The sequence below is a fragment of the Miscanthus floridulus genome, chromosome 1 (assembly GCF_019320115.1).
Source record: "Miscanthus floridulus cultivar M001 chromosome 1, ASM1932011v1, whole genome shotgun sequence".
Lineage (NCBI taxonomy): Eukaryota > Viridiplantae > Streptophyta > Magnoliopsida > Poales > Poaceae > Miscanthus > Miscanthus floridulus.
The window spans coordinates 164460655-164532743 of NC_089580.1; the positions used below are offsets into that span (position 1 = coordinate 164460655).

The following is a 72089-nucleotide window of genomic DNA, read 5'->3' on the forward strand; positions in this document are numbered from 1 at the left end:
CGCATCAAATGTCCATATTTTATACCTTATCATCATTTGGTAGATATTGTCTCATATATTTCCTATCTAAGCATATGTGCAAGCTACAATCCAAACTCTTGGCACATATGTAGGAGGAACAATTACTACCATTTGGAATTCATGAAACTTGTCCATATCCTTTTACACATGGTATATAAGCTTGGGCAAGCAACATGGATTCAATTAAATTTCAATTCATATCTTTGTGTAAGGGTCGTCACTAATTACCAAAAATGGGGAGATGAAAAGCTCTAGTTTGGTTTTTGTGAATTGATGAAGCCCTAAGTGCTAACCTAGTTTATCAAAAATGATTATGAGATAGGTAGACTAGTTCAAGTGGTGAAGGAAATGAAGATCATGACATGATGATGGTGTTGCCATGGTGATGATGAAGTGCTTGGACTTGGAAAAGAAGTATAAGAAAAACAAAAGGCTCAAGACAAAAGTATAAGTGGTAGGAGCCTTTTCGTTTCGATGATCAAGACACTTAGCAAGTGTGATCACATTTAGGTTTGACAACCATACTATTAAGAGGAGTGAAACTCATATCGAAATGCGGTTATCAAAGTGCCACTAGATGCTCTAACTCATTACATTTGCATTTAGGATCTAGTAGAGTGCTAACACCCTTGAAAATGTTTGTGAAAATATGCTAACACATGTGCACAAGGTAATACACTTGGTGGTTGGCACATTTGAGCAAGGGTGGAGAAGATAGAGTTGAAAAGGAGTTAGTCGCGCTGGTCACAGAGTGACCGGACGCATCCGGTATTAATGACCAGACTCTGGCTTAGTGGAGCGACCGGACGCTGAGGAGTTACTATTCAGCGTCCGGTTAAAGTGATGTGGCTTGGTACTAAATTGCAGAGACCGACCGGACGCGTTCGGTCACCACACCGAATGCGTCTAGTGTGAAAGATCCTAATGGCTAGAGGGGGGGTGAATAGCCTATTAAAATTTTCTACAACAACACTAAGACAAATGATTAGTCAATAAGATGGCCAAGCGAATTTTGCGCTAGCACTAAACTTGGGGTTGCAAGCCACCTACCCAATTCTATTTTGTATAGTCTCTATCCACACAATGGCTAAGTCACTACACTAAGTTAGTGTGCTCTCAAAAGCTAACTAAAGAGTCACGCTAACCAAACTAACAAGCTCTTAAGAATGAATACCAATGAATACCAATCACCTCAGAATCAAATGATGACACAATGATTTTTACCGAAGTTCACTTGCTTGCCGGCAAGCTAGTCCTCATTATGGTGATTCACTCACTTAGAGGTTCACACGCTAATTGGCATCACATGCCAAACTCTCAATAGGGTGCCGCACAACCAACACAAGATGAGGATCACACAAGCCGCGAGCAATTTAATAAAGTACCTTTTGGCTCTTCGCCGAGGAAAGGTCAAGAACCCCTCATAATCACCATGATTAGAGCCAGAGACAATCACCAACCTCCGCTCAATGATCCTCGCTGCTCCAAGCCATCTAGGTGGTGGCAACCACCAAGAGTAACAAGTGAATCCCGCAGCGAAACACGAACACCAAGTGCCTCTAGATGCAAACACTCAAGCAATGCACTTGGATTCACTTTCAATCTCACAAAGATATTGAATCAATGATGGAGATAAGTGGGAGGGCTTTGGCTAAGCTCACAAGGTTGTTATGTTAATGCAAATGGCCAAGAGAGTGAGCTCACAAGCTACCTGATCGTCGTGTGTCCCATTTTAAATGAGGTAGCCGTTACTGCCATGAGTCCCATTTGCAATAATGGCTCAAGCTCACTCTCTTGGCCATTTGTATTGACATAGCAACCTTGTGAGCTTAGCCAAAGCCCTCCCACTCATCTCCATCATTGATTCAACTTCTTTGTGAGATTAGGAGTGAATCCAAGTGCATTGCTTGAGTGTTTGCATCTAGAGGCACTTGGTGTTCGTGTTTCGCTATGGGATTCGCTTGTTACTCTTGGTGGTTGCTGCCACCTAGATGGCTTGGAGTAGCGAGGATCATCGAGCGGAGGTTGGTGATTGTCTCTGGCTCCGATCGTGGTGATTGTGAGGGGTTCTTGACCTTTTCTCGGTGGAGAGTCAAAAGGTACTCTAGTAAATTGCTTGTGCTCTGTGTGATCCTCATCTTGTGTTGGTTGTGCGGCAGCCCATTGAGGGTTTGGCGGGTGATGTCAATCAGCTCGTGAACCTCCAAGTGAGTGAATCGCCATAACAAGGACAAGCTTGCCGATAAGCAAGTGAACCTTGGTAAAAATCATTGTGTCAACATTTGATTCCGAGGTGATAAGTCTTCATTGATATTGATTCTTATAATTGATTGGTTCATTCCTCGACTTGGCGATATAACCATCTTGCTCTCTCTCTTTACATTATCGCAAACTAGTTATATGGCTCTTTAGTGTAGCTAGTTGTGAGAGCTTGTTAGTTTGGTTAGTGTGGCTCTTTAGTTAACCTTTGAGAGCACACTAACTTAGTATAGTGACATAGCCATTGTGTGGTTAGAAACTATAGTAACTAGAATTGTGGTAGGTGGCTTGCATTTTTTAGTAGGCTAGCGCAACACTTGCTTTGCCTCATAATTATCTAATCGGTTTATTAAGTGTTGTTGTAGAAATTTTTAATAGGCTATTCACCCTCCTCTAGCCATTAGAACCTTTCAACAACTCAGACACTCACAACGTACGTACACTTAACCCTATGAACGTACGCACGCAAATCCTACTTCTATGAGCATCTTTGAAGGCTGGGCCGACAAATCCTCAAGATTAACGAAGTCACAAAAGGTGTCTCGTTGTTGACGGGAACCTTGTCAACCACTGAAAGCACAAACACCATTAAATCCTGGAGTATTCGTTCGCATGGAGAGTCGAACCGAGGACTTGAGGTGCTACTGAGTCGTCTTTGTGTGTGTTTGTTTCCTAGTCGTATTTCACTACATGTGCACCTATGGCCAGGAAATCGAACACCACACTTATGGAGAAATTTTCTACCCTAAACTAGTTGAAAAAGTTATAACAGGCCTAAACTTTCTAAGCAACAAAACATCTACTTTAGTAGTTGTGACATCCTCGTTTTGGTCTTGGCATAGGGTGATGTGGGTGACAAGCAACCAAACAGGCATTCAAAATGGCTCACACACCCTTAAATCCTATAAATCCGACGAGCGTTTGCCACGTACTCCCTCTGTGCCTAAATAATTAGGGATACTTGTCTATTGGACATCTAAAGTGATGGTCCTTTGCTGATGAACACCCACTTTGAAGTATTTTGCTAGAAGATACTCTGGTTCGTTGAAATTAGGCCACAAGACACCGCGGTCTGGTTACGGCCGGTTGAGGAGAGAGGAAACTTCATTTTAGACATCCGGTGCCCCTGAACCACACTTGAGTCCGCCCCAACCTGATCTGATTGACCTCAGTATCAGCAGCAACATCCTGCACGCGGCTCCTGCAGAGCCGCCGTCCGAGCCGGTTGAACCATCCTGCTATAAAGTAGCTGAAACGGAAAGTACATCTTCCTCCGCATGGTCGCCTCTCTCTTCTTCTCCCCAGCCGCCGCCTCGCTGCCTCCGCCTGCCCCCCCCCCCCCCGCTTTGTCGCCTCCATCTTCCTCTCCATGGCCGATGAAGCTTCCTCTCCCCTGGTAGCGGCGCGCGTGGATGCCGCCGCGTGGCTGCACGGACGACGCGTCTCCTCTTTCTCCCCCCAGTGCCTACGGGGGCTGATGCGGCGGTCGGATCTACCACCACCTGTGCTGTCCGATGCGGCGGCGGTGCCTGCACGGGTCGGTGGGTGTCGCTAGCGGCGATGCCGCTTGGAGCACGAACGACCCAATTCCTGAAGCTTCTCGCGCACCCTTGCCTGCTCCACCGCCGGACACGCGGCGCACCTGCCTCCAACGCCGCCCCTAGCACGCTCGCGCTCCCAGCCGCGGTCCCCTCCCCTCCCGACGTCACTGCGTCCTCGCGTCCACAGCCTCAGCAGCCCTTCGTCTCCCTCGCCACTCCGCTCCACGCCCGGCTCAAACGGCGGCCCTACAGGAGCCGCGTGCAGGATGGTTCAAGGTTCTGTGTTTTTCCTTTATATGTATTTCCGTTTCAGCTACTTTCCGTGCACGATGATAACGGACGGGTTCCTGTGGGTCCAACCAGGCCAGGTTCGAGGCGAACCGAAGTGTGGTTCAGGGGCACCGGATATCCAAAATGAAGTGTTCTCTCTCCTCAACCGGCTGTAACCGGACCGCAGTGTCATGTGGCCTAATTTCAATGAACCAGAGTGTCTTCTGGCAAAATACTCCAAAGTAGGTGTCCGCCAGCAAAGAACCATCACTTTAATGTCCAACAGACAATTATTCGTTCTCGCTTTTCGAGAAATAATCTTAACTAATTTTATATAAAAAATATTAATATTTATGATACACAACTAATATCATTAGTTAGATCGTGAAATCTATTTTTATAATAAATTTATTTAAAAATATAAATACTGCACGTATTTTCTATAAATTTAGTTAAACTTACGGGGAAAAAACAGTTATTTAGCAGCGGACATAGTAGATCGTATCCATCAACATTATAAGCCACACATTTGTGCTATCCAAAAAGTGTAATAGACTAATATGCACTCAGACCTAAACAAACTAATAACTCCATTCCCTTAAAATCTAATAAATCACGTTTAATTAAAAACTATATCCTTTTTTATTTTAGGAGATTCAAACAAGCACCGGGTAGCTCTTGCAGTTATCTTTTGTTTCTTGCTTTCATTTCATATGTTGCGGAGAAAAGCTAGGCCACCCGAGGCAGCTGCTGCACTCGCCATTTCGTCAAAATTGGGCCTTGTTTAGATGAATTTTTTTTTGCAAAATGAGTATTGTAGCGTTTTCGTTGTTATTTGGCAAATAGTGTCCAATCATAATCTAATTAGGCTTAAAAGATTCGTCTCGTGGATTTCGTCTAAACTGTGTAATTAGTTTTATTTTTTATTTATATTTAATGCTTCATGCATACGTCCAAAGATTTGATGTAACGAAAAATATGAAAAATTTTGTAAAATTTTTTGCAAACTAAACTGGACCTTGGTATAAACTCTGAACTCTCTGGAGACACTCCGGCGTTCCGGCCTGCCCCGGCCCCACGACGGCCATTGACCATTGTGCCGCGCGCCCGCGCCTCCACACTGAACGCGCCGTGCTCGTTAGTTCTCGCGTTGTCCAGTGCCATTGTAATTGCAACGAACCTACCCAAACTTCCCCAAATCCCCAATCCTTCTGCTCCGCGAACTGCCTCGTCCTGGCTGTGGCAGCGTGGGCGCGGAGCGACGTCCTGTCGGCATCAGCCAACAGACGGGGGGCGCCGACGATGATGGCCGAGGCAGCGAGAGCGCAGCCGCGGCAGCAGGGCGGTTGGCTGGATCTACCTGAAGACATCATGTACGACATCCTCCTCCGCCTGCCCCCGAAGGCCGTCGTCCGCTGCCGCGCCGTCTGCAGGTCCTGGCTCCGCCTCGCCTCCGACCGCAGCTTCCTTCTCGCCCACCACCGCCGCCAGCCCTCCCTGCCCCTCGTCTACTTCATCCTCAACGACGGCCGCGACCCAGAGGTCAGCGAGTCCCGGCTCACGGTCTTCGACCTCCGCGCCAACGAGTTGCAGACTGTCGTCAGATTCTCCCGCCACGGCAATGGGTGGATGGCCCGTGACCGTGAGAGGAGGCTCGCTCTCCATGGCTCCTGCGACGGGGTCCTCCTCCTATCCTCCGACGACCACCTATTCCTCTGCAACCCGACCACGCGCCACTGGGGTCGCCTCCCACCCCTTCACCGCGACAACACCATCGCAGGACTTTACTCACACAGGATCTCGGACGACTACCGGGTGCTCTACTTCCGGCGCCACGAAGATGGAAATTACTACTACTACGTCATGGCGGCCGGCACCAGGAAGCAGAGGCTGGTCAGTCGTCAGGTATCCCCAGTACACTCCTCATGGCACACCTGGTTTGCGCGGCACACACCGCCCGTCCTCCTCCATGGCAACCTTCACTGGCCCCCTGTCTCGTCAAGACCCGAGTCCATAGCCGTCTTCGACACGGTCGCCGAAGTGTTCCGGTTGATGCCTTCTCCTGCCGTCAACGTGAACAACCAGCTTGTCTCAAATGTGAAGCTGCTTGACATGGAGGGTGTTCTTGCCATGTCAAGTAGCTGGAGCGAGACTTTCGGGGATGACGGGCCCTCAAGGGTTGATCTGTGGTTTCTGGAGGACTACAAATCCAATGTTTGGGTCTGCAAGTACCGCATTGAATTGCCGGTGGAAGATATCAGCCGTTTCCTTGGATTGCTCGATTTGTGGACTGCTGTTGTGGTGTCCCATGAGGGAGATGTGCTGGTTGATCTCATGAATCGCCTGCTGGGATATGACAGGGAGGGCAATTCAGTGGCAAATTTGCCGTGTGATTGCAGCTTGCTAGAGATTGGTCCACATATGCTTAAGCGGAGCCTTGTTCCTCATGCTTCGCTTGGGATGAAGAACCATAGTCCCAACAAACCACCTTTCCTCTGATGACTATTTAGATTGGGCTATGATTTCTATGAGAGTTTTGGCTGTGTGGTCATGATATTGGATCGTCACTCTTGATTTGGAAAACGGGAGAGACATTTTCATCTGACACTAATATCTTCTTGCGCAAAGCTGATATGAACCTTATGTTTCAGAGTTCAGAGTTTCAGACTGTTGGCTGCCTTGGAAATGTTCAAGATATGATCAGGGCTTACTGTTCTCTTTAGCTGCATGCATTTCTCTGATTTGAACATTTTATTAATAAACACACATTGTGCTGGAAATGTTCAAGTTGTCACAGCATGATTGGAATAAGGCAAATCTGCCTGCACCACAATTGCTGCAGTCCTAGGCTAGTAGCACTGATACTTCGGTGTATTAGTCAAAACTGATACAATTCTGTGAAAACTGAGTTGATACTGATACTTAGGTATTCTACAGCATTATGTTTACTTGTCCACATATTCGGCTTGTTTGACTTGTTTTTTCAGCCGGAACAGTATTTTTCTCTCACAACAATTCAGCCAGAACAGTGTTTTTCAGCCAGTTTCAGCCAAGATTCAGACCAGCGAACGGGGCCAATTTAGGAATACAATTCTGTGCATTTAAGAATTTTGGGTAATAGAAGGAAAACTGTTTTTGTACGTCAGTAGGTCTGTAGTTTTTTTTGGTGCAGCATGGAATTCCTATATTTGGTTCTGATCTACGTATTAAGGAAAGGTGCCTTATGCTTCTGGTATCTGTTACCAGAGTTGTGATGGAACTATTCATTGTGGCCTGAATTTGGTGTCATTTCAAAGTGCTGAGCCGTGCACTCACTGAATTTCCTAGCCCATTTTTCTGGTATATGTTGAGATGGAACTATTCATTGCGGCCTGAATTTGGTGTCGTTTCAAAGTGCTGAGCCGTGCACTCACTGAATTTCCTAGCCCATTTTGCATTCTAGGTAGTGTATAATGTTTCTTCTTGTTGCAGTGCTTCTTTGTAGAGTGCTTAAGCTGTAGCGCTAAGACGCCTCTGTTAGTTTTTGTCAAGTGAAACTGTCCATTTCACTGTGATTATTATTTCATCGCATGTGAGACTGTCAATAAGTCAATACTGGCCCCAATGACAGTCATGCAAAATGCAAAATAGATATGTAATATGAGTCTTCTGTTACATGGCTTTGATGGCGAGTAGATTTAGGTATTGCAGATTCAGGAATGAAGACTACGGCAGTTTTTTATTGACACATGTTTCACTGCCGATTTTGCTTAGTAATTATTTCACTTGGATCCTTGCTTTGTGGAACCAAAGGTGCAGAATCCTGAATTCCTGATGAATGCCTTCTTTGAATTGGAAGACTGATGAACGTTATTGCGAGCGAATTTCTTTCGTGGTGAATCATGTATATGTATATCTCTATAGGAATTGGTCCTTGAAATCGTCAGCCTGGACGCTTATCAGTGTTTGCTTTGATGTGTGGATAAGGCCCAATAAGAGTACCCGAACTTTTTGGGCTTTATTACTTTGCTCGACGAAGGCCTCGCTGACACATGCGGTGCGCACGCTAGCTGTCTGTTCACCCAGACGGGGAAAAGGTTGAAGCTCGCGTTTGTCATTACCCGCCTGCCGCCGCCGCCGCCACTTGAGGAAGTTGAGCAGATCGTGTTAGAGGAAGATGAATGGTGACTTCCAGAGTGAGGTGAGCTTCGATCCCAGTACATTCTTCAGATGGATTTTCGTTGAATCTCATCTTGGTTTGGAACCCTATTTTGTATTTTTCCTCCCGTTCACATGGAGATTTTGATGCATCTCAGGGCGAGGGAGCAGCTTTAGGATCGTAACCCGAGTCATCCGTTGTTACTTGGTGCACCTGGCTCCCGCTCGGTGGCATTGGCGGAGACCACGAGGCCGCCCGAGTTGCGGCGGAGTACCCTCAACATCGCCAACCTCCCTGAAGAGATCCTCTCGGAGATTTTCCTCTTGCTGCCGCCGAAATCCGTCCTCCTGTCCCGCGCCGTCTGCAAGGCATGGCGCCGAATCACCTCCGACCGCACCTTCCTCATCTCCCACCACCGCCGCCAACCTCAGCGGCGCCTCTTCACCTTCGTCCGCGACGTGGGAACTCACTACGACAACCTGAGACTTGTTGACTACTGCGTCGAAGCTCTTGACTTCCGCAAGCACGAGTTCCGGTCCGTCGTTCGGTTCACCTTCGACTACTACGACCCGTTGGTGAGTGACGGACCGTTCTCCGTCCACGGTGCTTGCGATGGTCTCCTGCTCATGTCGTTCAGAAATCGTTTGTATCTCAGCAATCCGACCACTCGTCAGTGGGTTTCCGTCTTCCCGCCCGCGCTTAAACATGTCAAGGTCAAGGTTGCTGGGCTTTATGTTCATGGCTCCGAGTATCGAGTATTGTACTACCGAGAAATTGGTTTGGAAACTACATTCTACATCAGCACGGTGGGATCGGGGAATGAGAGGTGCATTAGGCCCCATTCATCGTTGGTATTTGTGAGAAAATTGATAGCAGCAGAATCTGATGCTATAGACTTTAAAGAGCCTTTCCTATTCCATGGCAACCTGCACTGGCTGATTTCCTTGCCCAATTGCAGAGACATACTGGTGTTCGACACCATAGGTGAAGTGTTCTGGTTGTTGCATGCACCTGTTAAGAATTTGGCTTTGGTGTCATCGTTGCTTGAGATTGATGGCATGCTTGCAATATCAAACAGTAATATCGGTGGATCAAAGGTGAATCTTTGGCTTCTGCAGGACTACAGAGGTGGGGTATGGGTCCACAAGTATTGCATTGAATTGCCAGTCATCCAGATAAGCCGCTTTGAAGAAGATGAAGGTGGTGCTCGCATATTCTATCCCGCAAGGGAGATGTGCTGGTTGATGGTTTTGATTGGCAGCTGCACTTTGACAGAAATGGCAATTTACTGGAAAAATTTCAATGCAATGGCCGCTTGCTAAACTAAACTGCAAAGGTTTTCAGAGAGAGCCTTGTTCCACATGCACACTTCCGAGAGCAAGAGAATAGAGCTGCACGTGGTCCACCTTTCTTCAGGGGGCTGTAGAGTGTAATATGGTTTTCCATCATTCCACCTACTAATTTACACTTTTGAGTATCTAATTATCTATGCATGAGGCTTTACTGTTAGTAGATGGAGCTTAAACTAACTAGCTTCTTTGCTATCTGTTTCTAGTTTATGTGTTGTGATAGTGGTAGTAACCAACTGGTCTGTATGAATGTAAGATGTTTGATGTGCTCTTTAGTTGGGTACAATGAGTTCTGTTTTAATGCCTCAGTGATCTGGTCCAGTGAATATGGGATTTTGCTGCTCTTAAAACTTGAATGGGGAAACATTCGTGTTGATCAAGATTTTAGATTTTAGTAAGCCCATGTGATCAACTCCTGAGCTGAAAAATGTCTGGGATCATGCACTTTGTTTTACCATTTATATAACACTGATATTGAAAGGTCGTCCAAGTGTCCATTTCTCATTGCTGTTGTTTATCTCAGATAAGGCTCTTCATTAGGTGCCATATATTTCTGGCCATGTACATCCGTATGATTGCTTGTCTTTTATGGTTCTGAAGTGATTTTATGGTTTTGAAACAAAACAGCTGAACATTGCAGGACTGTTCAAACTGTTTTTTCCTCTTCACAATTCTTTCCCTTGAACAAAAGATGTGTTGTTCATCCACGAAGCTATTCTAGTGCTTGATCATAGAGCAGTTAAGTGGCAGCATGGATGCCCCAGTTAATTTGCGTGATAACTGTAAAGTTACCATCCACCAAAACAGAAGATGAGGCCTATTTTGCTCGAGCTCTCACTTGCATTATCCATTGCATGTGAAAACCGTGGCATTTGTGATCAACTCTCGAGGTCTAGGTACTAATTATGTTACTTGGAGCACAGTATAGAGGCTATGGTAGGGTGTCATATGCTGATCATAAGGGTCAAAGAATCCCCTACAGCGTCTGCATTTCCTGAATCTTTTTTTATTTTTATTTCCTGAATGAACTGAACTGTGTTTTTTATTGATTATTAATAGGAGGCATCCATTCGGATAGATCTCTGCAATGCTATTTTGTAGAGTGATTAAGCTGTTGCGCTAAGACGACTTGGTTGTTTTTTGTTATGTGAAACCATCCTGTGATTATCATTGAGTCTATCTAGCCAACTGGTTGTTTTAGCCCCTTCCAATAACTAGATTTTTGCATATACACTTACATTGTCTTATAGCTATATTTACACTGCCTTTTACTATATTTACAACGATTTCCTCGGTATAGTTTATTGGACATAGTGATGTAATTTGGGGATAATACAAATATATGTCAAATTTTTTGGAAAAAATATTTTTATGGATTGCAGATATCAGAGAATATATGTCAAATTATTTACAAATTGTTCAAAAATTTCAGAACAAATTACAAAATATATTTTTCAAACAAATGCAGATGAAAACATGTGTCAGCAGGCCCCTACGGTCAGACGCCAAGCAGAAGTTACTTCCTCCGTCCCTTAATGTCCGTTGTTATAGATTTTGGCTCAGGAATTAAGGAACCTAGCGACACACCTGAACACCCCTAGCCATTAATGCTCATTCTTGGATTAGAAGCAGGCATGCCACACACACATTTTTTTAAAGTAAACAAAACACAGTTGTCACATCAACTTTTTCTACAGTTACACATGCACTGCATTATTTTGGACTTAAATAAACCAAACATTACACCAAATCGTGGGCGGCAAACAGCACTTGGCGCCAAAAAATATCAGTGCGCTCCATTTTTACACAGAAGAGGCAAACTAAAATTTGATACTAGTGCTTCCAGCGCCATTTCTCTAACTCCTATGCCAATAAAGCTGGGTAACCCTTCGTTCCACTCATTTGAACCATTCCTCATGCATCCTCCGTGACAATAGACTTGAACACAGTACCAGAGGGAGGGGAGGAGTTGCCAGATCTCAACAAGAAGCCTAATGAACATGAAGAGGATCATAATCCCTTCGAAGATGTAGTGGATGCAATTGAAGTTGGGGGATCTGGTCGCTTTGGTCTCCATCCTGATCAAATTCATGAACAAGCAGAAATTCATCAAGGTAAGCACGTTTGCCACTGGCCCCGTTCGGCTGGCAGAATTTTAGCTGAAACTGGCTGAAAAAACACTGTTCCCGCTGAATTGTTGTGAGAAAAAAACACCGTTCCGGCTGAAAAAAGAAACCGAACAAGTCAAATATGGGGTAAGTCGAACAGGGTTGTTTCAAGCTTTCTCTCTCTCACACACACACACCCTCACCCCCTCCCTCTCCCTCTCCTAAAATTAGTGTGTTGGTTTATTTCTGTCCTAAAAATCATAAGCAACATCAGAGAATTTAGTCATTACTATCTTTTGTCACCTGAAACTCTTTTCTATACTACATGTTCTATGTAACCTCTCCATCCTAAAATAGCATGGGCATGTTTACTTCCTTTCTACTAAAATGACAGGCAACATCTGCGAATTTTTAGTTTTTATTTATCTATCACCTGAAACTCTTGCAGCAGGGATTCTCTTTATCAGCTGTGGGGGTGACAATGCCTTTCATAATCATCAGCTGCATGTGAAAATGTTGGCCATCCATTTGATTTGAATGATCCACTAGCAGAACAACAAGGAAACCTGCATGCAGGTGATTATTTCCCTTAGGTTTAAGTCATGTTTGCAAGAATAATTGTCCCTGTGAAAAGTTTGATAATTTATTTAATGACAATCAGCACACACCATCTATATTTTTTTAGGAAATAACAACACTGCCTTACAAGTAGAACATGATACCTGGGACCATCTCATACGAGACTTCGGCATGTACACAGATGCTGTTGACATCATATTTGATGAAGAGGAGTTGTCCGACTCGGATAACAATGAAGATCAGCAAACCCAGCAAGAAGCAACAAATATGGTCAGGATTTTGACAGAAAGAGAATGACAAGACATTTATGAAGATTTGCTTCGATTAAGCAATAATGGCAAATTAAAAAGAGACTGCACAACACTTATTGCTGCAAAGTACAATATCCATGTGCGTACAATACAACGGGTATGGCAGAGAGCAAAAAAAATGTTTGGAACAAGGCATACTTGTAGATGTCAAATCTTTGCGACCTAAGAATTGTGGTCGTAAAAAAATTCAAGTGAATTCAAGTGGACCTCACAAGGGTTGTTGATATTCCCTTAAACAGAAGGGGTACCATAAGGTCACTAGCAACTGCTCTTAATATCAATAAAAGCTCTCTACATAGGTTGTTCAAAGAAGGCTTGCTACGACGACACTCTACCTTATTGAAGCCTTATTTGAAGGAAGAAAACAAACATGCAAGGCTGCGGTGGGTTCTCTCTATGCTAGAAGAAAGTACTCTACCAGACAATCCCAAGTTCAAGGAAATGAAAAATATTATTCACTTAGATGAGAAGTGGTTCAATGGGACAAAGAAGAATATGACTATGTACATGCATCCAGATGAACAAGACCCACATAGGACAGTGCAAAATAAGAATGCCATTCACAAACTCATGTTTTATTCTGATGTTGGAAAGCTCAGGTTTGATGCTGAAGGGAGTTGCAGTTGCTATTTTGATGGGAAGCTAGGCATATGTGCTTTTGTGCGAACAGTATTAATCTCTGTTTGAATAATACTTGCAATCCCTTTTATGTTATTTGAAATAACATTCTTTTTAATTATAGGAACCAGCAAAAAGGAGAAGTGGCAACAGACTAAGGGGCACACCTATCACAAAGACCATGAAGGTTGATAGACAAATAATGAGAACTTATATGATTGGCAAACTCATACCGACAATACAAGCTCGTTGGCCTAGAGAAGCAAGGCATGACACAATATGGATACAACAGGACAATGCTCCTTCTCATGTACCAGTAGATGATGTAGTTTTTGCTACAGCAGTAGCCCGAACAGGCCTCGATATACGCCTAATGAACCAACCTCCTAATTCTCCTAATATGAACTACCTTGACCTTGGTTTCTTTGCTTCTCTTCAGTCGCTAACGGATAGAACGACATCTAGAAACATGGACGAGCTCATCCAGAATGTGTACAATGAATATCAAAACTACAACCCCATCCTTCTCAATAGGGTATTCCTCACACTACAAACATGCATGATTGAAGTTATGAAGGATAATGGAGGCAATAGGTACAGTACAAGATCCCTCACATGAACAAAGAGAGGCTAGAGGCACAAGGCATGCTCCCTACAGCTCTAAGTTGTGATAGCCAGCTAGTTCAAAGGGCTTTTGAGTTGTTGAACACTTAATGGTCATGTTCATGTAAACATCGCTTGTGATGCTTTTGCGTTGTATAAATTCTCTGTATATGTATGATCATGTATAAATTCTCTATATATGATCATGTATAAATTCTCTGTATATATGAGACCATGTATAAAGTCTCCGTATCATGTGGCAGCGATAAACTAGTAATTCCTTAGTGTGTCATTTAACATTGCAACTCACAAAGTAAACCATAACATAGATACATGCAAGCACTGCAAATCAAAATGAACCAAACCAGTCCAACATAAACCATCAGTGCAAGCAACCAAAATACCATCAAGTACCATGAGTGCAAACAACCAACAACCCATCAGTACCACCAGCACTAGGGTGGAGTTACAATAAAAATATTACCAATACCTTGACTACGATCTTGCGTGTTGTAGCCCAATGGTTCTAACGTTTGGAACTCTTGAAAACATCTTCATACGCAGGAATGAAGCTAGTGAACATGTCTGTTACCTGTTCATTTAAGTCGTCATCTTCCAACTGTGAATGGCCTCGCAAGTCCACACCATCCTGAAACCAACATCCCTCATCATCAGTTTCTAGATCAGAGAAGCTAGCTTTATGGTCCACCTCCTCCTTGCTAGTATCCATCTACACCTTGGCACACGACATGTCCAGCTTGTTGCTCTCCATCTCCACATTGGCACTCTCCTGCTCCAACTTTACACTACCCATCTACACCGTGCCACACAGCATGTCGAACTTGTCACTCTCCACCTCCAACTTCACACTGTCCACCTCTAACTTAGTACTCTCCTTAAACTTGACCCTGTCCATCTAGACCTTGCCAGACAACATCTCCAACTTGTCGTTCTCCATCTCCACCTTGCCACTCTCCTTCTCAAACTTGACATTGTCCATCTGTAGCTTGTTGCTCTCCATGTTTACCTTGGAAATTTCCTTCTCCTGCTCCAGCTCAAAAATAAGCTCGCGCCACTGGTGAAGCATCGTACTGCACAGAATGATAGAATTTATATACAAAATTAGTGGCGGAGTTTGGAGCAAAACATAGGGCTTTGCAAAATTCATGAAGGCAAGGGGGGACAGAGCCCAGCTTGACCCCAACGTAGCTCCGCCGGTGCACAAAATCAGCAAGTTACCATAAAATCAGCAACGTTAAGATGGCTTACCTGAAACGCCCACGACCTTGGTTGCCACATGGCCTAGCAATTCTGCTCACTGCAACAATGTCCTATGGCTGCGTCTCAAGCACGTACTCATCCTCATCGCCAAGCAAAGATGAACCTGTAACACCTTCTTCTTCATCCAAATCAGGTATCAACTCGAATCGATCCGCACCCCTAAAAGGTCCTAATGGCTAGAGGGCGGGTGAATAACCTATTAAAACTTTCTACAACAACACTTAATAAACCGGTTAGATAATTATGAGGCGAAGCAAGTGTTGCGCTAGCCTACTAAAATAGCAAGCCACCTACCACAATTCTAGTTTATATAGTTTCTATCCACACAAAAGCTATGACACTACACTAAGTTAATGCGCTCTCAAAGGCTAACTAAAGAGCCACACTAACCAAACTAACAAGCTCTCACAACTAGCTACACTAAAGAGCTTGACAACTAGTTTACGGTAAAGTAAAGAGAGTGAGCAAGTTGTTTATACCGCTATATCGAGGAAGAAGCCAATCAATCACAAGAATGAATACCAATGAAGACCAATCACCTCGGAATCAAATGATGAACACAATAATTTTTTATCGGGGTTCACTTGCTAGCCAGCAAGCTACTCCTCGTTATGGCGATTCACTCACTTGGAGGTTCACACGTTAATTGGCTTCACACGCCAAACCCTTAATAGGGTGCCACACAACCAACACAAGATGAGAATCACACAAGCCACGAGCAATCCACTAGAGTACCTTTTGGCTCTCCACCGGGGAAAGGTCAAGAACCCCTCACAATCACCACGATCGGAGCCAGAGACAATCACCACCCTCCGCTCGATGATTCTCGCTGCTCCAAGCCGTCTAGGTGGCGACAACCACCAAGAGTAACAAGCGAATTCTGTAGCAAAACACGAACATCAAGTGCCTCTAGATGCAAACACTCAAGCAATGCACTTGGATTATCTCTCAATCTCACAAAGATGTTGAATCTATGATGGAGATGAGTAGGAGGGCTTTGGCTAAGCTCACAAGGTTGCTATGTCAATGTAAATGGCCAAGAGAGTGAACTTGAGCCAGCCATGGGGCTTAAATAGAAGCCCCCATGAAATAGAGCCGTTGTACCCCTTCACTAGGCACAACACGGGGTGACCGGACGCTCCGATCATATCGACCGGACGCTGGACCCTCAGCATCCGGTCACGCGATGCGTGCCACGTGTCCCCTCTCTTCAAATGTTGATCGTCCGATCTCAACGGTCAAGTGATGACCGGACGCAGCAGCTCAAAGTGACCGGACCCTGAACCCCAACATTCGGTCATTTCCAGTAAGCATCCAGAGACGACTTTTCACGACCGGACGCGTCCAGTCATGCTTGACCGGACACACCCAGTGTTCGGTCACTCGGCGACTCCTCTGTGCACGATCATGTCAGTGTGACCGGACGCAACCAGCCAGCGTCCGGTCATTTCTGTGCCAGCGTTCGGTCGATGACCGACGCTGCGCTTTTTCTGCTGCTACTGACCGGACGCGCTGGTCCTTCAGAGACCAACGTCCGGTCACTTATAGTGACCTCCATCTTTTCTATCTAGGATGCCGGTGGCACCGTCGGACTGTCCGTACTTTATGGGCGGACACTCCGCCGGTGAAGTTCATAACCCTTGCTCAAATGTGACAACCACCAAGTGTATCACCTTGTGCATATGTGTTAGCATATTTTCACAAACATTTTCAATGGTGTTAGCACTCCACTAGATCCTAAATGCATATGCAATGAGTTAGAGCATCTAGTGGCACTTTGATAACCGCATTCCGATACGAGTATTACCCCTCTTAATAGTACGGCTATCAAACCTAAATGTGATCACACTCTCTAAGTGTCTTGATCACTAAAATAAAATAGCTCGTACCATTTATACCTTTGACCTTGAGCCTTTCGTTTTTCTCTTTCTTCTTTTCAAGTACAAGCACTTGATCATCACCATGGCATCACCATCATCATGTCATGATTCTTCATTTGCTTCACCACTTAGAAGTGTGCTACCTATATCATGATCACTTGATAAACTAGGTTAGCACTTAGGGTTCTATCAATTCACCAAAATTAAACTAGAGCTTTCAACCCCCTTTCTGTGTATCTTGAGCAAAATCCTGTCCTTCGAAGGCTGACGTAGTTAAGCTTACGGTCCCATCAAGTTCCACGACGATGATCCCGACTGCGCATCTGCTTTGCAGGCCACATCCTATGGCTTGAAGGGATTCCCAAGGCACGCTTCATTCGCAAGTGGCGAATGAACCGGCTAGGCCCATGTGCCCCGTTGCCGCCTTGCCATCCAAGGATTGCCTGACAAAATAGCACTGCAATAAGAGTAAAACACTTGATTCTCATGCAAATGATGAACTGATATGACATAAAAAAGAAGGGACTATAAAATTTGAGAAACAAAAGCCATTCTTCTTAATGAAAAAAGCACTAGCACAGCAACAGGATTTCTGAGCATAATAGTAGTTGAGCCATATTTTTCGTAAATGTCTAGGCCATCGACAGGGTGGATCAGATGTGCCTAACTTAATTTTCTGAGCACTATAACGGATTATTCCTGTACAACCCAGTCCAAAGGCTCAGCATGCTCTTCACACGTTGGTGCACGATGTAGTTAACCTCTTTTTTTATTTGCTTACAATGCTCATGGAAAGATTGAAGTTTTTTTCAGAATAGAGATGTTGTGATTTTTGGAGGAGGAATACCTTGACGGAACTTGAGGGTCCTCAGCACAGGCCCTCAGATCCAGCCCGCTCCGCCTTCACCTGGTAGGAGGCAAGGTTGTGGGAGGCGGCGCGACGACAGCAGAGGGCAGCGTCGACGAGGAGCAACGAGCCTCTGCAGGTCGGCGCGAAAGCCGTGCTCCACCTTTGCGTTGTCGGATGAGTCTTGGCGACGTCACATGGAGGAAGGGCCTGCATTCCCGGCTCCCCTGGCCCGGCGCAGGATGCAAGGGAGGGGCCAGGCCAGAGGAGGAGGTGGACGTCGTGCGCCACCGCACGAGTGAGCCTGCGCTCCCGCCTCCCGCGGCCCAGCGATCGGCGACGATGCGGATAGGGCGAGCGGCGACGAGGATGCGGCGACCGGAGACGATGCGGATGCGGATGGGGCGACAGAAGACCGACGAGGATGTGATCAAAGAGAGCGAGATTGGGGATCGGTGGAATTTTTTTGGGAATTTCCTGTGTGCCATTAAAAAAGATCACAATGTTCTGTGTGCCCCTGAAAAAGTTCGGCGGTCTTCAACGCCACTGCTCCAACTTTTTTGTGTCCTCCATGCCACTGCCGTCAGCTGTCAACTGTAGGTGTGAAAAATCAAAAATACCCTTAAGTATAAATATGCCATTAATTTTTTTTGAGCATCTTAACGACTTCAAATGAAAAAAACTCAAAACTAGAAAGTTATAGATCTCGTCGAGATCTATAATTTTCATATAAAAATTATCTTAATTTAATTTCACAAAAAATATGATTTTTCTAAGATATATTAATCATATCAAATCATATTTTTGTTGGAATTAAATGAAGATAATTTTTATATAAAAATTATAGATCTTGACGAGATTTACATCTTCTAGTTTTGAGTTTTTTCATTTGAAGTCGTTAAGATGGTAAAAAAATTAATGACACATTTAGACTTAAGGGTATTTTTGACTTTTCACACCTACAGTTCGACGGCGTTGGAGCACAAACTGACGGCAGTGGCCTGAAAGGCATAAAAAAGTTAGAGCAGTAGTGTTGAAGACCGCTGAACTTTTCCAGAAACACGTAGGGTATTACGATCTTTTTTTTTTAATGGCATGCGAGAAATTCCTCTATTTTTTTTACGAAGTACCCGGCCTGTGCAGAAGCGGTGAAGAGATAAGACTGCTGCGGGCGACGAGGCTTCACGTTGGGAGTCTGCACCTATGTGTGTGGAACTCGCGCCACTAGTGCAACGACGAACTCGGGCCTGCCCTCATTTCAGCTCACAGACATCACACTCCAATCGATGCGAGGAGCCACATCAATATCCACAGCATAGCATGAGAGTGTTCGGTTAAACTAAATTATTTATTATTTATGTTAAAAACACTGTTTATTATGAGAAAACACTTTTTCTAATAAACAGAAAAAGCCGGCTGACCAGCGAGCCTGACGCACCATGCTGCTAAGGCCACGTCCGGCTGCTTTCTAGTTACCGGAAGACGCCAACGTTGCCAGGCCGGTCGGCGCCGGGGACGGGCGATTAACAAAGCTTGAAAATCCCGATAAAAAAAAAACAAAGCTTGAAAATCGACGACAGAGACTGCAACACACGACACGCAGCAGTGAGCGACAATTTGGGCACGAAATCGAAATGTCGACGAGACAACAAATCAGAGTCCCCGGCCACGCGTCCGGCAGTTGTTGCGGCGGCGCGGCCGGTATCCAACACCACCCGACCCAATCACCCAACCCCACAGCTTGCACAATCGACCACCGCTACAGAAAGGAGGCGTAAATTACTCCTATATCAGATCATCAGATGGCCTAAAAAGGGTGAAATTTTTATTCTTCTTTTCCAGAGCCTCCTCCCGTTGCTTGCTCCTCATCTTTCTCCGGTCCCTTTCACCAAAAGCGTACAGTGCTCCGCAGCTACGGCGGGCGCGTGTACATCTCGTACACCGGCGCGCCGGTCACCTGCGCGCCTGCTGCGGCTGCGGGTAGGGCGCGACGCGCGTTCGACGGGCACCGTCCGGCGGCGGCGGCATCCGCCCGCCTACACCGCCACCGCCGTCGCCGTTCACGATGTCCTCCAGCATCTTCTGCAGGTCCTCCAGCGTGTCCGGCTTCTGCATGGAAGCTAAGGTCAATTGCAATTTACAATAAACAAATAATAAATCCGCGTGGTGGTGGGTGGTTGCGTTGCGTTGCGCCTACCTCGTTTGTCACGTTATCCATCATCACCAGCATCTCCTGCATGAAGTCGGAGAAATCCTGGAAGTCCGAGAGCACAGCAGGGAAATTAATTTCTTTTCTTTTCTTTTCATCAGGCTACATGATACACATATAATATTCGCGCACAAAATGGCAAAAGGATTTGATTGATTTCGACGAGACAATAAGCAGCAGGAATCAGGAAAAAAAAATAGAATTGCTAGGCATCAACCCGTTGATTTGGAAGCCTCTGTCAACCGACTGTTTTGGCCGTCGGATGGGCGCGGATGGCTCAGGCGGACAGCGCGGCCGGCGAAGCAGCAGGAGCGGCCGGCCTCGGAGCTCGCTGCTCCGGCCATGGCGGGCACGGGGCTGGCGGCCGGCGACGAGGAGGGTGAGGGCGGCCCCGGCAGGCGCAGCGCGGGGACCAGCGACGAGGAGGTCGAGCGCGGGTGCGGCAATGGTTGCGGCTCAAGGAAGGCCGGAAGGGAAGGGACAAGGGTGGGGAGTGTGGGTCCCACTGGAATTTGTTTAAAATTTGTAATTTGTTCTGAAAATTTTGAACAATTTGTGAATAATTTGATATATCTTCTCTGATTTTTGTATTCAATAGAAATAATCTGTAAATTTATTTGAAAATTTTGACATATATTTGTATTATCTCTAAATTGCATCACTATGTTTAATAAATTACACTAAAACAGTCATTGTAAATATTTTAATAAGACGATGTAAATATAGTTATAAGACGGTGTAATTGCACGGCAAAAATTCAAAAATTCAGTTGATAAGATGGGCTAAAACTACCGTTCGTTGACTAGACAGATCAAAAAAAAAAAAAAAAAGAGGACAGGAAACTAAACCGAGTGCTGATTCACCTGGTCGTCGTCGTCGAGGGGATCGAAGAGCCCGGCGTCGTACATGGCCTTCTTCCCCTTGTCCGACAGAACTGCGCCAACCAAACAAGCAATTCGATCAAATCTCGTGAAAGCCAAGTATAACCAAACAGGTAGTAGGCCTAACCGGAGTATGCCTCCTGGATCCGCTGGAACCGCCGCTTGGCCTCGCCGGCCGCGCCGGGGTCGCTGGCCCACCGGTCCGGGTGCCACTTCTGCGCGCCCACGGCAAGAGATCGGAACATGTGAGCAGGTCTGTTCGGGAGGAGAGGGGGAAACACACAGACAGAACCCAATCGATCAAACACCGGCGCGAGGCCGCCGCGCGCGCATGCACAGCAAGCGAACTCACCATCGCGAGTCCTCCGGTACGCAGAGCGTATGTCGGTGGCGGAGGCGTTCTTGCGGATGCCCAGGAGCGCGTAGTAGCAGCACGTCGATGCGCCGCCGCCGGAGGCATTGCCGGATCCCCCGTCCATGATGTTGTTGGAAGCGCAGCGAGCAGCAAGCGAAACCGGGGACCCCCGCGACGACGACGCAGGGCGAGGCAGCAGCGCTACAAAGGCATCGAATTTGGAAGGGAGGCGAGAGATGGATGGATGGATTCAAGGAAAGGAAGCGAGAGAAAAAGTTTTTATTCCGCGGGGAGGGCGTGAGCAAAATATCTCCTCTCTTCTTTCTCTGAAATAGGAGGGGTGTGTGCTTTGGTCGTCGGGCGTTGGGGCCAGTGAAGGTTCCAGAGCTCGTGCCGCGGCGAGATATTTTCGAGCGCCAGCTCCGGGCTTCGCCACCGGGGTTCGCGGCTATTTACGAGATTGGTATCCCTTCCGGATTGTGGAATCTCGCCTTCTAGACACGCTGCGTGGGCCACGATGACTTGGGCTCTGTCTATTTGTTAGTGCACACTGGGCCACGAAGGCTGGTATTGACGAGCCGTGCAACTTCTTGAAAGATTAATTAATGGAAAACACAGTTCAGTTCATTTCTTCTTTTCTTCTTGTTGTCTTTACATTCAAACGGATGAAAGCAGCACTGCGTTCCAGTGAATGTACGATGAAGTAGCCCATGCCTAAGAATTGTCTGGGGCGGGAAAATCTTCGGTGAAGGAAACCGTGAAGGCTTCTGTTAACTCCACAAAGGCAAAAACTTGGTACACCGTTTGTCCATTCCAGCCATACAGACCGACCAGCGGGCTGCGGCTGAGAGCCAGATAGGCACATTACCTAGCACGACGGCAAAAAAAAAAAAATCGCACTGAAAAATGCAGTCTGAATTCTGAAACATTGCAGATGCGTGCATAATATATAGACAATAGACATCAGTTACAAGAACATATAGACCAATAAAGCGCCTTGCATAATCTGGAACGGAATGAAGAAATTCGATGCTTCTGCATGTACCTCAAATCCTCAATGCAGTTTAACAAACAAGAGCAGTAAAATATTGTACCAGAAACATCGAATTCAACCTAGACTCCTAGAGAAGACTCGGTTCCTCAGTCGCACCTAAAAGGTAAGACAAAACCAACCAAAGGATTCAGTCGATTTATACGTCAAATGCATACATACAAAAAAACAAATCCAGATTCTGAAAGTGCAGACACTGTAGGGTATACTTTGACCCTTGTGATCAGTATATCACACCCTATCTATCATAGCCTCTATCCTGTGCTCCAACTCCAAGTAACATATCAAGTACCTAGACCTCAAGAGTTCATCACAAATGCCACAGTTTTCACATGCAGTGGATAATGCAAGTGAGAGCTCGCGCCAAAGTAGACTTCATCTTCTGTTTTGGTGGATGGCAGCTTTCCAGCTATCACTTAACTGGGCATCAATGCTGCTCTATGATCAAGCACTAGAATAACTTCCAGGATAAACAGCACATCTTTTGTTCAAGGGAAAGAATTGTGAAGAGGAAAAACAGTTAGAACAGTCCTGCAGTGTTCAGCTGTTTTGTTTCAGAACCATAAAATCACTTCAAAACCATAAAAGACAAGCGGCCATCAGGATGTTCATGGCCAGAAATGTCACCTAATGAAGAACCTTATCTGAGATAAACATCCGCAACGAGAAATGGACACTTGGACAGTGACCTTTCACTATCAGTGTTATATAAATGGTAAAATAAAGTGCATGATCCCAGACATTTTTCAGTTCAGGAGATGAACTCATGGGCGTACTAAAAATTAAAATCTAGATCAACATGAATGTTTCCCCATTCATGTTTTAAGAGCAGCAAGATCCCAAATTCATTAGACAAAATCACTGAGGCATTACCCTTTGCAGTACCTGAATGTTTCCCCATTCAAGTTGTAAGAGCAGCAAAATCCCATATTCACTGGACCAGATCACTGAGGCATTAAAACAGAACTAATTGTACCCAACTAAAGAGCACATCAAACATCTTACATTCATGCAGACCAGTTGGTTACTACCACTACCACAACACATAAACTAGAAACAGATAGCAAAGAAGCTAGTTAGTTTAAGCTCCATCTACTAACAGTAAAGCCTCTTGCATAGATAATTAGATACTCAAAAGTGTAAATTAGTAGGTGGAATGATGGAAAACCATATTACACTCTACAGCCCCCAGAAGAAAGGTGGATCACGTGCAGCTCTATTCTCTTGTTCTCGGAAGAGTGCATGTGGAACAAGGCTTTCTCTGAAAACATTTGCAGTGAAGTTTAGAAAGCGGCCATTGCATTGAAATTTTTCCAGTAAATTGCCATTTCTGTCAAAGTGCAGCTGCCAATGATAACCACCAACCAGCACATCTCCCTCCCGGGATAGAATATGCGAGCACCAACCTCCATGTTCTTCAAAGCGGCTTATCTCGAGGACTGGCAATTTAATGCGATACTTGTGGACCCATACCACACCTTTGTAGTCCTGCAGAAGCCAAAGATTCACCTTTGATCCACCGACATTACTGTTCGATATTGAAAGCATGCCATCAATCTCAAGCAAGGATGACACCAAAGCTAAATTCTTAACAGGTGCATCCAACAACCAGAACACTTCAGCTATGGTGTCGAACACCAGTATGTAACTGCAATTGGGCAAGGAAATCGCCCAGTGCATGTTGCCATGGAATAGGAAAGGCTCATCAAAGTCTATAGCATCAGATCCTGTTCGCCATCAATTTTCTCACAAATGCCAACGACGGAATGGGGTCTAATGCACCTCTCACTCCCTGATCCCACCGAGCTGATGTAGAATGTACTTTCCAAACCAATTTCTCGGTAGTACAATACTCGGTACTCGGAGTCATGAACATAAAGCCCGGCAGCCTTGACATGTTTAAGCGCGGGTGGGAAGACGGAAACCCACTGACGTGTGGTCGGATTGCAGAGATAGAAATGATTTCTGAAGGACATGAGCAGGAGACCATCGCAGGTAGCGTGGACGGCACTCGCTAAGCAGTCGTAGTCGTCGAAGGTGAAGCGAACGACGGACCGGAACTCGCGCTTGCGGAAGTCAAGAGCTTCGACGCAGTAGTCAACAAGTCCCAGGTTGTCATGGCGAGTTCCCACGTCGCGGACGAAGGTGAGGAGGCGCCGCTGAGGTTGGCGGCGGTGGTGGGAGAGGAGGAAGGCGCGGTCGGAAGTGATTTGGCGCCATGCCTTGCAGACGGCGCGGGACAGGAGGACGGATTTCGGCGGCAGCAAGAGGAAAATCTCCGAGAGGATCTCTTCAGGGAGGTTGGCGATGTTGAGGGTACTCCGCCACAACTCTGGCGGCTTCGTGGTCTCCGCCATTGCCACCGAGCGCGAGCCGGGTGCACCAAGTAACCACGGATGATTCGGGTTACGATCCTAAAGCTGCTCCCTTGCCCTGAGATGCATCAAGATCTCCATGTGAACGGGAGGGAAAATACAAAATAGGGTTCCAAACCAACATGAGATTCAACAAAAATCCATCTGAAGAATGTACTGGGATTGAAGCTCACCTCACTCTGGAAGTCACCATTCATCTTCCTCTAACACGATCTGCTCGACTTCCTCAAGCGGCGGCGGCGGCGGCAGGCGGGCGACGAGAAACGCGAGCTTTTCTACCTTTTCCCCGTCTGGGTGAACAGACAGCTTAGCGTGCGCACCGCACGTGTCAGCGAGGCCTTCGTCGAGCAAAGTAAAGCCCAAAAAGTTAGGGTACTCTTGTTGGGCCTTATCCACAGTTCCACACATCAAAGCAAACCATGATAAGCGCTGACGATTTCATGGACCAATTCCTACACACACACACACACACACATACACACACATACATGATTCACCACGAAAGAAATTCGCTCGCAGTAACGTTCATCAGTCTTCCAATTCAAAGAAGGCGTTCATCAGGATTCTGCACCTTTGGTTCCACAAAGCAAGGAACCAAGTGAAATAATTACTAAGCAAAATTTGCAGCAAAACATGTGTCAATACAAAACTGCCGTAGTCTTCATTCCTGAGTCTGCAATACGTAAAACCTTCTCGCCATCAAAGCCATGTAACAGAAGACTCATATTCCATATCTAATTTACATGACTGTCATGCGGCCTAGTATCGACTTATTGACTGTCTCACATGCGATGAAATAACAGAATTGCTATGTGACGACCGGTTGATTTGTTTTACTCTAACAACCGAATTTTTAGCCACTCGATCTGACACGCAGCTGTCTCTCGCTGTCCGATCCCTCCGCTCTCTCTCTCTCCTTTTTCTGGGCAAGGCTGTCTCTATGACAAGCTGCTGCCGCATGAGACCAGAGAGAGAGTTGGGATGCTGCTGGCTACCTGCTGCTGTATGTGACCGTGTCGTGCGAGTCACAGACATACCCTGGCAGTGGCAAGGCATTATAATGACGTTGGGGATTTGCAGCTTGTTTGCGCGCGTCCGCGTCGAAATCGGCGGTGACGGATACGGGCCGCGTTCTGGACTCCTCCGGGATCCGCATCGCGTACGAACGAAAGCGAAAACAGCGCTGTGGTGCCTACGGGGGTTCGGTGCTGCCAAAATCGCCTGTCTGCGAGCCTGCGAGGCGCTAACCATCAGCCGACCACGATCACTTGAGCCCGGTGCCTTTTCCCGCTCCAAGTTGCCGGGGCCAGGCCAGGGTCGCCATCGGGACTCTGGACTAGAGGATTTTTTTTTTCTCCATGGTTGGCCGCGGAGGACTCCAATCCGGAGTGTTCGGGGTGTAAAAATCTATCGTCAGGTCCCGCGAATGTATGCGTCGCCGCCGGTCGAGTAGCTCTCTAGTTGTGGTGTGGCGAAGCCGGGAGGGCCATTTTGGGCCTGGGACTCCGTGGTCCCCACGGAAACGTCTCACTTCTCACCAGTGGAATGCGTTCTTGGTCCCTGCTCGCTCGCTTCTGAAAGCGAAGAAACAGGCAGGACGAGGGCCACCAGACTCGACTCGAGATGGTTCCGGCACTCGTCCGATTGGTCATTCTAGGACCAGCTAGCTCATTTTGCTTATTACTAATCTCCTACTATCAGTGCTGCAACATGGTCACCGATGACGAGAACGCGATCTCATGCTTCGTTTCTTCTTCTTCTTTTAATTTAATTGAGGTTGAGGCGTAGCGTAGTACGCCAATGCCTCCTTCCTGAAGTAGCCATATCCATACGTGAGAGAAAAATATCTGCTCGGCTGGAACAGTCCGGGCTTCGCCGCTGACCGGACCATTTTCCTTTGTGGAAACCAAGGGCATACATAGCGACAGGGGACGGGCCGGATTTGGTAAATTCGGGCCGACCATTTGCTTTGGCCTTGCTTAGTTCCAAATTTTTTTTTTCAAAAAGTGCTACAGTAGCCATCACATCGAATTTTACGATACGTGTATGGAGCATTAAATGTAGACGAAAAAAAACTAATTACACAGTTTTGTTGGAAATCGCGAGACGAACATTTTGAGCCTAATTAGTCCATGATTGAATATTAATTGCCAAATAAAAACGAGAGTGCTACAGTACCAAATTCCCAAATTTCACCAAACTAAACACAGCGTGCTTGTTTAGTTCCCAAAAAATGCTATAGTACCATCACATCGAATCTTGCGATACGTGCATGGAGCATTAAATGCAGACGAAAAAAACTAATTGCACAGTTTAGTTGGAAATTACGAGACGAATGTTTTGAGCCTAATTAGTCCATGATTGAATAATAATTACCAAATAAAAATGACGTTTGGGCATCATACCTCCCCTATATACATTCAATTTGCCAAACATCATCAACTTTTTGTTGAAACTGACGCGTTCGAATTTGCAGCCGAGGCCGCCTGACGTTACCGTCCATGTGAATGCGATCAGTTTGCGATCCATTATCTCGTTTGAAAAAAAAATCTAAGCTGGATGCACAGAGGAAAAAAAAAGAAAGTTCAAGTTAGAACGGACGGATAAAATGCTACCGTCCATCTATATTTTCTTTGCTTCATTACGCGTGACATTTTGTATCACGTTGTTTTTTTTAATGATATATAGTTGGTGTACATCTCCTATGGACCATATATTCTGTTTCAGATTTTGTATCATCAAAATATGACTACATTGCAAGTTGTGGTAACACAGTGGGCCCAGCCGCTCAGGAGTCAGGACATGTTCGCTTGGTACCAATGCGGCCATCAACCTTGCCGATTGGGAAGAATATATATGTATGAAAATAAGCAAAATTATACTAGTACGGAAGAATAATACCTTCACCACTTTGTTTATGGGCCTCATCCTTCCCAGTCTTCAAGCCCAGCGACGCTGTTGCTTCCTGCTGCGTGGGCCAGGCTACGCTAGGCCTTCTCTTAGATCAGTTCCGCTAAAAGGCCGAATCGTCTTCTCTGCAAAAAAATTCCCAAACAAAAAAGATTGAACAAACGCAACAGCAACAACAACCGTCCGTCGTCGTTGTGAGGCTCTCCCTTCACCTCGGCTCCAACGCCAATGCACAACCGTACTCTTCGTCGCCCTGTCCCAAATTTGACGCTGCCTATAGTACTAGTATAAAAACTCGTCTCGACGCTCTTGCTAGGTACTCCAATCACACCAAAACATAGAGAGTGTCCACCCTTCTATCGGTGTGGTTGGGGGCACTAAATACCTAACGCATTATTACATTTACAATTATACTGTGTTTGTGTGCGTGTGTGTGTGCGCGCGCGCGCAGATAGGATATATATAGGCCGTGAGGTGCTGCGTGTCCGACCATGAAAGGCGCCGTCATCGGCGCGTCGACCGTCCTGGTGGTGGCGGTGGTCGCCACCATCTGCGTCGTGTCCTTCAGAGGCAGCGGCAATGGCGAGAGGGACGAGGGCGAGATGTCCACGTCGGTGAAGTCCATCAAGTCCTTCTGCCAGCCCGTGGACTACAGGGAGACGTGCGAGAAGGCGCTCAAGGCGGCGGCCGGGAACGCCACCAGCCCGACGGACCTGGCCAAGGCCATCTTCAAGGTGACGTCCGACAGGATCGAGAAGGCCGTGCGCGAGTCCGCCGTGCTCAACGAGCTCAAGAACGACCCGCGCACGTCGGGCGCGCTCGACAACTGCAGGGAGCTGCTGGACTACGCCATCGACGACCTCAAGACCACCTTCGACAGGCTGGGCGGCTTCGAGATGACCAACTTCAAGAGCGCCGTGGACGACCTCCGGACGTGGCTCAGCTCCGCGCTCACGTACCAGGAGACGTGCCTGGACGGGTTCGACAACACGAACACGGCCGCGGCGGCCAAGATGCGCAAGGCGCTCAACAGCTCGCAGGAGCTGACGGAGAACATCCTCGCGCTCGTGGACGAGTTCTCCGAGACGCTCGCCAACCTGGGCATCCCGAGCTTCCACCGCCGGCTTCTCGCGGAGCACGCCAGCGGCGTGCCCTCGTGGATGCCCGACGCCAAGCGCCGGCTGCTGAAGGTCTCCCCCGGCGAGAAGGGTTTCAAGCCGGACGTGACGGTGGCCAAGGACGGCAGCGGCGACTTCAAGACCATCAACGCGGCGCTGGCCAAGGTGCCGGTGAAGAGCGCCACCACGTACGTCATGTACGTCAAGGCCGGCACGTACAGGGAGTACGTGTCCGTGCCCCGGAACGTGACGAACCTGGTGATGATCGGCGACGGCGCCACCAAGACGGTGATCACGGGCGACAAGAGCTTCATGATGAACATCACCACCAAGGACACGGCGACGATGGAGGCGATCGGGAACGGCTTCCTGATGCGCGGCATCGGCGTGGAGAACACGGCGGGCGCCAAGAACCACCAGGCGGTGGCGCTGCGGGTGCAGAGCGACATGTCGGCGTTCTACGAGTGCCAGTTCGACGGGTACCAGGACACGCTGTACACGCACACGAGCCGGCAGTACTACCGCGACTGCGTTATCACCGGCACCATCGACTTCATCTTCGGCAACGCGCAGGTGGTGTTCCAGAACTGCCTCATCCAGGTGCGCAGGTGCATGGACAACCAGCAGAACATCGTCACGGCGCAGGGCCGCAAGGAGCGGCGGTCAGCGGGCGGCACCGTCATCCACAACTGCACCATCGAGCCGCACCCGGAGTTCGAGAAGAGCGCCGGCAAGCTCAGGACCTTCCTGGGGCGGCCGTGGAAGGAGCACTCGCGCACGCTCTACATCCAGTCGGAGATCGGCGGGTTCATCGACCCGAAGGGGTGGCTGCCGTGGCTCGGCGACTTCGGCCTCAACACCTGCTACTACGCCGAGGTGGAGAACCACGGGCCCGGCGCCGACACGAGCAAGCGCGTCAAGTGGAGGGGTGTCAAGAACGTCACCTACCAGCACGCGCTGCAGAAGTACACCGTCGAGAGCTTCATCCAGGGCCAGCACTGGCTCCCACGGCTCGGCGTGCCATTCATCCCGGGGCTGCTGCCGCAGAACCAGTCTGGCAGGATACACTGAGCGAGGAGGAAGATGGACGGTGTATGATCGATCGCCGGGCTGCGTTGTCGATGTGGCACTGACATGTACGTACCATGGTTTAGTTTGTTGGTTGGAGGCTATTGTGACTACTGTCTATATTTGAAAAAAAATGCCGTACAGAATTAACTAATGTGTGCACGCTGTTTGGAACTTGGATTGCCCCGAAACTGATAATAAGTTATTAGACCAGAAAATGGAAAGAAGCCATTTTTTTTTCCAATTGTGGCATCAAATTCCAAAGCCGGATATCTTGGCCATCAAACTATCAAACCCGGCAACTTTGGTCACAAGGATGATTTTAAAGATGGATTTCCCTACATATGTTTTTTTAATAAAAATAAAGATATGATTAAATCTCTATAAAAATTATAACTAATTCATTTTAAATGAAAGAAGAAACTAGTCCCCAGAATTTTCAAAAAATATAATCAATCTATGGATACTCTATTTAGAGTTATTTGAATCTTACTTGTTCTCATTGCTAGTATTTTATTACTTGTAGTCGTGACAATTATTTACTCCCTCCGTTCCTTAATATAAGCCATATAGATTTCTAAAGAAAATTCCAAAATATAGGTATGTGTCAGCTCCCACGCCAATTAGTTTGAAAACTTTCCCACCGTACATAGCACATGCCCCAACCAATCCTTTAGATTTAGGAAGCAATCTGATTGGGAGAGAGAAGATGACCTGATTTTCCTTTTTTTTCCTCGGTCTTACGTCCTTTCTCAAGCCGTGCATTAATATTGATGCTAAAAACTATATGGCTTATATTAAGGAACGGAGGGAGTATTAAATTATCGTTTTGCTTTTGCATATATTAGACTGGGAGATCAACCAAAAGGATCCAATGGATTCTTAGTAGCTAGTACATGGAAGATCTGAAACTGGACGCCAACCTCGCAGATGCCATAACTCTAAATAGAGCACAAATAGATAGATTCCAATAATTTTTTTCCTAACAAAATGGGTTCGTCGAAGGCAATGTTCATTGAATTACTAGAGGTTGAAACAGTCGTTCAGAGAGGATCGAGAGTGGCAAGTGCCGGCCTGAAGCATCTGGCTGAAGCTTGTACTGTAGTTCTGGGTTAATTTCCTCATATTGCCGGGATTCTGGTGATGACCAAAACTTTGCTAAAATCGGTCTAACAATACCTTTTCTCTTTAATGAAAATACGGGGGAATCATGGGCCTTCAAAAACATCAGGTTTGTAGGACGTGACAGGTGGCTCAACCTTTTGTACACACATCCGTTTCATCCTTGAGCTAAAAGGTTATGAATCGTGGTAGTGAACTTCAGAAAACATCGACGAGAAGAGGAAATAAATAGTCGTCTATGCGACAGAGTTTCTTTTCTTTTCCCCGCGAGGATAATCAAATTATTTTGGGGGCACTAAAGAGTTTTTTTTCAAAGCTAGCAAAATCATCTCAGAATGCAAGTAAACAAGTGCAAAGAGTTTGAAACAGTTTCTTTTCGGCTACTAAGGACCTGTTTGGCACGGCTCCTCCTGAGGGGCTCCTCTGTTTTTTACTGAAAAATGGCTCCTCAAAAAAAACGTTTGGCAGGGCTCCTCTGGAGGAGCCGGAGCCGGAGCCGGAGAGGAGCCCTGCCAAACAGGTCCTAAGAGACCGTGTCAAATTCGGTTCCGGACACAAAAATAAAAATGACTGTCTTGAGGCGCAAAAAAATGACTGTCTTGCATATAGTTCTAAGCAGCATAATGCCATAATGTCATGCATAGAGACTCAAATCAAAGACAGTTAGACTCGCATGGCACCCCAAAAATAGGTTCATTGAATGAGATCAGATTCCGATTACATACAGGGCAACCAATGGAAACAACTATGGCCGACTACTACACGCTCAAATCAGCAAAACTGCAGCTTGCTAACAAGACATTTCCCAGCTGCATAAGAGCCCTATGCGTTAACAGGAACAACAGGCTACCTAACCTAACTCTATAGCATTTACAGGGTAAACGGGACCCCTATACAAAGGATGGGCTACCAGGTCTAAATGTCAGTTACCACCTATCTACAAACATTGAACCAAGCCTCTCCCCCTGCACTTTGCGCAGCTATCAAAGAACCATGAATCCTGCCTTCTCTCCTTCCCTTGAGCACAAGAAGCATTGCCTTTTGTCAGCTCTGCAACAAGCAACCAAACTTACGTACTTGCAGGCAGCAAGATTGATTGAAGTTGTCCAAGAGGCAATTCCTATACCCTGAAACGGTTATAAGGCCAGTTAGTCCAACTCCTTCATTTTGGTTCTGAATGAATGATGAGAACATAGCCACAAATGAAATATAGGATGGTTGTAGTTTGGGGCACCCTGGCGATAGAGCCTACAATACTAGGTTAACTAGCACTTCATACTTCTGGACCAGGTAACTCAATACAATGGATGTCAAATCAGACACTTACCATTATCTAGTTCCCGAGAACCCACAGCTGGATCCTGCGTTACATGGGTGACAAGAAGCCCTGCCCAGCAGACGCAGCTACCACCAAACACATGGGATCTCAATCTTGAATTAAACAGCCTCTAGTTTGATTGATGCTTTTGAAAAAACTGACAAAACAAAAGGTGCTTCCTCCCCAGGATGGATGGTAGTTGGCACAATCGTGTACCCTTTGGGATAAGGATCCAAGACCAGTTCACATGATATCTCTCTTGAGTTAACGTAATCTGTTCCACCAGCTGATTCATGCATGTAGATATTGTAAGCAGCACGACAGCCCTGTGTCTTGAGTATCCTCATTCCAATGTAAAACATTGAAGAATCATGACTAGATTGGTAGTTACGGAAACCATTCGTCTTTCTAGAGAAACCAACACCCTGGAAAGCATGAAATTTTCAGATAAACATCATTGTGCTTCTAGTGTTACATTGATAAGCAGGTTCGGACATACCTGAGTAAGGGTAATAAAAACATGAACAGGGTATAGTGCATCACGTCCTGTTACTCTAAGTCGATACTGTGGATTTTGATGCCATGAGTCATAATCTTGGCAACCACCTGCATTGTAGCCACGCCACTTGCCCATGGACAGAATAGCGCATCTCAGGTGGATAAACACGACAAACATATATTGACCGAAAATGAATCTGAAAATCTTGCCAAGACATCCAGAATACCCCATTCTTCGACTGCAAGGATGGAGAGACAAGGGGGATTGAAGTCAAGATCTGTAGATGAAATCAAACTTACAAGGTACACTTTGTTTACTAGAGGTGATCTGTAGATGAATTATCTCAATTATCAATAAGCTGTGGTTTGCCACCAACTAGTGCGATATGACTATGCAAATAAATTTATATCAAGAGACAAGTACCTGTGGAACATGCATGAGCTTATGCTTCATTCGTTCGGTCCACTCTGGTGAAGAGTCTGACCATGGTCCATTCCATTCAACTTCATTTGCCCATGGATTTCTGATTTGGATGAGTTTGTGGCCATCAACTTCTCTTACCTGAAATATAATACAATTCTGTAAACTTATCCAGTAGTAGTGAAGAGCTGACAATTACCCAGAAATCTCAGATATAATTGTATAAACTAGAGCAAACCTGCAAAATTGAGTACGCATGTCCCTGAACAATGCCACTTGATGAGATGTGAGCATCAGATCCAGAAGGACTTCCAGCACCAAGAAGAAAACCTTCTTGTTTGAAATGCAACAACTGGGACCACAATCTTCCACTAGCCAGATCAAGTTGTGCTTGAGGACTTCGCATATCAATCTCTTCACCAGCCCCACCTGTGAGATCCACTAGAGCATCTTGAACAAGCCCACCTTCCAATGCCTCATAAGAGCCATGAAGTTTTGCATAAGCCTTCTCAAGAATGGATACCCAAAGCTCATTTTGCTTTCTACTAGTAGCAAATGCTGGTTTCCCCGGAGACTCACACGGGATCCAATCATCAACAACCACGGCTACCCACTCACCCTACGGAAAATATAAAACATAAAAACTATAACTCAGAAAAGAGTTTTTTAAAATACAGAAAAATTCAAATTAGTGTAAGATAATTCATAAAACCTCTCCACAATGTAAGCTAAATATTGAGTCAGAGGGGAAAACAATGCATTAGTGATAACCCTAATAAAAACATAATACAAGTGCTCTTCTTGTGCACTAGTTTCCCTTCTGAAAAAAGGTTACACCAACTACGGCCAAGTTTTATTGAGAAATTTGTATTGTGATATAAAGATATCCCTCCAGAAATCCATATCAACAACACGTGGAAACTACATGGGATTAGTAATAGAAAGGTCTAATTGTCTAAATAGGTGTCACTGAGGGACTTCCCAGGGAAGGGCCATAAAAAGTATGAGGGAGGAAAGTACTTACATTGCAGGGGTTAAGTATAACTAAGCTACTATTTTTAGTAATATACACTACATATCTCCATTGAGCAGTGTACATCCAAGATGACCCCAGCATTGCTCCAGTAAATATTGCAGACCGATGAACTACTTCTAATAAAATAATTTGTTTTTTCCAACACAGCTAAATATGTTATCAATGCATGTAGCATGATGTACACATTTGCTTCAGAAATAGAACCCTGATGTTAAACTGGACATACGATCGTCAAATGGTAAACTTCACCGTCATTTTGTGGTCTAACATTTTAAGATAACTGTATTATAAACTTTGCAGAATGAATCAAGTTCAATCAACTGAAACTTCCTAGATAACATAATAACCAAATGATGCAAGGCTAATATATTAATGGAAAAGGAGCAACCCAAGTGAGCAGATACTTATCGGTCAAATGGTTTAAACATTGGATACCTGAATGCAGAATCTGACTGTGTAAATCCCTTCATCGTTGTACTCAGGAGTGATTATAACTTCTGATATACGAGACATCTCAGTTAAAACTGCGACTGCACTTAGGAACCAACAGTCTCCCAACCGACCCTGAAAATCAACAATTGGGTAAACTGGATCTCAATTCTGGTAATAAATGACAATGCCCTAAATTCCACTTTACCACAATGCTGGCTGCACAAAAGTAGAAAACAAAAAAATTATACCTGACACACATCTGAGGAATTCACAGAACCCGAAAACAAGCAAGGCTGAGAACTGATGGATATCTCCTTTGCTATGTCAGAAGGCCTCATCCACTCAGAAACAACCTAAACTCACAAATTAAAACATATTTCAGGAACTTAACCAATATTTTTCACAAGAGCAAGAGATGTGCATGCGATACCTGCAGTTTCAGAGGTGGATTCATTGGATCTACAAATAAAGAACGATCCTCTGGAGGGAACTCTTGATCAGTGAAGTTTCTCTCTCCTTTCGCGACAAGAGCATCCCTGACAGCCCTTTCAACAGAAAGCATACGCTGGTTGACTTCATCACGTGTCTCAAACCTTGGTTTTCTTGGTCTCCTAGCAAAGGAGTCAATGTCAATAGCTACAGCATCATGTACCGGACGTTTCCTACCACTTGAGTACTGCCCATCCCATTCGACATCCCCTTGATCATAAACCTCATAAGCATCTTCACTTTCCCAGTCATCCACCTGAATGAAACATAAGGAAAACACATTCAGTTTCATATTCCCTACCAATTCAAGGGGCGTACCCAGTGCAAGACATGACAAAAAACTAAAGTGCAGAATTTATAGGTAAAAGCAATACCCTTGCAGAATAACTTCCATGCCAAGCATCGCCGGGTGCAAGGTCAAAAAATCCATACTCAGCAGGAGACATGGCAGTATGTAACACAGTAACCTCATCTTCACTGAGACATCTTCCCCATAGAAAAGCATCCATGATCTGCATCTTTGAGTCAGAACCTTCACTATCTGACCTACCAAAGGCATCTAAGTCTGTGGGTGGCCTAGCACCAACCCAAATATCAGTCCCAGGTTCCCAAATACCGTTATCTGTTGGCAACGGCAACCCATTCTGATATCCATCATAAACTCCATCAATGAAAGAAGTTGCTTCACCTAGGTCGGCATCTAAAGTCACAGTGACAAGATGCCACCTGCAAATTTACACGGCAGCTATAATTGCTTCCAAATATGGTTGCATCAGAGTCTAACTAAAGTACTACCATAGTTTATGATGCAGAAGAATTGAACAGGTCTGAACCCAACGAGTAATAATTCAAAAACAAATATTGAAGAAATGTTCATCAACAAAAAAAAATCCCCATCCAAAGTTTAAGTAAACCCACGCATACTCGCAACAGGTAAGACACCAAACCTGCATCAGGCATTGCCATCGCAAGTAAAGTAAAATTAGTTTTTTTTTTCCTGAACAAGCAGGAGAGCTTAATGTTAGGATGTATGCCCTAACTGCCGCTCACTCTCAGTTCCAACACATGCCAGTACCAAAACAACAAAAACAAGCAACCCGGCGCTGCTTTTGATTTTATTTGCTATGCATAATGCAATAGTTGTGAATAGGGGGGTACCTGCCATCTGCAATACTATTATTTGCTATGCATAATGCAATAGTTGTGAATAGGGGGGTACCTGCCATCTGCAATACTAGACGCACCAATATTCCACTCTTTAGCAACAGTAGTCATCCTTTCACCCTTAGTCACTAATCGAAGACCAACCTGTCCAGCTTCCATTCCCTGTTCTGATCCTGCCACTAAGATTTCCCAGCAAACCTTCTTTTGGAATTCACTTCCAAAAAGACACACTGGACCAGATACAGGTTGAACCATGACAGCAATAGACAAAGTAACCTTTTGACTTTGACAGAGGCACAAGTCAAGTTCTCCACAATGACGACCAGTACTCCTCGGTTCATCATCAAGTATGCATACAGTGCCTGGAATACCAGTCTGTTCCACATTCATACCAAATTAGAGATACGAGCATTGGAGAAAAACACTAAAAACAGAATACATGTACAATGCATTGCTAACAAAGCAAAACAAGAAGGCTTCCAGCGGTCAGCGGTGACTATGTAACACCTTTAAATTTTTCCATGATACTCCCTCTGGTCATTAAAAGTCGATTCCAGCAGGTTTTGAGATATTAAGGTAGGGATATTTTTACTCTTATGCTCTTATTTGGTACTACCTCCGTCCCACAAAGTGACATCCTAGTTTTGTCCTAAGTCAAATTATCCTATGTTTGAACAAATTTGTAAAGATGATTATCAATGTTTGTGACACTAATAGATTTACCATGAAAATATATTTCATGATGAATCTAATGATACTTATTTGGTATCATAATTCATAAATATTGGTACTTTTCTCAATAAAATTAGACTAAGATTGCTTGACTTAGGACAAAACTAGAATGACACTTTGTGGGGATGGAGGAAGAATGAAATACGTAATTTGATGATGCCACTAGGTATCCAATACACGTACACAAACCAATACCCGTGGAGTTTAGGGGGTATCAGTTACCCATCTAATCATGGGTATGGGTAGGATATAACGGATATTACCCGGTTAACCACCTACCCACAAACAATCAACATATCAACAACTGCTTTCGACCAATCCACCGATCCCCTGGGGATAATAAAAAAAATCCACCGATGTCCTTTCTCAAGAACTCCGACGAGCGTGCGGTCAATGCCCAAGGCATGCAGACGTGCACGGTCACAAACCATCGGCGTCATGCCCGTCGGGGTCCACGAGGGTGGCATACGCGGCATGCAGGCAGATGAACCCCTTGTCGTCGTGGCCATCAGCGTCTAGGTGCACCTCCCTCACTAGGCATAGGTATGTCGGCTTGATCTCGCCCCTGTTCGTCCCAGCCCTGACCCTAAGCACCTCGTAGCATGTTCTTGCTGCCGGCGCTGCCACCGCGGACACATTTGGCGGAGCAAGGTGAGATAGAATCAAGGGGGGGCAATTCAGTTGTTACATGAAGACAAAGTCAAAGTGTAATAAAAAAAACTTCACAATTGCTAAGGCCAAGGAATAGGCATCTAAAATGTGGACATGGAATGGCGTGCTTGCATGCATGAGGACATCCGCGCGCGCGCGCGGTGGGGTGGGGGGGGGAGCCCAATTTGGCCTCCACTAGGCTCAGCCACAGCTCATAGCCATCATTGCAGCTTGCGCTCAACCTGCTGCTTCTAGAATCCCCCTTCCTATCCACATGCAAGTCGAGCCATCATTGCGGCTTGCGCTCAACCTGCTGCTTCTAGAATCCCCTTCCCCCTTCCTATCCACGTATTCAAGTCGGGACCTCAGCCCGATTACATCATGGGGCCTGGGATCTCTGGCATGGGCACATCCACGTTGCAGCGCATCGGACTCTGACGGCGTGTCGGTGCTCAGCACCTCATTCGGTGTACACGATTGACGAGCCCAATGAAGGAAGGACAATGGACAGCATGCATGTGCCGATGATGCAACGTCATGGAAGGCATGACACGACGGAGGCAGCAACGGGGATTAGCTCCATCTATTACTCATTGGTTTATCCATATCCATTGGGTATTACCCTCAATATTTGGATTGGATAATTTGGGGATGGATAGTGTGCGGGCACAGGTATGGGTTACCTCCCTAACAGCATCACTAACGCAATTCCAGGAAACTCCATTCGATTAGTATTCACGCTGCCTGGGCCTGACCTTTGCTGTTGCATGTGCCGCCAACTTTAATTAATTAGGGGCCAAAAAGGGCTATTTTGCTGCTTATTTCCCCTCAGAGACATGTATTCATGTGCTTTTCTGGAGTGTCATAGCGTAACCTATTAATGACTGGAGGGAGTACTTATTTGTTGTCAGATTACCAAATCCAGGCGAGCCACAAAACAGCCAAAGTACCCAGGGATGTTTATGCCTGGCATGCACTCCAAGATAAATTACAGTTCTACAGCACTCAAATGATGGCAGTTGTGTTTCATAACTTGATGAAATTAAGGGTAATCAGGGGTCAGAACCTGTTCTGCTCGCCGAGCCAATTGTGCCTTTCGTATGTGATTGGCTATTGAAGAGACCCTATCTCTTGCAAAAGAATCTTCCAGGGCAGAATCACCTCCAACAGCTCGGACAGCTGCTGCCATAGCTGCAGCATCCCTGCTTCCAGTATTAGGAATGGAAGAAAGCAATGATATTTCGAGCTCCTTCCATTTTCGTTCCTCTCTCTCCAGCAATGCCCTCCTCCTTTCTCTTCCCTTCCCTTCTTCCTCTCGCCTTTGCATCAAAGCCTCCTCTTCCATTTCTTTTTCCCTTATGTAACTGTAGACACAATAACAAAAGAATAGCAATTGATGCATTATGATTTTTGTTATATGCAGTCATACAATAATGGTATAACTAATAGTAACAGACAAAAAATTACCTTTCTTGAATAAGCTCAAATTGCCTCCGATCTTCGGGCATCCATTTCTTGATTTCTTTGGCACTCAAATCGGAAAGGCCTATGCTATCCAAAAAGAGTCTTAGACGTACTTCATCCTGAAACAATACAGAAATGCTTCACACCATTAATTGCTAACAAATCGGGGTTTAAAAAGAATTACTTATAGAACATACCAAATATGTACCTGTATTTGTTCAGCTTTGGCAGTCAATCCAAGCAACAGAAGTAAATAACCACCAAATTTGTCCCACATATACACCCATTCCGTATCAATTGCTTCTTCCAAAGCCAAAATACGTGCATGGGCACACATATTCCTCCGATAATCTACGTTTGACAGGGACTGGGGGCAAATTACTAAACAATCTTTTACTCCACATAAGAAAGATCCTGCAGCAATTTCTTCATTTCTCAAACGATCTCTCAGCTTCATAACATCAGCCCTAGGAAGCACAAAGTTCCCAGCCCTGTCCAATGTAAGAGCAGGATCTCCAACCAAAAGAGCAGCAGAGCTTGCAGACCTCTGAGGCGCTGAGTAAGTCCCAGATATAGCATTTCTAGTCTGGGAAAAAAAACATACTGTTATGTACAGATCCGGACATGGTGAGTTATTTAAAAAGATTCTGATTGCAATGGTAATCCTACAAGTGACGAGCTTCTGAGATAGATTTAAAATATTTTGTCAATAGTAATTTACACAGATCCCAATGTACACAAGTGACAGGACTATGACAGAACATGGATGCGTTAGATTAAGCATGAACAGTGCTGAACTAGATCTCAGCATGAGATGCTAACAAGCAAGCAAACTAGAGACTGGTTGAAATGTTTCTAACTAAAATGGAGAAATGTATAAAAGCATGCACACGAATAACTTATGTTGAATATCTTAATAATACAAATATAAAACATACTTTATTAGCAGACCGTGACATCGCTTGCACAACTGTGTCCTTGCTGAGAAAATGAACTGCATCCTCCATCATCTGATTGATTTTTTTTTAAAAAATAACACATTTATTAATCATATAAAAAAGGGAGCATGATATCTTACTAGTTCTAGCTGCAGCAAAGTACCAACCTTAAGAGTCAGGCATGGTCGAGAAACAGCAAAACTGAAAGCAATTACAAGAAGTAGCAGCAGAAACGCCAGCCCCAACAAATGGTGGACTCATTATTAGACTAGCAATAACACCCCAAACTTCAGTTGCTAATGCAATTCCCGTACAGAATAAGAAAGGCATAGCTGTAAAAATGACTAATGTTAGAGCATGTTCTCAACTGACACTTGAACTTTTAGGATCGTGACAGAACAGAAATAAGAATACATTATGACCAACCCTGAACTAAAAAAGGCAAACAGGTAGCACGAGAAAGGATATATTTGTACCTAACATTTTTAGCAGAGTCTGCATGAGCATCATAAACATATACAGGCAATACTCTTGGCGAATACACTACAATTGGCGGTGATAGAAGGACCTGAGAAGGGCACAACCATTCAGCATTAGAAGCAAATGCTACAGTATACTGAGAACTAGCAAGCGGTAGCCAACAGTTATCTTAGCGTATGCCAAAACTTACAGTCAAAGCCCTTCCAGTGAGAAGAAATATAAATGAGAAATAACCTATAGATGCTCCAACAAAAGGCTTTCCTGCAAAGTTCATAAGCTAAGTAAATACAAGATTAAATGACTAGCAGTAACTCAAACCAATAAACAAAGTGGAATATAGGACAGATGACATAGAAAGAAGATCATCAGTCACCGTGAAATAAACCCATCAGGAAGGCAGCCAAGGCTAGGAGAAAAGCAATGGAACAAACAAGCAGCATCTGAGTCCTCGTTAGATAGAAGTTGTTAGATGTCCAGTAGTGGATGACCCCAATAACAAATACAAGGAACAGAATGGCTACGAGGCAAGCAACTCCAACCTGTATAAAAATGACACACGAATTATAACCTATTGTAATTTGTTTGAGAAAAATAACCTATTGTAATTGAAAGCTAATGTCCCAGGTCACATAAACTTTACTTACAGTCCAGGGCCTGATTGTGACAATAACAGCTGCAGCTGCACCAAACAACAGCAACATTCCCATGCCAACAAAGAGGTAAACGCCACGAGAAATCTTCCAATCATCATCCTTCCTGAAATCATTTGTAATTTTGATCTCAGTGGATCGGAAATACGGAGGGGAATAAAATGCTAAAGACAGTCTTTTTATACCATTTGTACAGCCCAGTGAACAGCGAGAAAAATGCAGGAATGCAAAGCAAGGGAAGTAATGCTGCCAGGAAATCAGCCTTCAGAGGCACACCATCCTCTCGTGAATTTACCACTCCCCAGTAGGATGCACCACAAAAGGACACAAGAACAGCTGCAGAAAAGCATGACTTAGAACAGCTGCAATCTGTTCTATCCAATATTCAAAGTAATTTTTTTGAAAAAAAAGGATCAAAATGAACGTACTTGCAAAGAGGCCAACACATATAGCTGATGAAGGTGAAAACCGGTACGTTGCAAACCAAGCAACAATAGGTATCAACCCCGTGGTAATCACAGCAATTGTTGAAGACAACGCCCATCCAAGATACATCGATGTTGCATAGGGAGAATAGAAGCTGTTCTTATCAGCATCCCACCCTTTATAGCCTAAAGCGTCTAAAGGCTTTGCTGACACTATTGCACCAAGGCCAATAACTGATGCAGTGAAAACAGCTATGCTGATAACAAAGAGAGCCCGCTGAAACCAGAAAATGAAACAGTAAGCAACACTAATATATTTTTTTCTTAATTGCCAATGTTGGATGGTTGAAATGCATTCCAGACTATCTACTATAATCTTAGTAAAATCTGTGCTACAAATTAGGCAGCAATTTTTATATTAGCATGAGATGGCCATGCAAATATGACATGCACATAAGGAAAAGATTGACTTCAAATAGACATATTCAGGTAAATCCAGTTTTCAACATTAGACTGACACAAACTCGCAATCCAGTATCCCTTCTGACTAAACAAAGAGATTGAATAGATCAGCGTTACACTTACTTATGCATGTGACAAGAAAACCCCTAGTTGCAAAACTGATAAAGAACTGGACAACAAACCTCTTTCTTTCCTGGAGCTTGACTAACATTTTCACGAGTATCAAACTCCCTTCCAGGAATCCAGAAACGGTAACCATTACGCATCCATATGGGAACAGCAAATGAGAGGCAAGCCACCATAAGTGGTACTGTGAGAGACAAGCCCAATATAACTGATGACTTGCTGCAGAGTAAAACAGATGACTTTTAGACCAAAATGCAGATATGGTACACCAATAAAAATGCATTAATTGATTGCAGACATAAAGCTTTGGAACTCATAAATAGGTACTCTAGATATACAAAGAGTAAACTTTTCATAATTCAGAGAGGAAAATATTTCAATTTTTCAACAAAAGACCGAGTGATAAAACTAGACCTTTATGTTTAACAAATAAACCTAGTGTGGTAAGGTTATTCATGACCAGGAAGGAGGGATATTTGGTAAGGGGCAATACAGGTGCTGAAACATACGAGGAAAATATGTTTTTTTTTTAAAAAAAAACTTTTTTTTCTCTGCTTAATGTGTGAATGTCTAGCCTTTTTTAGAATTTGGATTTATGTGGGAGCACCTGAAGGAACCTCCTATCAGAATATATAAAGAACCTACTGTCCAGAAAAACAAAGAGCTTGTTTTGGCCAAGTCATGTGATACCTTAAGTGAATTGAGCATCTAAAAGCTAAGGAACATCACAATGACCAGAATTAACTGAACAATCCAAACATATAGGTCCCTTCCGTTCCCAACTAAAGAACGGCGTATCTTAATATTTTCTGTTTCTGGTGCTGAGTGAGAGTATAGCTTACTTGTATGGGCTAAAAAATCTAAATTGGTACATCCATTCTGTTTTCTTGCCTTAATGGCACTTTTGATGTCTAGTTCTGGCGCAGCTTACCTTTATGCTCTAAAAACACATCTTCATGTTTTCACTGATAACTACATCAGCCCATTCTAAACACATAATAAGTCACACGATTCTGCTGTGCAAAAACTAAGACACAGCATTGCATAAATGAGCTAGACAGTAAGGTACTAAAATGACTAACATAAAAGACCAAAAAAATCAAATGATTAACCCCTCCGGTTTGCAAATACCTGCCATTTTGGACAAGGTTTGAGTCAAACTTTAAAAACTTTCATTACAAATAACTTTCAAAAAGTATTTAGTTTAGAAATTGAAGCTCATATACATACATTTTTTTTGGAAAGTACTTCTTGAACATGCAGGAGAGCTGTGTAGGTTAAGAGCCCTTACAACACATGCACGTGCACACCCACATAGGCACACACACTCACCCCTTTGTTAAGATGTTCATTTATACTCTGATACTCCCTCCATTCCAAATTCTAAGACATTTCGGTTTTTCTTCAATCTTGATACGTAGTTTTTGCTATGTACTTAGATATACACTATGTCTACATACAAAATAAAAGCAATACATCTAGAAAAGCTAAAACGTCTTACAAGTTGGAACGAAGGGAGTAGAAAATAGTGGTTAAAGCTATGTTTTGGAGACTGTGTCGTCGTAAAAAAATGTCAGCTATTTGCAAACTGGAGGGAGTATACTGGAACAATGTATTGCTATGCATATAAAAGTTGATGTCCTTGTGTAAATAGATAATCAACTAGGCACAAAAGGCTAATTAGTATTTATATCAACTAAAACTATATAACAGTAAATATGTTTCAGATGCAAGAGAAGTATGTGTACCTTAAGAAAGAGAGAAACAAACCAACACATGTGCTCAGTAGCCATGCAATGAAACCATACTGAAAGAAAGGCAAGTTGTTATAGTTGAGACTAGTAATATTAAAATAATAGCAACTAATACAACATTATATCTAAACTCTAAAGGAAGATAAAGCACATGTCATAAATACATTTTACAGCTGAGACAAAATTATAGACAGGATTAGATGTTTCAGCACACCTAGCTCCCAGGTAAAAGTAATTATTTTTCTACTACATAGCGATTATATGTGCAGACTGGTAAGGAATTACTACATTCGATACATGAATTCTCTCATTCACATATATTCATGTTACACTACATAGAAGCTAGTCATAGTAAATGTTTCAACCAGAAACAGTATGAGGCGCTGGTTCTGATATGGTAAAGAGTTGTCATATTAATAGAACAATTCATATCCGGGTATGCCAAATAGTGAAACTATTTTTATTTTAGTGCATATCACCTTCCTGGGGCTTGGATGTCATCATCATTTCTTCAGCACGCAGAGACCAAATGAATGCCATAATGGAGCAGACAACTGGTGACAGAAGCAGTATCGAGAAACCAAATTCAAACTGCCAAATTAAGAAAACTTCTATTGGTCAAACTAATAGCCAAACTTTCAAAGAATTACAGTGCACTGCAACAAAATTACCTGTTCATGTGTTGCATTTATCACTTTGATGGTCTCTGGTCGATATATAGCCACAGTAGCAGTCTCTATTATGAACATTACTGTGAAAACAATAAAAGCACGTATTGGGGATCCAGCTAAATGATGGAATATTAGCCTTGAAATGTTCAACCATTTTTCTAGACCGCTTCTCCTTAGTTCTTCTGACAGAGAGATCTGGATTTGCAATAGTGGTATCCAATCTATCTGAATCAGTAGCTGTGACATCTACATCATCTTGATGCTCTCTATCTGCATCTAAGCTGCTCCTCTGTAGCAAAGCTAAAATCCGTGGATCCATAACTTTGTCTTTCAGCATGTAGGAAAAATTTGGATCCAATCCTTTATCCTGAAGAAGATTAGCTAGTTCTACATCTCCAAGTCCACCGTTCTTTTTTAGCATAGATGAAATCCTTGGGTCATTTAATCTGTCCTGAAATATCACTGCCAGGTTCAAATCCAATAACTGTTGATTACCTGAGGTGGTGGCTGATCCACTAGGCTCACAGCCATGACTTTCCAAACCACCGCTAGAACAAACAAGTGAAGTAGTGGGATCTCCATGCCTATCTATTGAAACAACAGCAGTTTCAGAGTCTTGGACAGCAGATAGGCATGAATTACTCCGATGAGCTAAGCTTGCACGTGCACTATCTATGTTCTTGTCAGAGCTCCGGCCTTCTTGACAACTGTTTGATCGATCAAAAGGAATACTGCTCCAATTGACACCATCGCTTTGTGAGTTGCTTCTGTACATAGAATCCGTTGCATTACCATTTTGACCAGCTTCAACACTACCGCTACTACGCTTCAAACTAGAGCCACAGCCTTCTGATGAATTTGAAGAACTATTTTGTCCTTTTCTTCGAAATCCCTCTCGCAGCTTTATAACTGTACTTCTTAGAGCGTCTATCCTTGCAACTGAGGGGTTTGAAATAGAAAGCCAGGAAGAGACAGCAGCAGATAAAAGCACAGATGCTACAAAAGCATAACTGATGCAATGGCCAAGGTACCTAATGTAACACCTTCTAGTTAGCAAAGAGGCAGAAGAATACTAGGTCTCAAATGTTTATCAATACAAAGAAAGAGATGAATATTGAATACAAACCAGTAATGCACTCCGAAGGATATAAGGAAAGCCCTTGATGTTCCAGCCACAAATAACACTATCATCCGACTTTTAAGAAGCTCAAATCTAAATGAACACAAGCCCAGATTCCAGTCTGTAGAAAGGAAAATAAGAAGTCAAGAAACAGATACAGAGCGAAAACTCAATGATGCAAGGAAGAAAAACATTACCAAGGATCACCACTGCAACTGAAGTTAAAGCACCCAGCCAACGAGCTTCTTTTGATGTAAGACCGTACAAGATGGAATAGGCAACAAGCACAAGCAGCGAGCTAATGTAGAGAAGCCCTAAATGCAAGACCCTGCATTTCCAGGTTACAAGTTGTGAACATTTTATCAAAATGACAAAGAAGAAAAAGATAATACAAAGAAACATGTGACTCAGTTCAGTTGAAAGCACAAGTATGGATAGAATTTAGGACGCCCTCCATTTCACAATATAACCATAAGTCCAAGCACATCATGCACACAGACCAAAAACACAATAGTGAAAAAATAAAAAGCTTTGAACCTTCTCTACTGTTCTTAAATTTTGGTCACTAAATCCTATCCAGTGAGGGTAGCTGGAACTTTGTTAAAGCTTACACTCCTGATTTTGCCTGTTGACATATATTGTGGAAAAACCATTCCTCAAAAAATAAACTTACAAGTAAAACAGTATTAATAGGTATAGAAAATATACAAGACTGTATGATTAAGGAAAAATAAAAGTGGTACCTGCTGGATTTTGTCATGTATAACTCACTAGGATCTGGTGGCTCAGGAGAGCATGAAACAGGAGCCACTTCAACACAGTCAGAATAGGCAAACTTGTACGACCTCCGCACATATTCATCAACATCAAATCCACTTACTGTGCATAAAATGTGCAAGAAGGTGAAGTTAACTATGTTTCCATATTAATGCGTTAAACATATTCACAGACAAGTGAAAAACAGAACAATAGAAGCTTTACCATTAAACAGTATTTTACATATAAAAAGCATATTGATGGCCAATGATATTGCAGACACCCCGAAGAAGAACCCTGATGGAGAATTAAGCTCGGAAGCACTAGCACCAGCTGTCACATAAATAGCACAAAAGTCGTAGGCACATAGTAGGCCTACTGCCAGGAGGAGAAGGTAAGCAACAGCCTCTGCAACAAACATGTCATTAGTTAATACAACAAGATCAATAATGACAGAGACAACAGAGGGACCCAAAACACATATTGAATAAACAGCTAGAAGTCTGGAGAAACTACTGAAAACACTTCAAATCGCATTTTAGAAACGTTTTAAATGATGTGCTGATAACAGGTAAACCCCCAAGGACTCCAAGCTTAGTGTGTCATTCATAGTTTGGTTGCAAATATCTTATAGGGCAATCTTTGATGACAATGAACATGTTTTGCAACTTCCTTTGATGACTGGTGGGCTCCAACCAATGACGGAGTTGATGGGCACGTCCTGGGAGGTTTGAATTCAGTCATCATTTGGGGAGCTTGGGCTCTCTGGACTCACCGCAATCACTGTGTCTTCGACGGCGTCTCTCCCGTCCGGTCTAATGTGTCTCTTGCTTTAGAAGAGATGAGATTTTGGAGTTTGGCTGGTGCTTGAGGTGTTTCTTACCTCCCCACCCTTGCGCCCCCCAGGAGCTTAGTTTTTTTGTTAGATCTGTCTGTTTTGTTTGTCAGGTGTGCCTGTTCTTAGGGGTGGTGATTTGTACAAGGTTTCTAAATCCCCGCTTCTTCTTAATATAATGGCATGCAGCTTTCATGTGTGTTCGAGGAAAAAAAAAACATGTTTTGTAACAGTATTCTTTATAAATCAAATGAGGTAACAAATTTCTTGGTGAAATAATTATAGGTGAACACCACTTTTCAAAATATCAGACCATGAACCCATAAGAATTGAGCCTAGCTTAGTTGATGGGAGGTCTCGGTGTACAAGCCCACCACCCAGATTCGAGTCTTCGCCTATTTCTTCTTATTTACAATGCCACTTAGTTCCTCCTATGTTGGTCGAAATTTTTAATTCATGAACCTTTGACCAGCAACTAAGTGTGGACATATAAATATTGTTACATGGATTCTAGTCGTCAAGAGAAATAAATGTTAAGTTAATCAAGATAAAGCAAAGATAGAATACTTGAGCTTTGCCATTGTGTTCTCCACCAGAGCATTATAGAGTAGAATGACAGAAGCAAAGCAACACCCGCCATTATAACAGCTAAACCAATTATGTTCCTTTCCAGAAGAGCAATAAGGATGCTTCCCCACACGAGCAGAACTGCTATAGGGGAAATGACAACAAGCCATGCAAAAAGAGTCAAAAGGCTGCAAAGTGTGCTTAGTTGAGGTCCTTGCACATATGTTGGCCATTTCCTTGCATATATCCAACTGAGTCACAAAACAGAAGGAAAAAAGTTAGCAGATTGAGACAGAAATAAGACAACCCAGTCAGGGCAATGTGAACACAATAAAAATAAATAAATATGCATAAAAACAATAGATAACTTTAACATCAGTATTTATATGGTAAGTTTTTCTGATAACACGTAACACGGCATAAGTTCAAAGCCATATTTTGTAAGTGGTTCATACGGCTCATGAGGTGCTCTATATATTACTATCTCCTCTAATGGAGAGATCATCCTCGCTAATCACTGTTAAGGTATAATAGTCAAGGGTATTAGTGTAATCTCCCAGTCTAGGGTTTTCTTCCTGTGTCCCTCATGTACTCTCTATATAGTCCCCTTTAGGCCTCAATACAATTATCGTGTTGAGTCTCCCTTTATTCGCAACATGGCACCAAAGCTCTAGGTTTAGATCCAGCCACCACCCTTCATCCTCGCTGCGCTTCCCCCAGGAGGATCAGTCCCTGTTCCCGGGGGCAGCCCTCATCGTCGATTTTCTTTTTTCTTTTTCGTCGCGTCCGTCGTCATGCAGCAGCAATCCATCCATAGCAGCAAGCCAGCAACTCATGTTTCGTCAGATCCAGATCTAGTCGGCCGCCGGCACCATCATCCTCCGTCGGGATCCCCTTCGTCCACGCTCCTCTGCCCATCGTTGCGCCGTCACTCCGTGCAGCCTGTCACCGTGTGACCTCCGCCCGTCGCCCACGTTCTTCTTCACGCGTGGTGTTCTTCACGCGCGTCTCCATGCGCGGATCGACTTCTTCACGCACGTCTCCTTCGGTTAGTAACAATTTTATACATGAAACAGAGTGTTTGACAGAACCAGAAAGTATGATGGTGTACTTCGTTACTCATACCAAACCCACTAATCCATCCACTTCACAGCTCACAATATAACATAAGTCCACAATGCACATAAACCACGCAGTCACAAAACCAAAGGAATAGCTGATAACATCAGTGTGACAACTGGCCCAGCTCGAATTTAACCAATGGTGGCCCATGTTGTGTGTTGATGTGAGATTTCGGGGGTTTAGTCCCACATTGCTTTGTAAGGGTGGGTTAGACTATCATATAAGGCTTCTAGAGTCCATACCACCAACACTAGGTTAAACCTTTTACATGAAGCGAGGATGGAGACGTAAGTGGGTTGGTGGAAATGTGTAGTTCACTAGAGCTGGTTGGACTATGGGGCGTAACAATTGGACCATCCTACCACCTGTGTCCCTATAGGATGGCATACTATGACAACTCAACCTCATGACTCTATCAAGTATAAAGCACGGGTAGAGAACTGTTAAAGTGTTAATTTCCCCAATTGACTTGCATTGTGGAACAACACATCCAAGACCTAGATGGATACTTAGAGATCTCCGACATAACTGTATAAGAAAAAAAAACAGATTTTATAGGTTGTCTGAAAATGCCGCAGCCATTTCACTATGAGCATAAAAGTATACTATTATAAAGATGGACCTTGCGGAAGTGAACAAACAAATATAGGAAGCAAAGATCTAATATCCCTAATACAAAAAAAAAAATGGGTTTCCTGCTTTGTTTATGATAATCAATTGTACAAAGAAAAGACATGCAATTTTAGCGAGAACTCAGGCAACAAAAATAGTAAAATACTAGTTGAGCCCGATAGAGAAAGATATAAAACTTCTGCAGAATACCTGTATAACCTCCATGGCCTCCAATTCACAGCCCATAGAACCCAAAAGCTGAGAGGGCTAAGGACAGCGAAGAGGAACCCACAGATGCTGCATGCCAAAACAACTCCGTGGTGTCCCTCCTCTTCCATCCTCCCCCTTTTAAATCACCTTTTGTAGGCAAAAATCATGGATGGCCTGCAAGAAAAGGTACAACATAAGAGCAAGAGCACTAAATGACACTCGAGCATACAGTTCAGTGTTAACTAACCAATTCACAGATCCCAAGCAATATGATAATGCTTTGGCTAATCCTAGTAGCAAATGCTTCGTGTGTTACCATATACAGAGCATTGACATGTACCAAACAGGCCATCAGTTAGAACTCCCAAAAGTTTATCTCCACCTCTATGATTTGGTGCTTAATAATCAACAAGTTGGCTCCATCACATTGAACTGTTTTGAATTTGGTTGAATTGGAGATAATTTGATCATTCATTTCCAGTAAGAAATGGTAAGTTTATGCACACAAGACTGTATTTTCTTACAAGTTCATCTTGCTTGGTACCATCTTTAAAGGTCTACATCCATGCCAGTTCAAATCTGGTTCCAGACACAACAAAAGGGATCTACCGGATAGGTATAGTCTGAATGTTTGATGCAAATTAGAAATTACTCAAAGATGGGTTGGGTTGCTTGTGCAGGGGAGGCAGAAATTAACTTCCTTTTGATCAACTTGCTGTTAATTGCGCCAATGCTATTAGATTTAACTCGAAATTCCTGAATTTGTTCAGATGGTTTCAGCTCAGTCTTTACCCAGGGGCGGATCCAGTAAAGGGACATGGATGTACACATGTACACCCAATAATTTTTGCAAACACTTCGAAGTTAGGAAGCTTGTCAAATAGCTAAATAGCTTTAGGTTAGGGTTTCTGTGCTCAGCTTCGCACAGCTTGAAGGGAAGAGAAGGGGTGGGAGTACCTGGTGGGTGCTCGTCGCCGGTGAAGAGACCGGCGAAGAGACCGGCGAAAGCCTCAGCACCTGGCTTAGGGCGGCGGCGGCGATGACGGCGGCCCACCAGTCGTCGGAGAGCGAGAGGGGGGCGAGAGTGACAGACAGAACAGCACGCGGAGGAATGCAGCTGACTGCGGAGTGCGGACGGAAGGGGGAACGCAGCGGAAGGGGTTGTTGGGGCGCAGCGAGAGCGCACCCGCACGGGCTCTTCTGGGCCGGTTTTTTCACACAATTCTTTGAAAATTATTTAATGTTATTGTTTTTCTTCCTTAATTATTCATTATTCTTCTTGGGACACTACCCGTGGCTAGTAAAACATTGGTTTTAAATAATAATAAAAATATATAGTAAATAAGTAAATTGAACTTTTATATTTTATTAAGGTTGAACATTTTTCTATTGAACTAGAAGCCCTTTTCACAAGAACATAAAACAATTTCACAAGCCAAGAACATTTTTCACGTAAAGCTATAACAGTATTTTCCTAAAATAGAAACAATTTTATCTTTGTCACAATTTGTCAAGTGAACTTGAAATATTTTTTATGCTAAAAACATAAGCAATGGTTCTACGAACAAGCGAAACAATGTACGGGGGGCTAGAGTGGGTGAATAAAAGCCTAACAAAAATTTCCACAAACTCAAAACAATATGCAAAAATTATTAGTAAAACAAACGGTCATAATAGTCACTACTTACCTAACCTAGTCAATACAACACAAGCCCCCTACACAAGACTAGTTGTAAGAACAATTAATTAAGCACTCAAACAAATAAAGCAACTAGAGGTACCACTAAAGATGGCAACACGGCCCCGATACCCGATACCCGACGGGTATTTGATCCATTAGGGGGATGGGGATGGGATCATATCTTTACCCGCGGACATCTAAATGGGCAAGAATCCATCCCCGACGGGTATAGCGGGTACGAGAACGTTCCCTGTTTACCCGTCCCCGTTACCCGTTGGGGAACACGACTATTTGAGCTGTTATGCGAGTATTAGGCCCAAAGAAGCTCAACGTAGGTATTTTGATCCAAATCTGAACAATCATATATATAGTTTGTGTGTTCTATGAACCCTAGTTTAATTTTTTCTCACCATCTCCGCCAGCAGCACAAGCACGTCTGCCTCACGTGCGCTCGTGCCCCTCGCTTCCTCAGTTCGGTCTCTACCACCTTTGCTCGTCCTCCTCGCAACCTCGCTCCTTCTCCTCGGCATCTCCGAGACTCCGACACTTATACCCGGGTGAAGAAGAAACGTCTCTGATTGCAAAGCTACGACCCCAAGTGTCCTTGTTTATCGGGTATGCAATACCCGTCGGGTATCTGTTACCCGACCGATGCCCGACGGGTACGGGGATGGGCAAGAATCTATATCCGAGACAGTTAACGGGGACGGGGACGGGATGAATTCTCCGTAATGGGGAAGAGAACGTTCCGGTGATACCCGACGGGTATATCCCCGTTGCCATCCTTAGGTACCACCTAGGACCTAGTGAGTCAACAAATAGAGCAACTAAACTACACTACTCACTAGAACTAAGTTAGGCTACCAAGTAGCAACACAAACACAAGATATGAAAAGTAAATGCAAGTGTTGAGAAAGCAAACCAACGAGCGCAAGTAACACAAATAATTTTTTCCCCGAGGTTCGGTTGCTTGCCTGCAACCTACGTCCCCGTTGAGGTGGATCCTACGATCACTGCCTCTTCGCGAATTCCCATGAGATTGAGCACAAAGCCACTCACAAGCCAATGACCAAAGGTGGCAACAATCACCAAGAGCATCTTCCATGGTCCTCCACGGACACCAAGCCGACTAGGTGATGGCAATCACTAAGAGTAATAAAAAAAATCCAATTCACAAAGACTATATAGTGCCACCAAATGCAATCTCTCAATTTGCAATGCGATATATCACTCACAAACTCACACAAATGCGATCAAGAAGTTAACAAGTGAGTTGGAGTGTTTGCTTGACCTCTATGTATGCTACGATATTAGCCAAGGGTGCCAAGAAGTAGGCTGGGCAAATTTAACCGAGAACTTAAAAGCAAACCGAAATAACCAGAATTCAAACTGAAATATTCAGTTCCAGGTTCTGGGAACCGAGTTATTACGGTTATTTCGGTTCCAGTGCTCAGTTAACTAAAAACCTAAAATAGCTGAATTATAATATGAGGCCCATAAGAATTCAGCCTAGCCAAATACATTGGTATACCCTATGTATAAGTACTCACTCCCCTCCAAGCCGATAGATCCTGACCCCAATTTCCCTCTTCGTCCTCACTCCACCCCTACTCCCTTCCTCGCCCCACACCGCCCTCACTCTAGCCGGCAAAGTCCCAGCATCCCACCCCGATCCCACCACTGCCAACTCCCCTACCCGCCAACGCGCGCGCAGCCATGGTGGCGACGGTCGGTGCCCCAACGTGCGCACGACCATGGTGCCCCCTCTTTGGCTGGTGATCCCAAGCAAGATGGCGCGCCAACGGCTCTAACAAGAGCACATGGAGCATGAGGGCGACAGCAGCGGTCCCCATCAGGAGAATGTGACGCCGGTAGCAGTGGTCGGGAACCCCCAGCGCGCATGTCGGTAGCGATAGCTCCACACACATGCTCCAACCTCCACCTCCTTCCTCGGCCACTTAACACATGACGTGGAGCCATGCGTGGATGAGGCGTAGAGGCTTTTTTTTGTTCTGAGAACGTGTGTTGAGATAGACTCGGTTAATTGGGTCATAACCAGAACCGAGCCAAAATAACCAAAACCAAAAACCGTCGGTTCTTATTTTTGAAAGGAATCGATTGGTTCTTGGATCTTAAGGAGCCAAATTTGCTAGAAAACCAAAGAACCAAACCGATCAGATTTTGGATAACCGAATGCCCAGGCCTAGCCAAGAGACACAAAAGAGCGAGCCAAGCAACTATTTATAGAGCTCAAGAGCCAACAAGCTTGTCGGGGTTATGATACCCCGGGTATCTCAAGACACCGGTTAACCAACCACTCGGGCGGCCCATGACACACCAGCTAGTATAAGTCCAAACGGTCGAGGCCCAACTAAGCTATGCGGACCTAGGCCAGACACTAAGGCAGGGATTGGCCACGACCTCTTCCCTCTACCTTCATCGCACACCGCGTAACTCCTTGTGACCTCTCCTCCATCGGACCCCGCAAGGATTGAAGGGACAACAGTCCTCTCGGTCCAGTCAGACGCCATACTTGTGCCACGCAACATAGACAAGACAACACTGTCGAGCGGTGACAGCCAGTATGGTGACCCACAATCCAAATACGGCTCGACAAGACAGATATACGACTCCACCCACTACGGGATGGGGACTACAACGACGTCCTTGATTTTTTAGGCCATCTAAGCCAACGAAGGCCACGACCCCGGAGCTCGAGATCGTGGCCACTGGCTCCGCAAGCAACAAGACGACCAATGACCTGGGGGTGACTACCAACTCTTGTACAATGTCCCCAGGAGATCAGGAGGCGATGACAAAGGCCATGGCAAGACCACGTCGCGTAGGACGGCTGTCAAAACACCACTGTGCCTACAGTACCGCTACAACCAGCACAGTAGCACCACGCCATACCATGTCACGATGTGGGCACAAGACCATGACGACAACCACAACCGGACATGTACTACACCAAGACAAGATGGTGTTACTTGCAAGCCAAGCTAGCTAGTTTCCCTCCCATAGGCTCATGACCCCTCGGTCGGGAGAACCTTCTTTGTATGTGACCTAGCCCCAAACTCTATATAAGGGTAGTCAGGGCACCCTTCCAGGGGGATGACCATCGGACTCCCAAAGCTCTCATTCGGGCAGTCCATCTCGTAGCTCTAGCTCTCCTACCTCTTCCACCATTCTTGCACCCCCACTATAAAGAACTTTAGAGCATTCAAGCGAGAAACACGCACTCGATCATCTCTAAGACTGGACGTAGGGCTCTGACCTGAACCAGTATAACTCCTTGTGTCTTTTAGATGCTACCATCATCTTCCTAGAGCAGCGCGACATTCGTATAAATTCACTAGTCGGTCTACAAAATACTAACAAAGCTGTTACCCACAAAGTGCATAGGCTGTGGACGCGCTAGATGCCCCGAATTCCAACCACTTTGAAACTAGCAGTTTCCCTTGTTAGAGGTCCATTGTGCATGTCCAATACACACCGGACACCTCCACTGAGTGTAAGCCCTTTGTGTCCTCAAAACATGCATGCTAGAACTCCTTTCTGATGGCATGTCCGATGCCTCACAGGACATGTCCCGTGAGTGTTAGCGCCGAGTGACCTAGTTTACAACCTCTCTGGCCAAATAGCGTGGTGTGGCAGTTCGGTGCCACACCGGACACGTCCTGTGCCCCCATTTAAACTATGCGCATTCGACACACCCGACCGGAGCTATCCGGCCTTGCGTGCCCGGTGTACACCGGACGACAATAGGCTTTAGCTGAAAACTTCAAAAGACGGCACACAATCTGGCGTGTCCAATGCCCAAGTCCGGTTGCACACCGAACATGTCCGGTGAGTGCTAAACAGCACCACCGGCAGCACAAACTCATATCTTCGCAAGTGTGTCAACTCTTAAATGTTTTGTCAAACATCTAAGCCCTGAGGTAGCATTTTTTCAAAGTGTTTTTCAAAACATTTTTCACTTGGTACTCACCACATCACTAAGCTTAATACATATGTAAATTAGACTCATACTTAGTGGTACTAGATAACTATTACAACTAAAGATTTCTCCGCTTTATAGTACAGCTATCCCTAAACCCAACCATGCACTCTATTGCACCTTGGTTGACAAAAGCAAATCCCTATTTTATACATTTGTCTCGTGGCTTCATGTTGCTCCATCTTCTCCCCATTTGATGAACACTTGCATGTGTGTGATCTTGATCTCCATTTTCATAACCTCCTATGCCTTATCCATCACCATCAAGTGGACCCTAGCTAATCATACTCAATGAAAGCATGGGTCCATATGGTTGGCACTTAACTACCAAAATCAAACTATGACATTCAATCTCCTCATTTTGGTGGTTGACGACAACCTTTTAAAGATACGAATGAAATTGAAATTCGAAGCTAGCACTACACACAAGAGTAAATTGCTAACTTGGTTGGGATCTTTGTGTTGCTGTTGATGCAAAAGTGATCTGCAAACACAAAGGGCTAATACCCGAATCGATATCCAAAGCGTGCCAGTCGATTTGACCTGTTAATCGACAAGGATGAAGAAACGAACACTTTGGTCCTGACAACAGCGATACGCCCGGAAGCCACGGCCAAGAGGTGCTCACGCGGAACTCGAGAATCGCCGAAGATCGCACTGAAGCGATGCAGCTCGCCGAATCAATGAGAACTCGTAAAAAGAAAAAATATGCAAATTGACGAAGTCGCCGAAAAGTAGATGCAAATAGGAGTAAAAGTTGGTTTTGATATTGATTGATTGATTCCTATTACATTGCTCCTTACTCCATATTTATACCCTGATCTAAAGAGACACAACCAAACACAACTAGGACACCAACCCCATATCTAAGGAAACACGTGACTCTTACACGAATCATAACCTAACAAATACAGAAAAGGAAATTAACTCCTATCTATTTCCCTGTCCGCCTCAATTACGATGGAAATCTCACTGTCCTTTCCATCGGCATACTCCCTATTTCATCGGCAGTAGGCTTCAAGTCTTCCTTCATCGGCAGACTCCCTGCTTCATCGGCAATAGTCTTCAAGTCTTCCTTCATCGGCATACTCCCTGTTTCATCGGCAGTAGTCTTTAAGTCTCCTTTCATCGGCATCGACAACAACTCCTCCAACCTCATCGGCAACGCCTGAGTCCAAATCATCCTTTCCATCGATCATCACCAGCTATCGGCAACCATTTTTACAAACTAGCTTTTACTGGCTATCAAAGTATTCGATAACTTTCCCCTTGCCGATTGGTTCACTCCGATTATTTCGACACGTGCAAAAAACGGTGTCAACACATGCCCCCCAATTTCGGAGTATAAAACCATTAATGCTCCGAAATTTACTCCAGATAACGTTTGCCTTTGCCCAATTACCGTAACTCATTCTCCCAGCCAGAACTTGATTTGTTATCAAATCCAATCAAATCTAATCTTGATTCACGCACTTCAGTAAATATCGCACAATCGCCAACCACTCTTGCCTTGATTGAGATACCAAAATAACAACCCATCGGCAAGATCCTAACATGATAATGCTGCCATTTTAAGAATTAAAATATCATGTATCAATATCCCTTCCAAGCCATGATTACTTGTTATTAACTTATCTGTACAATCCCCTGATTATCGCGCGAATAGTTACCATATCCCCCTGCACCGCCTTGACCTATATGCGCGCGTCATAGAGATAAGTCCAAAATACCCTTATCCTGGCCGGCTTATAAATAGATTTCTCCAGAACCCTCATTTTCTATCTTCAGCCTCCAATCCTTGGCATTCTCTCTCTCCGGCGGCGACTCCGACGAACAACCGCGCGACCTCAACCAACAAGAACCCTTCTCCGGCGCTAACTTCAAGTCCCCGGCTCGTATCTCCACCTTCCTCAAGACAATGGCCATCAACTTCGACGTCCCCGCGGTTTGCTCCACTTCCATTACCTTTTACTTTGATCTTTTTGCAAATTTATTCAGTTGGTGATTTTTCCTTTCTTCTGTCTTCTGGATTCCATAACCTTAGGAACTGCGCAACAAATTAGTTATCCCAACCGATCAGCCACACGTCCAATGCCTTGGACCAATGGGCAACCCAGATCCAACCGATCTGATCAACGCAGAGGTTAACAGAATCCCCTTTAGAGCCCAAAATTTCTCTCTGAACTTGTGGAAAGACACATTCCGATCTTGGCCCAAAACCACCAAAGGGTGGAAAGATTGGTATTTGAGGGTCAATAGATCGATGCAAGTATACTGGGCAGAGCGAAAGTTAGACCAATGTATCAGGCTCTCTATTGCCGATATGCAGAAAAATGAATCAATGATAATTGCAGCTGCTTATTTCTGGTCAGATACGACCAACACTTTTATGTTTGGACATGGCCCAGCTACCCCTACCCTTGCCGATGTCCACATGCTTACTGGCTTGGACATCTCAACTGCCGATGAAGGCTCCATCTATGGTAGAAAGCCTGAATATAGAGTGAATACCCGTAACATCGGCGGTTGGACAGGATATATTCAAGAATACCAGAAAACCGGGACACCTAGCCAGAGGGAACATGCCACATTCCTGAATATGTGGTTAGAAAAATTCATCTTCTGTGGTCGATCTGTAGGACCAACCAACGCCTTCCTCCCTGCAGCTGAACTTCTGGCTAATGGCGTAAGGTTTCCTCTTGGCCGATACCTTCTGAGCTCTACTTATCATCTTCTTCACCAAGTGTCTCAGAAACTCCTGCTTGGCGAATCCATCGGCAACCTGGGAGGCCCGTGGTGGTTTATCAACATGTGGCTGAATGCCCATATGCACAAACGTTTGCAATGGGACTTTTTTGCTCAACAATTCCCACGAGAAATTGCTGAAGATTATGTGCTCGGGGATGATGAATCGGCAACACGCTCACCCCTCAATTTTGGTGAAGCCATAATTGTCCTTCCTGGAACAGAAGCCAACGAAGACCAAATCGGCAGATTCTTTCAAAGCTTCTATAATGGCCTTTCTCGTGATCATAGGGCCTGGGTGCCTTATATCGACGAAGAAAACAGATTCCCTCTTCTTTTCAACTTTGCCGATGACACTCTGAATCAAGATAATGAGCTCATGATGGCTATCATCACTCCCAGGGCAATTCCAGTAAACACATTCGGCAGCGGGAAAAACACCAACATCACATATGAATTTTACAACCCATCGGCAGTATCCCGCCAATTGGCTTTTGGGCAATTGCCAATCAAACTCTGCTTTGCCGATGTGATCAAACCCAGGGAAACAATCACCTGCGGAACAGACTGGAACAAGGTAGTACAACTTTCTCCTGATGCCGATACCACAGATGTTGATTTATCCACCTGGACACCAATATCTTTCATCACCGAGTCATACAAGCAATGGTGGCGAGAGTGGAAAGAGCAACTGTTCGCGACTTCTGTTCACACATATCGGCACATGATCGATTCTGAATATGCCATCCCTGACGACGCGGTAAGTTCCCTTGAACTCCCTTCTGCTTTTCTTTTCATTTATCAGTAACTGATTCCCTTGTAACAGGTTAACCACCCAGCACCATCGGTGAGCAAAAGTGGGAAACCCTTCGACCTCCGGCCTATTTCCCCAACATCGCCGATCGGTTACAACGCTCCCACCTTAGCCGCTTTGACCCACCAGAAGATTCGTACCAAGACCATCACTTTTAAGTCCAAATTGGCTACATCCAGGGCTACTCCATCGGCTGCTGCTACAACCTTGGTCAAAGCCTTTAAGGTAACAACCTTGCTTATTTTCACTTATGCCGATCACAAACTATATTAACCTTAATCACCAGGGGGTAAGAGCTGCTACTGGATCATCATCGGCAATTCCGCCGATATCAAGCACCACTCCTTCAGAGGTAACTTCTTGACTTTACATTTTATCTGGTAAATATCATATCTCACACTTGTTTTACAGCAACAATTGGGTACATCGGCAAACGTACCAGATGCCCAAGCTTCACAACCAACAAGTGTCGATGCCCCCCAGCCAACTATTGCCGATGTCCAAGCAAAGCGCAAAGCTTCGACAGATACTGAAGCACAGCCAAAACGACAAAGATCTATGCCGATCCCTACATCTGCCCCAATGTCATCGGTCATCATACCTCAAGAGCCCACCACCGATGAAGTCACAGAGGATATCCCATCGGCAAGCTCAGCCGATCCACACGACATACTCCAGGTTGCTTCCTCCAGTCAAGCACAGGAAATTGCCTTGAAACAGGTAAACCGATCAACCTATCTGATTTTACAATACTCATACTTACCCCTGATTGATCTCCTTGTCTTTCTTTCAGGAACAAGATTCCCCGAACAGCCTATTTTCCTTTGCCATTGACATTTCTGACGACGATGGAGAGGAAACAAGTTCTTCCCTTGCACTGGGAACAATATCGGCAGAGACTAAATCCAAGTTGGAAACCCTCCTGAACTTGCTACAGCAAAGTACCGCCCAACTGGTAGATGACTCGGACCCCGCAAAGGCAATTTTCAAAACAATTCGTGGCCAGGTCCCTGCTGATGTTGAAGAAATACTCTTCCCAGCAGCTCACTTAGAAAGCCGTCAACTGCAATATCAACGGGCTGCTCAGCGCATTGCCGATAGAGCAGCTCAAGCTCAACTTAAAGGAGAGATGCTACAACTGAAACAAATCGCTGACGAGAAGCACAAGGGCATCGTCAACTTGCAGACTTCGGGTGCTGCACTTAAGCAGAAAATCTTGGATCTATCGGCAAGGAAGGCAGCTCTATTGGCTGAATTGAAAGAAATCGATGCAGCCTTAACTCATGCTCAACAAGAAGAAAACCAGCTACCCAATGCCGTCAAAGCCCTTCAGCAAGAAAGGGATATCCAAGCTCGCAAAGCTTTAGCCATGAAGAAGAAACTCAAGCCTGTGGAGGGTGCTGCCGATGACGATATCAAAGAAATGGAAGAAGCTGACCAGATTCACCTGCGTGCGATATTAGCTATCCAATCCTTGCTGAACGTGTAATCTCATTTATTGTATCGGCACTTTATGAGACATTGATACCCTTGCATAATTCTAGCCGATAGTATTGTTATCGGCACTTATACTTTTATGCATCTGTCCAGATACTAGGGTAATATTTCTTTAGATATTTTCCATTTAACGCTCTGGGAAACACAACCCCTTCGAGGGTTTCTAAAATATATGCATTACCAGGAATAGACTGATTTATCCGATATGGACCTTCCCAATTAGGAGACCACTTTCCAAACTTTGAACTTTTAGTCCCAATCGGTAAAATCAATTTCCAGACCAGATCTCCATCGGCAAACTCTTTTACTTTCACCTTCTTGTCATACCATCTAGCTACTCTTTTCTTATTTTCTTCAATACTAACTAAAGCCCTTAACCGATGACCTGCCACATCTTCCAACTCATCTTTCATAAGAGTATTATACTCATCGGCTGTCAGCTGATTTTGAGAACGTATTCGTCTAGAGCCAACCTTAATTTCCCAAGGCAACACTGCATCGTGCCCATATACTAACTGATAAGGCGTTACTTTGGTTGCACCATGGCATGACATCCGATATGACCACAAGGCTTCATTTAATACTGTATGCCACCTCCTAGGATTTTCTTCAATTTTGCGCTTAATGAGTTTGATGATCCCTTTGTTAGAAGCCTCAGCTTGACCATTAGCTTGAGCATAATATGGAGAAGAATTTAAAATTTTAATTCCCATACCTACAGCAAACTCATCAAATTCTCCCGATGTAAACATAGTACCCTGATCAGTAGTGATAGTCTGAGGAATACCAAATCGGTAAACAATATGCTCTTTCACAAAATCAATCATATTGACCGATGTCACCTTTTTTAGAGGAATTGCCTCAACCCACTTTGTGAAATAATCGGTAGCAACCAGAATAAATTTATGTCCTTTACTCGATGGCGGATAAATCTGACCAATGAGATCAATAGCCCATCCCCGGAACGGCCATGGTTTGATTATAGGATTCATAGCCGATGCAGGCGCTCTTTGAATATTACCAAACTTTTGACACCCCTGGCATCCCTTAAAATATTTAAAACAATCTTCAAGAATAGTCGGCCAATAGTACCCATTCCTTCTGATCATCCATTTCATCTTGAAAGCCGATTGATGTGCCCCACATACTCCTTCATGAATTTCACCCATCAAGTTTTTTGACTCATCATTGCTAACACACCTGAGTAAAACTCCATCTATAGTTCGATAATATAATTCATCATCGAGGAGCACATATTTGGTAGCTTGGAACCTTATACGTCTCTCAACCTTTCTACCTGGATCCTTTAAATAATTGACAATCTGTTTCCTCCAGTCATCGGTATCAACTGCCGATGTTAGCACTTCCTGAATAGGCTGATACCCTGAAGCATGCTGAGCTAGTCGATTAGCTTCCTCATTATGCAATCGAGAGATATGTTCAAGACGAAAATCTCTAAATCCTTTCAATAATTGCAAACACCTTTCATAATACGAAATCAAGGCTTCACTTCGGCATTCATAAATTCCAGCCAATTGATTTATAACTAGCATAGAGTCACCAAAGATTTCAACAACATCGGCACGTATCTCCTTCAGCAATTCTAACCCCTTTATTAAAGCTTGGTATTCAGCTTGATTATTTGTCGCTGTAGCAACAATCGGCAACGAAAACTCATACTTCTTTCCTTGAGGTGAAATTAATACAATGCCGATACCTGCTCCTTCACCACATGTGGACCCATCGAAGAAAAGTGTCCAGGGAGCAATCCCCAGAGAATCCACCGTGTTACAATGCTGAGTGACAAAATCAGCCATCACTTGCCCTTTAACTGCCTTAGTTGATTTGTAGCGTAGCTCAAATTCTGATAATGCTAAAATCCACTTGCCGATTCTACCACTTAATATCGGCATCGACAACATGTACTTGACCACATCGTCTTTGCATATGACCGTACACTCGGCAGATAACAAATAATGCCTTAATTTGATACAAGAAAAGTATAAGCACAGACACAATTTCTCGATAGCCGAATACCTCGTCTCAGCATCCACTAATCTTCTGCTCAAATAATAAATAACACGTTCTTTCCCTTCAAATTCTTGAATAAGAGCTGAACCGATAACTGCATCATCAGCTGACAAATATAACCTGAAAGGCTTCCCATGTTGAGGTGGAACTAGCACTGGAGGATTTGATAAATATTTCTTAATTTCATCAAGGGCTAATTGCTGTTCAACTCCCCATACAAATTCCTGATCAGCTTTTAATTTAAGTAGTGGGCTGAAAGCTTTGATCTTACCCGACAGATTAGATATGAATCTTCTAATGAAATTAATCTTACCGATCAAAGATTGCAATTCAGTCTTATTGGCAGGAGCAATCACCTCGTTAATTGCATCAATAGACTTTCTACTGATTTCAATGCCCCGTTGATGCACCATAAAACCCAAGAATTGTCCTGCCGATACACCAAATGCACATTTATTAGGATTCATCTTCAATCCATGCCTCCTTGTGCACTCCAGTATCTTTCGCAAATCGGCTAAATGTGCTGTGATATCTCCAGACTTAATCACTACATCATCAATGTAGATCTCCACTAATGTGCCGATGTACTCATGAAAAATAAAGTTCATAGCCCTTTGATAAGTAGCACCGGCATTTTTCAAACCAAACGTCATGACTATCCACTCGAACAACCCCACATGTCCTGGACATCTGAAAGCAGTCTTGGGAATATCCTCCTCAGCCATAAATATTTGATTGTAACCTGCATTACCATCCATGAAGCTAATAATTTGATGTCCAGCCGCAGCATCAATCAACAAATCAGCAATCGGCATTGGATAGCCATCCATCGGTGTGGCTTTGTTGAGATTCCTGAAATCAATACAAACACGAAGTTTCCCATTTTTCTTATAAACAGGAACCACATTAGAGATCCACTCTGCGTATCGACATTGCCGAATAAACTTTGCTTCAATTAATTTAGTTATTTCGGCCTTAATGTCAGGAAGTACATTAGGGTTACATCGGCGCGCTGGCTGCTGATGTGGCCGAAATCCAGATTTGATAGGTAACCGATGTTCAACTATCGATCGGTCTAACCCAGGCATCTCAGTATAATCCCAAGCAAAACAATCTTTATATTCTTTTAACAAATCTGTTATTCGCTGCTTACACTTAGAATCTAACTTAGCACTAATAAAAGTAGGCCTCGACCTATCACCATTACCGATATCTACTTCTACTAAATCATCTGCCGATGTGAACCCTTGACCTAATTTTCCATCATCGGCAAACCTATCCATTAAAACTCCTCTTCAGAACCGACTGCTTGGATCGGTGGAATTTCATAATCAGCAACTCTAAGGAACTCTTTTTCCCAAGCTTCTCCTGATATGCATTTAGTTCGCTCATAAGTATCTGATTCTGCCGATGCGATGATATAAGAAGAATCACCAGGGACGACTTCAATCTTATCTCCAATCCATTGTACGAGGCATTGATGCATTGTAGAAGGAACACAACAATTAGCATGAATCCAATCCCTCCCTAAAAGCAGATTATATGCACCCTTGCCGTTGATAACAAAGAACGTCGTCGGCAAGGTTTTGCTGCCGATGGTCAATTCAACGCATACTGCCCCTTTAGCCGGTGACACATTGCCTTCAAAATCTTTCAACATCATATCGGTTTTGGTCAAGTCTTGATCTCCCTTACCAAGTTTCCGATACATCACGTAAGGCATAATATTAATTGCAGCCCCTCCATCAATAAGTACCTTAGACACAGGCTGTCCATCAACTCTGCCCTTCACAAATAAAGCCTTAAGATGCTGTCTCTCATCATCGGTAGGTTTCTCGAAAACAGCCATCATTGGATCCAGCGTTAGCTGAGCTACTTGATCAGAGAAAACAACTTCTTCCTCATTATCAGATAGTGCCAAAAACTCCATCGGCAACATGAATACCATATTAACGTCTGCCGATGGACCCTTATTTTTGTGTTTTACCTGCCACTGCTGATGACCAGGCCTTTCATTGGAGGAATTTTCCTCCTGGTATAAATCCTCCTGACGCTCACGTTGCATCCTCCTTCTCTGCGTCTTTGTCAGACCCTCTGGGCACCATCGAGGAAACTTAGTTTTCCAAACCGGCTGATAACGAGTCCTAGTTAGTTCTACGCGACGTATATTAGGGTCCCTGTAGAATATCTCCTCATCGGGAACTCTTGCGTTTGCCATCTCCTCAAGCTCCTCTTGATTCCTTGGAAAATATCCAGCGCGTTTACCAAGCCTCTCATGTACACTAAGTCTGCCCCCCAGCCGATCATGCACTGATGCTCTGCCTCTGATCGGCTCGTTGATAGACAAACCCTGATTACCACGTTGAAACCTCCTGTCTGAACGATTGACTCCGTAATAACCATTACACTCAGGGCAATTTTCAACAGTTGGCAATTTAATACCTTCTTCCCAGCAATGGATGAAGAATGGACATCTCCAATGATCTTTATGTCGATTCCACTCTTCCTGACGTCTCATTTCTTGCTGTTGCCGATATCGGTCATTATGTTGACGCCAACCCTCCTGCTGCCTTCGATGAGTAACCACAATGCCAGGTCGAGGAGGTTTTTTGGAACTACTGCTTTCCCCTAACAAACCCTTACCCTTTGCATCATCGGTAGTTATCCGATGTTGGGGGTCTACTGACGCGTTCTTCTCAGCAGCCTCTGACGTCAAAACCTTGGTCTTTCCTTTGGCATCCAACATATTTGCTGGAAAAGGGTGTTGATCAATTTTCATCGGCTTCTGGGTCTTGGAAGTACCAAACTTAATTCTCCCAGATTCAATAGCCGATTGTAACTGTTGCCTGAATACCTTGCACTCATTTGTACTGTGTGAAGTTGCATTGTGCCATTTGCAGTACAAAATCTTCTTCAACTCTTCTGCCGATGGGATCACGTGATTAGGTGACAGCTTAATTTGGCCCTCTTGAAGCAGAAGATCAAATATTTTATCGGCCTTGGTGATATCAAAGGTAAACTTCTCTGGCTCTTTTTGACCAAAGGGACATGATATCGGCTTTTTATTCTTAACCCACTCAGCTAAGCCGATAACTGGTTCTTCATCAGAGTCAGAATCTCCTACTTCTTCAACAAATGATACCTTTTTACTCCAGTTCTTTTTAGGTTCAAAAACCCTAGTATCTTGATCAGAGATCCTTTGCACAAGATGACTGAGGCTTTCAAACTCCTGAGAAGCATATCTGTCCTTAAGATGTGGCAATAACCCTTGGAAAGCCAAATCGGCAAGCTGCCGATCATCCAGCACCAGGCTGTAGCACTTATTTTTTACATCTCGTAGCCTTTGTACAAAGCTCTCTACCGATTCATCATTACGCTGTCTTAATTTTACTAAATCGGTAAGCTTCTTTTCATGGATTCCAGCAAAGAAATATTTGTGGAATTGTTTTTCTAGATCAACCCAGGTAATAATAGAATTTGGTGGCAATGAAATGAACCATGTAAATGCTGATCCAGACAAAGATGATGAAAATAATCGAACTCTTAATTCATCTCTGTTAGCTGCCTCTCCACATTGAATAATGAAGCGATTGACATGTTCCATTGTCGATGTATCATCTTGCCCAGAGAATTTAGTGAAATCTGGTACCTTGTACCGATTTGGGAGAGGAATTAAATCGTATGCAGGAGGGTATGGGGTCCGATAAGAATAAGTATTGACCTTGGGCTTTATCCCAAACTGATCCTTCATAATCTCTGCTATCTTATCGGCCCAAAAAGCATCAGCCTCCTGCTGACGAACTGGTTGAATTTCTACAGGAGGTGCCTGCTGACATCCTTCCACATATCTTTGTGGCCCACGATCTCCAGCAATCGGCATATTTGTCGCTACTTGTGGTCCATTAACCTGTTGGAAAGGATTCATCGGCTGGGCTGCCGATGCTTGATTCTGGAAACCAGCTTGCACATGACCTTGTTGAATCCCTGCAACCTGCTGATTCCGCTGAACTGTATGTTGAACAGGTAACTGTCCTGACCAATCATTATTAGAACTCATCGGCACAAAACTTACCGATGGCTGGTAATTTGCTGATATTGTTGGATAATTATAACTGGTTTGAGGCATGAACTGAACCCCAGTTTGACTCATAGCAGGGGCTTTCTGCTGCATCGGCAGTACGCTCGCCGATGGACTTGAATTGAATGTTTGAATCATAGGCATCTGGAAACCTCCTGGATTTGGTTGTACAGAAGTAGTTGCGGCATATTGAGGCACTTGAGCCATCAGCGAAACAGCCGATGATATAGGCGCTCTTCCTGCTGCATCAAATACTTGAGGTAATCTAGGATTGAAAGCAGATGACTCTGGAGGCATGCCATATCCCCACCAATTAGTAGGAATCTGGTTATTCTGAGACACAGGGCCTGACATAGCTGATGCCGATAGATCTGTATTAAGCTGAACTCGCCCTCCTGGTAACACCTGATCTGATTGTATCGGTGTAGATTGTATATTAGGTGAACCTGCCAATACTGGAGGGGAAGTAACTTCTGTACCCACAACGGCCGAAGGAGCCGATGGAGCTTTGACAGATGCCGGCTCTGGTTGATGATAGGCAGGCCCAACGTAATGTGGTGCCGCTTGTCCTTCTTTGAGAGTTCGAACCACAGCATTATGAACAGTATTGGACAGCACATTGGAATGATTAATCAAAGCATGATTTACTGCAGAATTAACCATCTCTTGAAGTTTACCAGGATTGGAGTCAAAGGTAACCTGCCGAGGCAACGGCAAATCTTGCTTTTGGATGACTTGTCCACTCTTGTTCAAGCTAAACGATCTCAGACAAAGCTGCTTGTATTCTTCTACAGCCTTTTCCATAGCCTGCCTCTGTTCTTCCTTAAGATCTTCTTCTGATACTGCGATAATGTTCCCTGGATCGATCTCGGAGTTGAACATATTGGTTGAAGGGTCCCACCGAGCGTGCCAAAAGATGTGTTGATGCAAAAGTGATCTGCAAACACAAAGGGCTAATACCCGAATCGATATCCAAAGCGTGCCAGTCGATTTGACCTGTTAATCGACAAGGATGAAGAAACGAACACTTTGGTCCTGACAACAGCGATACGCCCGGAAGCCACGGCCAAGAGGTGCTCACGCGGAACTCGAGAATCGCCGAAGATCGCACTGAAGCGATGCAGCTCGCCGAATCAATGAGAACTCGTAAAAAGAAAAAATATGCAAATTGACGAAGTCGCCGAAAAGTAGATGCAAATAGGAGTAAAAGTTGGTTTTGATATTGATTGATTGATTCCTATTACATTGCTCCTTACTCCATATTTATACCCTGATCTAAAGAGACACAACCAAACACAACTAGGACACCAACCCCATATCTAAGGAAACACGTGACTCTTACACGAATCATAACCTAACAAATACAGAAAAGGAAATTAACTCCTATCTATTTCCCTGTCCGCCTCAATTACGATGGAAATCTCACTGTCCTTTCCATCGGCATACTCCCTATTTCATCGGCAGTAGGCTTCAAGTCTTCCTTCATCGGCAGACTCCCTGCTTCATCGGCAATAGTCTTCAAGTCTTCCTTCATCGGCATACTCCCTGTTTCATCGGCAGTAGTCTTTAAGTCTCCTTTCATCGGCATCGACAACAACTCCTCCAACCTCATCGGCAACGCCTGAGTCCAAATCATCCTTTCCATCGATCATCACCAGCTATCGGCAACCATTTTTAGATACATTGATGTCGGCAATTCTTTAATCTTCCTTTCACTGGCCAGCAGATCATCGCCTTGTTTATAGCTGTATGCGATCGGTGACTTCTCAAATTCTTGGTTATTGGCCAAGTGGGTCTCAACTTCCTCCAAGCTTATGCCAAGAGTTTCAGTAAGTTGCTTATCTAACATGAAGCATAACAAGCAAGATGATTAAGCCAAAAGTGCCAATGCCCCCAAGACTGGAAAAAAGATCGCACTTTGGAAATGACTGGGTATGCCTACTAAGCCTTGGCTCTTCAACTACAAAAGGTAAACGAAAACATTGCGAATAAAGAGAGTTTGAGAAGCACACACTTTTGATTTGCTAGAGAAGATGCAACTTACTGAAACTCTTGGCATAAGCTTGGAGGAAGTTGAGACCCACTTGGCCAATAACCAAGAATTTGAGAAGTCACCGATCGCATACAGCTATAAACAAGGCGATGATCTGCTGGCCAGTGAAAGGAAGATTAAAGAATTGCCGACATCAATGCATCAACTACATAAATATTCATGTTATGTTCTGTAAAAGCGGGTCAAGGTGCTTTCAGTGTTCTTGTCCCCTCCTCCCCCGTTGTTTTTCAAAAAGACGAAGAGGTCCACTGGGTCAAATTTGAGGCCTTGTTTCAGCTATATCATGGGTGGGACCTTGATCTTCAAATAATGTGCCTGTGGACTGTGTAACTATCGTACCCACATGATATTATCTCAACTACGTCTTCAACTATTGAATATATCCCTTGCTTATGCAGGATGGAGACAAAATATCACTTATTCAAAGGCCTGGATCATATAACCTTCTTGGACCCGTGCAAGTAAACAAGAATAATGTAGAGGCATAGACTTTGACTTGCCCAATCTGATTGAACCATTGACCCGAACTTTCCATCATCAGTCTATTCGCTTGGTCGTATTTGGCTTATAAGCTATGGCTTATCAGCTAACAAACAATATTTTACTCTCACACTAAACCAGCCAACAATACTTTTAGCCATGGCTTATAAGCCAAATAAGCCCAAACGAACATGGCGCATACCAAACATAAAGGGAACATACTTGTTTACACTGGATTTTGAAAAAGACGCGGGAATCTAGAAGTTGGAGGGACACCTGAAGACCGCATCGCCAGCGGAACCGGCTCATGTACGTTGGAGTCGGAATCGGCTAAATGCATCCATAAGACCATAACGTCAGTGGTATCGGCTCAGGTGTGAAGAGGATAGAATCTGCCGATAAGGGAGGTGGTGTTGGCTTGAGCGAAAAGGATCCGGACTCTGCCAGAAAAGGGAAGCGTAGAGTTCAATTTATCTGAATTATGTTATTTTCTTTTATTGTAAGAATTGTAAATCTTATTCGACTAGGACTCGTGTTAAGCCTAGGGTATATACATATAAACCCCGACAATTGTAACCGAACATCAATCACAATCAATACAAGATTTTTTCGGCTTTCACGCCATTGCACTAGGAGTAGGAGTAAGGTAGATCTTGGCTAGTTCTTCCATGAACAGGGCTCATCAGTTTTTGATCTCCGGGTTGCTTGTAAGTATCGTCATGACTTGTATCTTATCTTGTAAGGCTGCATCGTTCGATCTCTTTCTTGATCTGGTATTAGTCACAATTTGTATCTAATTTAGTAAGGCTACATCGTTTGATCTCTTGCTTAATTTGACATCAAATCACCAGTTATTGATCATATTAAAGATTAGTAAGGCTGCATCTTATGATCTCTTGCTATTTTTGGTAGAATCACCTCTTATCGATCCTATTAAAAATTAGTAAGGCTCCATCTTATGAGCTCTTGCTATTTTTGGTAGAATCACCCGTTATTGATCTTACTATTTTTAGTAATTTTAGATTCATTAAAATCGCCAATTTACCCGACTAGATTAAGATCCATCGGCTCTTATCATATCGATATGTCATCTTACCGTCTTTCACGATTAATTTATACACTGACGTCATAATTTGTTTTATCAGCGGGTGTATTTTAATCCTAGTCAACCAATGTATGCGCAAATTCTTAGTTTGCTATAACGGATCCATCGACTGATAATCTTTGATCTATCGCCTGCTATCAACGCTGTATCGTTTCGACTTGTTTGATAGTAACATTAGATTAGGTTATGTTAGTTTATGGATTCATTTATTAGGAAAACAAGGATTTGTTTATTCATTATGCTTTCATCGGCTATGTAGCCGATGGCTTATGGCTTCATCGTTTATAGCATGTTTTCAAGATTTTGTTTGGATATAAATTGATCTATTGGCTTGCCAGCTTCAATTTATTGTCTTTGCCAACGCTGCATCAGTCTAATCCGATTGATGATAATAGTATATTAGATCTGGTTAGTTTGTAGATTTATTTATATAAAATAGAAGATTGTTTACATGTTATACTTAATTAACTATGTTGCATCGGCCTTATAGCTGATAGTATTTATCCTGTTTCATACTCATCGGCTCTTTGATACATATTATTTATACATGAATATAGCCGATGATGATTATTTAACTGTTTTATATTATCAAACTGCTGGATATTGGCTCTGTAGTTGATAACCCTACCCATCGGCTCTTTAGCCATACTTGGAACTATCTGGACAACAGTCGATATGTTTCGCCTTAAATTACTTATCATTTTTTTCTTTGTCAATTACAGGCCTGCAAATCCAAAACCAACAGGACCTGTACTGAAGTTAAGCAGATCTTCTAGGCTTGTCGTGTGTCCTGCACAGTGACTAGATTTCTGTGTCGACAATACTCCAAGCCTATAACTACACGTATGTGTTCTTGGTCCTAACTGGGTGCTTCTTATCTTTTTTTATGGCTATTCATTAACTAGGACTGATTTGCTTTGGACATTTGTGAGTGCAGGTTCCATTATGTCCTCCTAGATATCGAACTTGTAGAATCACGTGTCGAAGTGTGGGATTCGAAGAGAAGGCAACTTTCTCAAATCAATGGTCCACTTATCGTGCTAAATTGATAAGTGAAGCCAGTAACATATAATTTTCTAATCACATAGCACATTCTAATTTCACCGTCTTTCACACTTTATAATGTCACATAGAGTTAAGGGAAATATGGACAGTCACATGAACAACCTTTTCGAGGTTGATTATATGCAAGCGCATACGCTAAAACTGTGGATGGCCAATAATGAATGCGCGCTCTACATGATGTGGGCAATCCACCGGTACCTCAGTGAGAGTGCAACGGAAAGAAATATGGTGTGTATGCTTCCCATTTCACATATATCGGTTAATACAACAAAACACATTACTGTTTTGTCTAACACTTGTGCATTTCGATATCATCTTACTTCAACGACAATGCAAGGAACTTTTAACCCAAAAGCTATTAGACTTTGAGATTAGAGGATTGCAAGATGAGCTAGTGAAAGGTCCTAATATGGCTAGAGGGGGGGTGAATAGCCTATTTAAAATTCTACAAATCAACTAGAGCAATTTGATTAGTAAGACAAATAGCGAAATGCAAACTTGCTCTAGCTCTACAAGGGTTGCAAGCCACCTATCCAATAATTCTAGTTGCAATGATTACTAGACACACAACTTGCTATGATACTACTCACTAAGAGCTCTTAATCTTGCTACACTAAAGAGCTCCACTAGATGAACTTAAAAGACAAATCAAGCTCTCAATTCTAATTACACTAAAGAGCTTGCCACTACTAGTTTGTAAGAATATATAAAAG

At 44.1% G+C, this 72089-nt stretch overlaps 4 protein-coding genes and 3 pseudogenes across 6 annotated transcripts; 4 read left to right on the top strand and 3 right to left on the bottom strand.

Annotated features, from left to right (window-relative positions):
- Positions 1-5188: 5188 nt before the first annotated feature.
- LOC136500568 (F-box protein At5g49610-like) lies at positions 5189-9886 on the top strand. The gene is made up of 2 exons (XM_066495946.1): positions 5189-8271; positions 8387-9886. The coding sequence occupies exon 1, from the start codon at positions 5394-5396 to the stop codon at positions 6588-6590; it is 1197 nt and encodes a 398-aa protein (XP_066352043.1). The 5' UTR covers positions 5189-5393; the 3' UTR covers positions 6591-8271; positions 8387-9886.
- On the top strand, positions 8248-9886 carry LOC136466600 (F-box protein At3g22700-like; annotated as a pseudogene).
- A 1557-nt stretch (positions 9887-11443) lies between these two features.
- On the top strand, positions 11444-15021 carry LOC136466606 (uncharacterized; annotated as a pseudogene).
- Positions 15022-19355: 4334 nt separating this feature from the next.
- On the bottom strand, positions 19356-21573 carry LOC136546418 (uncharacterized). Of its 3 annotated transcripts, none has more exons than XM_066538413.1 (4): positions 21023-21573; positions 20878-20948; positions 20003-20059; positions 19356-19925 (listed from the first exon to the last, which is right to left on the bottom strand). In XM_066538413.1, the coding sequence occupies exons 1-4, from the start codon at positions 21372-21374 to the stop codon at positions 19866-19868; spliced, it is 540 nt and encodes a 179-aa protein (XP_066394510.1). In that variant the 5' UTR covers positions 21375-21573; the 3' UTR covers positions 19356-19865. The 3 variants fall into 3 exon arrangements, with proteins under 3 accessions (XP_066394510.1, XP_066394505.1, XP_066394496.1); XM_066538408.1 differs by having other exon boundaries at positions 19356-19911; positions 21023-21563; XM_066538399.1 differs by having other exon boundaries at positions 19356-19914; positions 21023-21554.
- A 196-nt stretch (positions 21574-21769) lies between these two features.
- LOC136546407 (F-box protein At5g49610-like) lies at positions 21770-25061 on the bottom strand (annotated as a pseudogene).
- A 2846-nt stretch (positions 25062-27907) lies between these two features.
- Positions 27908-29981, top strand: LOC136500577 (probable pectinesterase/pectinesterase inhibitor 21). The gene has a single exon (XM_066495958.1). The coding sequence runs from the start codon at positions 28078-28080 to the stop codon at positions 29773-29775; it is 1698 nt and encodes a 565-aa protein (XP_066352055.1). The 5' UTR covers positions 27908-28077; the 3' UTR covers positions 29776-29981.
- A 1576-nt stretch (positions 29982-31557) lies between these two features.
- LOC136546441 (calpain-type cysteine protease DEK1-like) lies at positions 31558-50948 on the bottom strand. Its single transcript, XM_066538418.1, is given in 36 exon segments — positions 31558-32021; positions 32222-32637; positions 32712-32837; positions 32839-32949; positions 33135-33272; positions 33370-33750; positions 34603-34731; positions 34848-34952; positions 35030-35344; positions 35463-35814; positions 36308-36627; positions 38702-38999; positions 39103-39218; positions 39308-39685; positions 40038-40109; positions 40205-40255; positions 40257-40346; positions 40348-40369; positions 40514-40605; positions 40708-40778; positions 40891-41056; positions 41162-41273; positions 41353-41503; positions 41596-41869; positions 42237-42399; positions 43929-43990; positions 44418-44525; positions 44606-44803; positions 44805-45636; positions 45732-45846; positions 45923-46053; positions 46469-46604; positions 46707-46889; positions 47884-48134; positions 49828-50001; positions 50785-50948. Coding segments are annotated over 34 exon segments (6483 nt in total). The 5' UTR covers positions 49956-50001; positions 50785-50948; the 3' UTR covers positions 31558-32021; positions 32222-32331.
- Positions 50949-72089: the final 21141 nt, after the last annotated feature.

Bases quoted from the DNA above. Each gene is read 5' to 3' on its own strand.
- LOC136500568 (XM_066495946.1), top strand. From the start codon at position 5,394: ATGATGGCCGAGGCAGCGAGAGCGCAGCCGCGGCAGCAGGGCGGTTGG.
- LOC136546418 (XM_066538399.1), bottom strand. From the start codon at position 21,374: ATGGACGGGGGATCCGGCAATGCCTCCGGCGGCGGCGCATCGACGTGC. The intron at 20,949-21,022 runs GTTAGGCCTACT...TGGTTGGCGCAG, and splicing joins GATCCAGGAGGCATACTCCG to TTCTGTCGGACAAGGGGAAG. The intron at 20,060-20,877 runs GTGAATCAGCAC...TCGGACTTCCAG, and splicing joins CCCTCGACGACGACGACCAG to GATTTCTCCGACTTCATGCA.
- LOC136500577 (XM_066495958.1), top strand. From the start codon at position 28,078: ATGAAAGGCGCCGTCATCGGCGCGTCGACCGTCCTGGTGGTGGCGGTG.